General features: G+C 43.6%; 2 protein-coding genes across 4 annotated transcripts; both read left to right on the top strand.

Annotated features, from left to right (window-relative positions):
* The first annotated feature begins 16,705 nt into the window (after positions 1-16,705).
* LSM6 (LSM6 homolog, U6 small nuclear RNA and mRNA degradation associated) lies at positions 16,706-31,084 on the top strand. Of its 2 annotated transcripts, XM_035022957.1 has the most exons (5): positions 16,739-16,821; positions 18,223-18,326; positions 25,250-25,365; positions 28,633-28,746; positions 30,675-31,084. In XM_035022957.1, exons 3-5 carry the CDS (start codon positions 25,272-25,274, stop codon positions 30,707-30,709), a joined length of 243 nt encoding a protein of 80 aa, XP_034878848.1. In that variant the 5' UTR covers positions 16,739-16,821; positions 18,223-18,326; positions 25,250-25,271; the 3' UTR covers positions 30,710-31,084. The 2 variants fall into 2 exon arrangements, with proteins under 2 accessions (XP_034878849.1, XP_034878848.1); XM_035022958.1 differs by lacking the exon at positions 18,223-18,326 and having other exon boundaries at positions 16,706-16,821.
* A 17-nt stretch (positions 31,085-31,101) lies between these two features.
* REELD1 (reeler domain containing 1) lies at positions 31,102-61,477 on the top strand. 2 transcript variants are annotated; one of them, XM_035022955.1, is made up of 8 exons: positions 31,102-31,186; positions 48,924-49,372; positions 50,935-51,173; positions 54,134-54,356; positions 55,405-55,559; positions 58,569-58,881; positions 59,619-59,682; positions 60,494-61,477. In XM_035022955.1, exons 3-8 carry the CDS (start codon positions 50,966-50,968, stop codon positions 61,094-61,096), a joined length of 1,566 nt encoding a protein of 521 aa, XP_034878846.1. In that variant the 5' UTR covers positions 31,102-31,186; positions 48,924-49,372; positions 50,935-50,965; the 3' UTR covers positions 61,097-61,477. The 2 variants fall into 2 exon arrangements, with proteins under 2 accessions (XP_034878846.1, XP_034878847.1); XM_035022956.1 differs by lacking the exon at positions 31,102-31,186 and adding an exon at positions 34,751-37,860.
* The last annotated feature ends 9,536 nt before the right edge of the window (positions 61,478-71,013 follow it).

The raw sequence follows: 71,013 nt of genomic DNA, 5'->3' as shown, positions 1-71,013 counted from the left end.
AATGCTTCTCAGGTTTTTTTCCTCCCCCTTAGGTGAGATAGGAAGGCAAGAAAGGGCTGGAGCTGGGTATGTCTCTTCCCCCAATCAGGCTCTGGTAAATCCCATGTTGTTAGGTTCTTGTCAAATATTCTCCTTGAGGATACGCCTTATTGAGGAGAACAGAGAGCTCTGGACTGTTGCAAAATGGCTACATTTGCCATCCCCCTGTTTGAAGTACAAAGGGATTTTTCTCCAGTCTTCACCATAAGAATCTGGTAGATCTCCTTGGAGGTAAAACTCACAAAAGTGTGGAGGCCTCCTAAGACAGCTCTCTACCCCGGCATTTGTAACTCTCAAGCTTGTCCACACGGAGCCTCCAGCAATTAATTAATTATAGTTTAGGCTTTCTGACCCCAGCACTTGTTCCCACAGAGTTTTCTGCTCTGGTAAGCTGTGATTCTCTGTATCCACCTGTATGTCTCTCCAACTTTGGAGACAGAGGTATCCCCCGTGACCTCAATTCTCTGATGGATCTGAGAACGGTTGTTGATTGATCTTTAGCTCATTCAGCTTTTCTCTTGTTTTGTGGATAGGTGCGATGACTTCAAAGCTCCTTACACGCTAGATCAGAAACCAGAGGTCAAGACTTTCTTTTGCTTGTCATTTATGGACAAAATTAGTACTGTAATATTACTTAATAAAAGTTTTTACTCAATATTTTACTAATAAGGCTGCCTACCATGCCTTGTAATATTGCAACATTCTTGCTGCATGTGTATAACCATACGCAGAAAAAAAAAAAAAACAAACAGAAAATGGAGCTAATAAGGCATGAAAGGTAAGGGCTGGTGTGGTATGTGGGCCATGGGGTCTTGTGCTCTGCTGGGGTTAGTCATGGTCAAGCTGAAGAGCTCCTGCAGTGTGCTATGACCCTGCTGCCTATGTTCCAAGGCTATTGTTTGGTTCCCACATCTCCACTGAATCTGAAATCTCGCCCACCTATTGTCACACTTAGAACCTAAGAGACAACAACAAAAGATGCTCCAGCCATATGCACAGTCTTAAATATTGTGCCAAGATTCCGACCATATCTTTATTTCCTCTCCTACTCCAATAAAATATCAAGAAACGCTTCACCTCTTTCTCTGAGAACAGAGGAAAGAGATGCCTTAAGAACTCTGCCTTGTCTGCTTTGTCTTAGCTTTCACCTGGCCCACTCCCCTCTCTTAGATCTAAAGGTAACCCCTGAACAAGAGGCAATCCAAGTCTTACCAAAAAAGAGCAGGGAATATGCATATTCTTCCAAAGGCCCATCCTCTAATCCTTGACAAACGGGAAGTAGGGCGTCATTCTCCAGTGGGCTATCAGGGTCTCTATGTACTACCTGCATCAGAATCAGCGGGCTACCCATTAAAATCACACATGCCTGGGCTCCTGGCCAAATTTACCAACCCCAAAGTTTTTCATTAATAATCCACTCCCCTGATTTTCTTGTGCACATCACAATTTGAGAACCACTGAGTTAGGACAGCATGGGTGTGGGAGGGCAAGAATGAGGGGTAGTAGTGACCATTCAAATTTGAATACAGCTTTATGCCTATTTTTATGTCAAATTCATTAGGCAAGGATGACTGGCCCATGGTCCTATGGTCACATGTCATCTTTTAGAGCTTAGAGTATGATACTTTCAGCAACCATGAAGAAAAGAGATTTCCATCACAAATTGTATACATAAGGTAATTTTATATATTCTGAAGTATTACGAATGAGATTTTTAATACAAGACACATGGCTAATATGGATTTTTATCTGTTTTTTTTTTTTTTTTAGATTTTATTTATTTATTTGACAGAGAGAGACGCAGCGTGAGAGGGAACACAAGCAGGGGGAGTGGGAGAGGGAGAAGGAGGCTTCCCGCTGAGCAGGGAGCCCGATGCGGGACTTGATATCAGGACCCGGGGATCATGACCTGAGCTGAAGGCAGATACTTAATGACTGAGCCACCCAGGTGCCCCGTGTTTTTAATAATAATAATAATAGTGATAGGAGCTAACATTTATTGAGTGCTTAACCAAGCTTTTGACATGGTGGTAAGTGGTTTTCACTGATTAGCTCAATTAATTTTTACAGAAATCATGTGAGGTAAGTAAAATGATTATTCCCGTTTCACATATGGTGAGACTGAGGACTGAAGAAAGCAGGAAACTTTTCCAAATCCTGTAACTTGTAAATGGCAGAGATAGAACACGGTCCAGGGCTGTCGGCTCAAGCTCCCAACCACTGTTTCACTGCAGTAAAATTAATTAGATGATAACATATTTTTAAAAATTACAGCCCTTTGTGATATTGGTCAGTTCTGACCCTTGCCTTTGCTGTTTGGCTCCTTTACACCATAAATCTTTGATACTTAATTTTGAGTGTGTAGATGGCTGAATGTGCCTACATTTAATTAAAGAGAAGTACATTTAATTGCGCTGGCAAATTTTAAATGCTTGGCTATCCTCTGAGCTGGCAAAATCTTCTAAGTTCTTAAGTTAACCCTCACACTTCCAGAAATTTTGCTTAACGATTCCAAGTTTGTTTGAACAGTGAGAGCCCACCCAGCTTTTGAGTATTTAGGGTTTTCGTGGAGAAGAGCGCACCAGGCTCATACTCTGATGCAGGGGACGATGCTTTTGGACTTCCGTGGGCAAGTCAGGAGGCCTTTTCCCACCTTTCCCCGGTCCACGGGATGTAGCAATGCAGCAGTTCTTCGGTTATTTGATAAAAACCCTCTGCGTTCAGTTGGGGAGTGGGTGGCGGTTCTAATTAGGGGGCTTAGGCCAAGGACATTTGAATGTCAGCCTCTGAGAATTTAAAGCTCCTCTCAAAACCAGAACCAGCATTTTCTACACCAAATGCTAAACCTTTAATACAAGAGCACACGTTTCTAGCATCTGCTTCCTGCCATTTGTCCAGGCACAGTAATCGTGCACTCTGCAAATGACAATGTGGCTGTCACTACCACTTTCAAGTTCCAAGACCCATTCAGGGCGGGAGAAAGAAGAGAAAGAAGATGGTCAACAGGCGATCCTGCTTTCATTTTAACACTCCCGGAGGATTTTCATTACCCTTTCAGGAACCTTCCTTACCTTTTCCCTTCTCCAGGTCAGCCCTGCCTAGATGGTGCATGGCTTCAACTTGCTGGGGCTAATGCACACCCTCAATAGGCTCGGGACCACCACCTCGCACTGAGCCCTCCCACCAGAGTCGGGAGCGCCCCTTCTTTTCTGTCTCGTTTGTGACCTTTCTCTAGGTTAGAGGGTCTTTTCTGCAGCAGCCTGGTCAGCCTCATTCTGGTGACTGCACTGCAGAAAGCTGCTTCTCCCTTGTTAGAAGTGACATCACTGTACATTAAAGACATCATATCTCCTTTCATATTAAAATGCCTGTCAGCTCTCCTGCTCCAAGGTTGTAAATCTGCCAGAGTAGCCTGAGCTTGGGGAGTTTTCATTATGAAAATATGAAGATAAGCACTCTGTTTTACTGTCAAAGGGAAAGAAGTAGGCTCCTGGTAATGACATTACTTTAAAAAATAAAAAACATTTTATTAACCGAGCATTATATAAGCACATTTTGAAAAGATAGCTCTTTCTAAAAAAAAAAAAAAGAAAGAAAGTTTTTAAAACACAGGTTTCAAAAGCAGGCTGGCATAGCTCAGATAGGAAATACAGCTGGAGTTAAGATTTATTAATGCATGCATTTCACACTTGCTCTTATAGTAAATCATTAGACATTTTCAATGATTTTAGCACTTCATTTTTACTTGTCCAATCTAAGAAGTGGCAAAAGAATACTTAACCCCCAATTCACCTTTAATTCACAAGTGAAGTAGCCTTTGTGTCAGATTTAAACTTTTTCTTAACATTTTTGAAGACCATCACCAAATCATCACTTGCTGGTAGAAACTGTCCGGCCGCCTGTCTCGTACACGTGTGTAAGTAAGGTCAGTTTAAGGTTTCTTATTCATGTAAGTTAGGGGTTCATTTCTACCTACACACACAAAAATAGAGAGATAGTATTGAGGGGTCTATAACTCTCCCCATAACCAAATCCCTCTGTGAGTCTTCAGGCTTCCAAATGAACCCTTTCCAGGCACAGAAACATTTAGATTTTCTGGAATGCCCTACGATCCAAGACTGAATTAAATAACCTCAAACATCACTGGATCCAGGAGGCCTGAGTGATCAGCTGTGCGTGAAGCAGACTAGTGATTCTCCGCTTCGTTTTAAGGTTCATCTCAGAAGTTTATTCTTACTTGGTGGTTTAGATACTATTCTCTCTTCCTGCAGAAGTGACCACCAAGACCAATATGGGCTTATTCAGGGTATCCCATTACGTGAAAAAAAGTATCGCAGCTGTGGCAGTCACCTTATCCCGTGGATTCACAAAGACCCTGAGAACTCAGCTTCTCACGCTGACAAATTAAGAACTTTTTATAGGACGGAATTAACTCCTTTGTCATTCATAAAAGGCTAACCTATAAAATCTCTATATCCATCCCACTGACAAAGGAATAGGAATGACCCAGTGCTTCCTCTCTTGCTTTTGACACCATGCTGTCGACTGGCTGTGCATTCTAACTCTCCAAGGTAAGCGGTGAGATCATGTTATGATTTTTATGGATGGTGTTTACCTGTAATTCAGTATGTCGAGGCCATATGACTTGTGGGTTGCTGTGGATTAATTCCAATGAGAATAGCCACACTCCACAAGCCCCCCCTCCCCCATAGGCTTGGCGATGGGACCAACTATCCAGTTACCAGGGACCAAAAAGACACACCTCCAGGGAGAAGGCTGGGGCCCAGACACCGGCTGTGCCTCTGCATTATGTGCTGGTGCGACAAGTCACAACTCTGGCCTTGCTCGCCGGGGCCTGCTCGGGGGGGGGGGGGTGGCTGTTTCAGGGGAGGAGGAAGTCTAGGGGAGATTAAGTCAACACTGGTGGCAAATACCAAGAGATGAAACGAAGCCAGGGAACAGGCTCTGTAGGTCCTTGTGGTACAGAATCCCTCCTGGCAATGTTGTCAGACAAGGAATTTGGGGCACTCAGCTATCTAGTGAGGGGATGCGCTGGTTTGAGTTATGGACAGACAATTCTCAAGGGGAAAGCAGACCCTTTTTCCTCTGCCATAGCACATTTAGACCATGTCCCAAAAGTTAACAACTTAAAGCTAATGGCAGTGTGTGGAAGCTGAGGGTGGGTGCCCCGAGAACAAAATGTCCCTTCAGACTCCACCCCCTGCCCCTGAAAATTACCCAAGGGGAGTCTGGGCCAGGAGAACTGCAACTCAAAACACAACCAAATCTTCATTCTAAGCATCAAATCCAATGAGCGTGTAAGGGAATCCCTGACTTAACGATCCTTCTGGATTTCACAGTTCAGCTTGGAGCTAAAATGCTTTTCTCTCTAGCTGTGCTGTGGGCACTCTGCACTGACTGGGGGAGACATCTGTTGCCAGTTCCCTTCGAAGTCATGATCGCACTCACATAAAATGGCCCAGTGCCTGAGCCACTCTGCACTGCTAAACCCAGTAGGTCGGGCACTGGAGCGGTTTCAGACTCCTTCAGGTCCCATGGGACTATTTAGCATAGAGAAGCAGGGGTGACTTATCAATCAAAGTCACTAAACTATCCAGAAATGCAGTGTCCTTGGACTCCACTAGTTTAAAATCAATGACAAGCTTGATAAAACAAACAAGCAGTAAGAAACCATACATCCCCAAGGCCACGGAGGAGTGACTTAATCACTCCAAACTGGTTTCCTTTCTGGGGACCTTTATTTCTTTTACCTATAGCCAAGAAGTAAATAGGATTGAAACCTCCACTAGTCATTACTTGGCCCTCCAAACATCTTCCTAAATGGGCCTGCGTACTAAATGAAATTGCAGCTGAAAGGGGACAGGCCACTGCATTGGCGAGGGCATCACTGCTTGGGGAGGAGGTCAGGTGGCCTTTGCCCTTAAGCTCCCTGCCCTTTATTGCTGGCCTGCTGCCAGAGGCAAAAACTTGACTGGATATCTGTGACCCCATACAGAAACCACAGCACTGGTAACAGTCAGCAACATTGCATCTAATTCATGTATGTAATAAAAAGCAGTTTTGCAAGAAGGCTAATTTTTTTAGAAACAGAAAAAGGGTATCTTCCAATTTAGTTGAAATTCTACAGATAGCTTTAAAATCCTGGACATTAAAAAACATAAATGGAATAAAATAAAATCCTGGACATTGAAGCCAGGATCCCAGGCTCGATGTATACAAAGGTCGGTCAGTTCATGATGTCCCGGATCCGTAGACTGTACCTCCATCCAGTATCCCTTCTAATGTACCATTTTATAAGTATGTTTGATCAGTCAGAATGGTGGGTTGCTGGCAAACAAGAATGAGTCAGCACACACATTAGCAGCTATAGATGAAGCATGAGTGTCAAAGCATGGTTCACAGGATGAAGAAAATTTTAGGAATGTGGCAGATTGTATTTTTCAAAAAGGGCAGCAACAAGATCTCCCATCCCACATGTTCTTACAATGCGATTTACACCCCTCCCCTTGAGAAGCGGGGCTGATGGCTCCCTTAAAAGTACAAGTGCTTTGTGAATGTTCTGACCAATGGAATATAGCAGAAGTGGTCCTTCGTCACTGCTGAGGCTGGGTCATAGTCTTCCACCTGGTTTGCTGGAACACTCACTCAAAATATCTTTAATCACCCTGTAAATTGTCCGGTTCCTGAGGTTGCCATGCTGTGAGGAGGCACAACTAGCCCATGCAGAGGGACCATGGGGAGTGGCCCAGTGAGCACAGATAGAGAGAGAGAGAGAGATGCTGAGCTAACCTCCAGCGGCATTACCCCACTGTAGTTGTAGCTCTAGCCACTGTTTGACTGCAACCTTGGGAGAGACCTGGAGCCAGAAACTCCCAGGTCCATCCCAAACTCTCATCCACAGACACCGTAAGAGAGAGCAGAATGATCTTTATTTAAGGAGCTAATTTTGGGGGTGATGGCTATGAAACAATAGACAACTGGAAAGAAGTTAGCTATTTGGCCCATGACTACTGCAACACACGGATTGGTAATCTGTACAATTTAAAAGAAATGGGAGTTGTGAAAAGAGCATGGACTGTGGAGGTCAGCTGCCTTGGTTCACATTCCAGACCCACAACCATGTGACCTTGGGCAAATTACTTTTCTGAGCCTTGGTCAACTCATTTACAGCTCGGGGATACCAATTACAGTAACTTCCTAGGATTGTCTGAGGATTAAATGAAATCGTATTCGTAAAATGCATAGTACAGTATCTGGCCAAATAGGAAGTGTTAGCAGGAGAATTCCAGGTTATGTAGGGCCTGAAGCATATCCAATTTGGTGCCTCTTAAACACAAATATATAAAATTACAAATACTAGGAATACTCAGGGTTAAGCATGTGCTAGGTACTAGGGACGTAATAGGAACTAGGCATTCTCCCTGTCTCCCAGGAGCTTATGTTCCATAAATAAAGGCAGAAAAATAAACAGACATTTACAAACTAGTTAGATTATTTTTGAAAACACTTGTCTTTTGGCTCTCATTTATTGTGAAAGGAGTATAAATTGGTGTTCCTGGAGAGAAATATGGCAATACTCATAGCAAAATACCCTTTAAAATGTGCAAATCATTGGAAATTGTGACTCTTTGTAGGGGGACTTATCTAAGGAAATACTCAGATAAGCATTCCAAAAAAATGCATACACACATATTTAAATCTATGTTCTTATTGTGGCAAACAGTTAAAATACATAGTTGTTTAATAATGAGGAGATTAAATTGTGGCTGAGTATTATACTGCTATTAAAATGATTTTTTATTCATTGACATGTAAAGATCTTCACTAGGTATAAATTAAATGAGAAGAAAAGACTACATAGCAATGAGTATCATACTGAGCAAGAGAGAGCGAGAGACAGAGCTCGGAGTCCTGGGAAGCTCTGTATTCACGTGCTATTTTGCTTTGAGCTGTGAAATAACAGGCAAATTTTGAGGTGTATTTTTTTTTTAACCTGTAGTCAATCTGCACAAAACATGTCGTATTTGTGTGATAAAAATAAATACTTTTTTTTTTTTTTAAAGAATGACATCTCACTCAGGGCTCCCCTTTTTCCTTAAGAGTAATAAACCTGTCTCATTAAATGTTCATATTTGCCCTCACTTCTTGGTCCATCTTCAATACAAACACATATTTAATAAACTATCAGTTTTTCCAGACTTGGAAAAACCTTCTGGCTCAGACTTAGATGTGCTGGATTGGTAGGTGAACTGAAAGTTAGTTAGCCAGGACAGGACATGAGCTCCGAAGACACACGCCCTTTCGGGAAGACCTTCTGCCCTTCCACACCCAAGTCCACGGAGGGAGCATAACTACATTCTGAAGTGTGATCTAAAATGCTAACAGTATTGGTAGAAAATAATACTTCATCCCTGTGGTTTAATTGGATCGATTTTTCTGGAAATAATCGGGCATGTTCGTCTGGAATGTCTTTGATGCCCTCACCTTCATGACAGCTGGCACTGTTCGGATTGTTTGGGAGGATAGAGGACTTGCATTCTGGGGGGATGGCAGTAGGAAGCCTCAATCTTTTGGCTTTTAAATATTAGATCATTCAAGTTAAATAAAATATATCCCACACCATCCTCATGTCCTTCTCCCTCCCCCTCCCCCTGCCTTTTCTGGCAAACAGTTGCTGTTTTATTCCTTGACTTCAGTGAGATGGACAGAGTCTAATGTAGTTCACTCTTACCCCATCCAACAGCAAGGCTGGTCATAGTCTGCTCGGCACCCGTGGGCAAGTGGGCCTGTCTCTGGCTTGGCAGGGGAAGGCCGTCACACCTCTAAATACCTGCACTACCTCCCCACACCTGGCGCTGATGCTCTCACTTCCTAGTAAGAGATTTATTACTTTAGGCTATTGAGGAATCTCTCTTATTAAAATGCACGGGGGCAAAATCGCCTATTGGATCTGCTATTATCAACTTATCAGAAATAAGTTTATGAGGTCTTTGCCATGATGACATTGGACTGAAAACCTGGGGAAGAGATCAAGAGCACGTGAATTATCTTGGGGAACGTGTAGAGGACAGAAGTGCAGAGCCCAGAGCCAGTTCGATGGGGACCCTTGAGAGGAACGCCCTAGTGAGAATTCAGTGATGTCAGGGGATGGCTTGGGACCTCAGGGAAGGAGATACGCCATGGCAAGGAATCTTTGGTAAGGCATTGAAGACAATGGCTTTCTTCAGATGGCTCCCCTCTATTGGCCAGCACTCTCTAACCCCACGGGAGGCTGAAGCCGCTGTCCTAGAGCCTACTTTCCCCTAACAGGAGGCAAGGCTTACTCCCTCCTTATCCCCTTTCTCCACAACAACTTTGCTTCTAGTGTGTCTTCCAGTGGCCGTTCTTATTCTGTGTTGCTGTCCGTTGCCACGTCCTTCTCAGACTGAGGGCTGAGTGAGCTCTGGTGGCCTACTTAAGGATTGCCGGCCTTACCGATCCTTGCAAATCCCTGTTGGATGCATACATTCAGCTTTAGTACTGGCATTGGTCCTACAAATGGTCTGAGGAGGAAAATCATCCCTGCCCCAGTTTTGTTCAGCAGCTGCTCTCAGGCGAAAAGTTTCACTCTTTCTAATATAGCACTTTGTGCAGGTTTGTGGGAAATTCATGGCCTCACGCTTTGTCAAATAATACCTCCAAGTTAGGTGAGTGCTCTTGGGCCAACAGAAAGTTGCCTGTGGTTTAGGAATGAAGGAACTTCAAAGATGGAAAGAAGCCATGCACAGAGCTTAGCCAAGGCTTCCTCTGCTCCAGCTAGTGGTGACTAACAAAATATTATTCTTTAAAACACATACACACACCCCAAGAATACAAAAGTCGTCTTCGTTTATGTTTTGAAAGAGCAATCAATTTCCTCTAGAATAGAATTCCTCCAGAATCTCTTTTTCTCTTGGTTTTTGAATTTTCATGAATGTACTACTGAATTTTACTCACAATAAATTATACTAGAAAACCTTCTTTAAGTTATTTGGGGGTGGAGGAGCCAGGATTTAGAAGACTCTAGTTTGCCTTAATGTGTAATTAGGGAGTAATTTATATGATGAAGGTAGAACTAGTGTGTTCTTTGTCTAGTTAGGAAAGGTAAAAGCAAGTTTCAGTGAAGGTTCTGAGATCTCTGCTGCCTCTGAATAGGAATGGATGCAAAAAATCAGACCTGGACAGCAATCACCAGTTTCCAGCACTTAATCATTGATGAAGAAATGTTGATTAATTAATTGTGTGGTTGAGGGTGGGGGAACAAGGCTCAAGAAGTGCTGAGATTCTGATTCCTGCAGAGTCCAAACCAGGGAACTTCATCTTCTTTCGTGTTTTATTTAATATGTATTCAAGTAATGGTATGCAGAGGGTCTTCTCCTGGGACCAACTGAGGATTCACCAATTTAGGCATTTATTCATCCATTTATGGTTAGGAACATCTTTTCTTTGCCAGGTGCTGAACAAAATGCACAAAACTTAAAAAAGGAACAAGTTGTCATTTGGACATGGCATTAGGATGGATCCTAATCTAGCAAATGCCTACTTATTCAGGACCTCACCCACCCAGTGTGATCAGAGTCAATCAGACAGAAATTGTAACATCTGTCCTGCTTTTGACTACCTTGGAAGCTGTGTCTGTGTTTTATGTCCTCTGCAACCTGCGTGTCACAGTTCTTCAGCTTCAATCAAAAGACCTTGCTTATTCTTCTAATAAAAGCAGTCTGGATTCTTCTCAACTGAGTTTGTAGCGAAGATCCTCAAGGTAAGAGGATATATATTTTTTTTCTAGTTACAATTCATGAAGATGACTGTCAATTCCCTCAGTTCTTTTTGGGATTCATGTGAAAAGAGGAGAATGTTGTATTTTTGAGACAGTTGAGCACCCTCTATGTGTGGTGACCTTCTAGAAATGCATCCAGGCATTGGTGCACCTTTTGTCAAGAGAAACAGCTACAGCCTTTGCTCTCGAGAGTTTTAGGTAACAACAGATGTGTCTCTTATGGCGGCGACTTCAGTGACTGCAGAGGCATCCATCTCTTCTGATGTTAGAGAGAGCGAGAAAGCCAACTACTTAAGAAAAACAAAATTGAGGTGAAGGAACTTAGGCTAGCGCATTGGTCATTTTCAGATACCTTATGTTTACTAATCCAGAATTTTGGGGGAAAGCATCCATCTTTTAGTGCTAAAAGTTACAGGGAAGTAGCATTTGGCCTTAAATTTTTGCATTCTCCCTGGATGAAGGCCCGAGATTCCGGAGTTGTTCTTGAACTTGACCCTACTAGTTTATAATATGCTGCATTTTAACTATACCACAGTGCTGGTGAAAGAAGCTGTCACACCGAAAAAGCATATGGATTTGATAACCCACCCTGGAAAATCAAGGACATCTGGATTTTTTTGCTGTAAACATTTTTTTGAAAGTCTAAACATAAAGCACTGGTCCAATTCATTAACATTTTGGAATGAATTTAGTTATGATATGTCATAGTAGAAATGGATTGCGGGTTTTTTGTAGTTGAAAAAAATCAAAATTTTCACATTACCAGTGAAAACCACATTAGAAAGGAACATTTTGAAAATTGAATTTATTTTAAATAAGCTTGGTAGCAGGTATTCTAGAAAAGAAAATGCCTCAAAGATGTCAAAATGCATTTTTAAGAGTTAAAAGAACCACATGCCTTGGAAGTTGTTTGCTGATATCTAAAATATTCCTAAATTTTTATATACTGTACTTTATTTATTTGAGCTGGCCATACAGTTTTAATTAGTTTCACTGGGGTCGAATTAGCTTCATTAAAGTAGATGCACTCTGTGGCAAGATGAATAGCAGCCTTATGTACCACAGATTTCCAACATAAACTATAATTCATAAAGGCCAACACAACTCTTTTCTTTGTAGCTGGGTAACCATTTATGTTTGAGGTGAAGATGTTAATATGGAAATTTTGTGAGCTAGAAAAGAGGACGAATGCTATCATTCTAATTTATGACCTTTCATATAAGGCCAAATGTAAAGGCAACTTCAATTGTTTTATATCTCAGGGCCAGCACATAGCAGATGTATGAAATTTGGAGTGTTAGACATAAACTTTTATTACCAAATTATAAATAATTTCTCCCACTTATAATGTTCACCTTTCAAGTTCATCTTGATTAAAATACAAGGGCAGCGTCACACCGATTTCACTGAATTTTACAGCTGAGAGAGGTTTTCTAGAGTTCACAGTGGAGCATAAAGCATCAGGACATTTGGAAGACTCCCCTCGCAGGAATTCAGACTGTACGCCCATCTCTTATGAAATTCAAAATGATGGTCAATGAAGTCTGAACATGTATTTAAACATCTCAAACATTACGTCTGAAACCAAGTGCCAATGATGTAGAATATATCTTATCTTTTGAAACAAGTAAGAGGCACATGGCCTTTCCTGAGAAATCTGTCCATCAGTCAATTCCTTCTAAGAAGATGTAACAGTATAGTGCTGAATAATAGAGACATTGGCCCCACCCTCATAGAACAGACAGTTTAGTGAGGTAGGAAACAAACAAACATACACACACGGAGACACACAAAGTTATTTAATTACAGCATTTACAAGTGGTACAAAGAAGAAGTATAGTGTACTATGATCATGAGCAAGAGGAGGAACCCAATCTAGTCTGAGGGATTATCAAAGGCTTTCTTTAAGGAATTGACACATGAGCTAAGACCTAAGCAAACCTAGGAGTTGGCCTGGTGAAGAAAATGGGACTGGGCTCCAACTGATGAGGCCAGGTTTAGGGCTGTCCCCAAACCCAGAAGATGATAAAGTTTGAATTGTTTTAGAAGCAAGAATGGAAGTGAGCGACAGTTTTTATGCCCATGAGCACAAGAGGCAAGGCATTGGCTCCAGTTGAGGTAGAGAATTGGAATTGAGACCCTGCATAAAAGTGGCACGTTTGAAAGGCTACATTGTAAAAAAGAAGAAGGAGGAGGAGGAGAGGGAGGAGGAGGAGGGGGAAGAAGGAGGGGGGGAGAAGAAATTCAACAACTATAGAATGTCTTTCTTCTCATCTTCTTTAACAAATAATTTTCACATCCCATGATAAAAGGTAGATAATAGTGGTCCAAATACCCCAAACTAGGATGTGATAGGTTAGGTGTTTTTATTGTCCAGTCCGAATGTCCAGGATAGGTCCAAGGGCATGCCAGCACCTCATACCAGGTAATGCATTGCTGGAACAAGACCAGCCAGTATTCTTAGAAGCATAACACTGATTAGGTACTCAAATCTGCTTTGGAACTGCTGGCCAATCCAATTCCATATTTATATCTATCATATCAGCATCAACATAATACAATTGCCCACATACTCACAGTGCTGTTGGGTGTTTTATAAAATAAGCTAGACATGATACCTTCTCTTATGAACATGAAACACTGAAGAACATAGTTTTATAAAGGCATAGGACTATAGACATTTGGAACAAAGAGTGAAATGGCAAGGTTCACCTTAGTGTTTTATACCAACATTTGCCTATTTTGAGACTAATAGCCTCAAGAGAATGAGACAGGCCACAGACTGGGAGAAAATATTTGCAAAAGAACATATCTGTTCTTTGTATTTGCAAAACATACAAAGAACTCTTTAAACTCAACAATAAAAAAGAACCATCTGATTTAAAAATGGGCAAAAGATCAGAAAAGACACCTCACCAAAGAAGATATACAGATGGCAAATAAGCATATGAAAAGATGCCTCACGTCATATGTCAATAAAGAATTGCAAATTAAAACCCCAATGAACTTCCACTAGATACCTCCAAGAATGGCCAAAATCCAAAACCCTGGCAACACCAAATGCTGGTGTAGATGTGGAACACAGGGACACGCAGACATTGCTGGTAGGAATGCAAAATGGTACAGTCACTTTGGAAGACAGTGTGACAGTTTCTTACAAAACTAAACATATTCTCATCAGACGATTCAGCAAATGTGCTTCTTGGTATTTATCCAAGTGAGCTAAAAACTTAGGTCCACACAAAAACCTGCACACAGATGTTTATAGCAGCTTTATTCACAATTGCCAAAACTTGCAAGCAACCTAGATGTCCATCAGTAAGAGAATGAACTGTGGTACATCTAGAAAATGGAATATTCTCCAACACTAAAAAAATGAGTTATCAAACCATAAAAAGACATGAAGAAAACTTAAATGCACATTTCTTCTTTTTTTTTAAGATTTTATTTATTCATTTGAGACACAGAGATACAGAGAGAGAGCACACGTAGGGGGAGAGGCAGAGGGAGAGGTAGAAACAGGCTTCCGGCAGAGCAGGGAGCCCGATGTGGGGCTCGATCCCAGGACCCTGGGATCATGACCTGAGCTGAAGGCAGACGCTTAAGGACTGAGCCACCCAGGCACCCCTTAAATGCACAATCCTAAGTGAAAGAAGCCAATCTGAAAAGCCAATCTATGTACTATATGATTCCAACTTTTTGGTACTCTGGAAAAGGGGAAACCATAGAGACATTAAAAAGACCAGTGATTGCCAGGGGTTAGTGGAGAGAGACGGATGAATAGGCGTCTTTTACAGCAGTGAAAATACTTCGCATGATACGATGATGGCAGATACACGTCATCATAAGTTTCTCAAAACCCATAGAATGTGCAACACCAAGAGAGAACCCTAATATAAACTATGGACAGGTAGTTAGGTGATAATGATGTGTCAGTATAGGTTTATCAACTGTCACATTTCAGCTAAATTAAACTGTGTAAGCTAAACTAAATCTTGTCAAATTGTATTTATGACTTTAGGGCTCCTTCATAAATTAATGTTTGTGTTCAGGGTTTTGAAGAACTTGAAGTTAGTGTTGGTGGACTAACATTCAGAAAAAGTCTTGCACATGTTTCCTTTGTATAATAAAAAATGCTGAAGGAAAACTTGTGAAACATGGAAAATTGCCTTGTGAATCAGTAAAAGCCAATTATAAGCTGCTGAGGGGATTCGGGGCACAACTACATTTTGATAAACTTGTTGGCTCATGAAGTAATTCATGGTGCCCACCCCATTTGTCTAGTTGGGCCCTTACAGATCCATGCCCCTTGAAAAAGGCTGCAACTACCCCTGCAGATGAACTGTGCCCTTAAAACGCCTCATTGCCCCCTGCCTACCACGCCAGTCTAAATTACTCCATCAGGGGGGTGCCTGGGTGGCTCAGTTGTTTAAGCGACTGCCTTCGGCTCAGGTCATGATCCTGGAGTCCCGGGATCGAGTCCCGCATCGGGCTCCCTGCTCGGCGGGGAGTCTGCCTCTCCCTCTGACTCTCCCCCTCTCATGCTCTCTCTCTATCACTATCTCTCTCAATAAATAAATAAAAATCTTTAATAAAAAAAAATAAATTACTCCATCAGGGTTCTGTGGCAATGGGAAAAGGGCTATGAATTAAAAAATTCTTGTTTTTTTTTTTTTAAATAATTGAAACAACCAGTGAGGAATGCGGTACAATTTAAGGTTTTTTGTGAAGAAGGCTTTTAGGGACAGGGCTTTCTTTACGTCCTATTATGTTTGTTCTTGGCAGCTAATTATTTTATTTAAATGATACTTAATTGTTTTACATTATATTTTATACTGCAAGAACTTCAAATACAGCCTTTTCAATAAATCTGTAATGCTCGGCTTTTACCCAAAGTAAGCTTTTATGGAAGGATATAAAGAAATCTCTTTTTTCCACCAAATCACACCAGTTGCTCTCTGTCGCCATATCAATCAAGGGTTCATTTCTTCAGCTAAGAGAGGTTTCCAAGCAGGGAAACTCATCTTTATCTTAGGAAAAAATTCTGCATCTTAGATCCATAACACTTAATGGGGTTAAGAATCTGTTTAAAGACATTATTTCTTTGTTTATAGCGTTACAAATCACAAATAGAATTAAAGTATAAGTTTTAAGTTGAGGGTATGTGTGTGAAGAAAAAAATGGAATCAAGTGTTGGTATGTCAGTTTTCTTCTTTTTCTTTGCCCTTTCCATTAATAGCAAGAATATCGAGAATTCATGCAAAATTCCAAACCAAGTTCCCATAGCAGCACTTAAATAATGTCTGCACACCATTTCCAATTAGAATTAAAGATTGTAATGTAACGCAATTGATGCCATTATAATACGGAGTTACTTTAGTGATTTTAATTCTTTTTGTGGCAATTAACGTTGCCATGGAAACAGCCTCTTGCTAATAATGACTTCATCTTCACACACTTAAATCAAAATCCCAAGGTGGATTTGAAGATTTGAGGCTGCCTGTTTTGTTTATTTACTTGCATTAACTTATTCAAGGATCTCTCTGAGTATAGTCGTTACATTAGCAGTAAATTCCAGTGTAGTATGACTTCAAGCTCTTTCTTGCATTTCTGCCTCAAGGAAATCCCTGCTAAAAGATCACTTCCAGTTTGGTTTTTTTGTTTGGTTTTTTTATTTTAGGGGTGTTTGTTTCCTGTAAAAGAGGAAGCACCAGCGGCTTCTCCTTTGCCCTCCAAAGCACCAACTCTGCCTTTAGGCAAAACGAGATTCTAGGCTGCGCGCGCGCCACCGAAGTCCGGCCTTTTCGGTCCCCGCAGGCTGCCGTAGTCGGGAAAGGCAAGCCTCGGTTGCGGCAGGAAAGTGCCGCCTGCCTCGGCAGTTTCACTTTCGCTTTCCTCCGGATCTTCGGCGGAGGCCGGCCTTGTGGGCCACTTGGAGAGGGGGTTTGGGTCCCGGCCACCAGGTGAGCCAGGCAACCGCGCGGGCGGGTGGAGGCCCCATGTTGGCTCGCTCGGGGCGGGCTTGGGGAGCAGCAGCGGGGATCTGGGCCAGGCAGCCCCGGAAGGGCGCCGGGGGCGGGGAACGCGGACCCCGGGCGCCGGCAGAATGCGCTCACGCTCTCCTCGGCTCCGGAAAGGCCAGGAGATCTGTGGTCCCTGGCTCTGAGAAGCCCTCGGGAGGGGCGTCGAGACCGCGCGGGGACGAACGGCAGCGACCTGGCCCCACCGAGATGCCTTCCGCGACCGCCCCTGATTGTCCAAGTCGCGCAGGAACCCAGACCCGAGCCTGCGGGCCGGGCGGGCGGGAAAGCGGGCCCCGACTGCGCGGGCCGGCCTCGCTTCCTCGGGCTCCGGGGCTGCGCCGATTACGTCGGGGTGGTTCCCCGGAGCCCCAGGAATTAAGAGCTCGGACTAGCCCACCTTACCGAGTTCTCGGGTTGCGGACGCCCACAGTTGCGTGGCGTTAGGTCCTGTCACCAGGGCATTGGTTGCGTAGGTGTGCGCGCGCTTGCTCCTTGGGGGTGTTTCTGCTTAGGGTGGTTAGCATTAGGATGATGGCAGGTAGGGTTGGTGGTGGGTTAGCGTGCCGCCTTAGTGACAGAGGACTGTTGAAAAATTGAAAACACGGTTCAGTGAAGAAAGCAATACTCACCGAAACCCATCCGTAATTTCTGTATTTTGCTCTCGTATGTGCTACTTTCTGTCTGAGCTAAGACTACCTGTTCTATCAGTTAACAGTATGAATAGTTGTCCACTTTCATTTAAAAATCCTTCCTAAATATCATTTCTAACTTTGCATCTTCTGATTGGCTACCTATTCCGTCATTGTGTAGGCCCCATAAATTATTCAACCATTTCCCAGCTGTGAGGCATTTAGGGTGTTTGTGCATTTTTCTTTCATTTTAGCATCCCAGGTAATACTTTGATTAACTTTATTTTAAAAACTGTATTACAGATGACTTACTTGGACTAGATTCTGGGCAAGGAAGTTATTACAATAGATGCTGTGTTCTAGTATGGTCTTTTTAGATCTTCATACCCATTGCCCAGTTATTTTCCAGAAAAGTTTTGGCAGTTTACATCATTCATGTAAGGTTGTGCCTCTTCTCACCAAATGCACGATAGCTCATAATATATGTCTAATACATCAGCCTCTCTTTGGTTTTTTTTTTTTTTTTTTTTTTTATGGTAGTGTTTCACAATTCCAGTTGCTTGAATTTTGTGCAGGAGTCTAGAGGATTATCTTGGGTGTGTGTGTGTGTGTGTGTGTGTGTAAATGCATTACTGGAGTTACTGGATAGGCTGACTGTTAGAGCAGGATGATCTCTTAAGTGATCATCTAGCATAACTCCCTTATTTTGCAGATGAGGAACCTGGGCCTTGAGAGGTGAAATGATGAGTTCTCCAAGGCACACAGCTAAATTAAGTAGCAGAGCTGGGATTAGAATTCAGGTTTTCCGTCTCCCAAGTGAGTACTCCTTATGCTGCATTGGGTGGTCTCTCAACTAAACTGTGGCATACTTGTATGAGAATTTAAAAAAAATGTTGCCATCACTTGGATTATTCTGTCCTGTTAGAATTGTACCAGATAACAGAGATTTTAGTCATTTGAGGGAAGTGTCACACTGAAAAATGGGAAAATTGACCATTTGCATGACCGGGACTAGAAATCCATTACTTAGAACGGCAACCCCTTCAAGACTTTTTGACAGTTGTTTACAGATTCCCTTTCTATCAGAATAAAACATCTACTAAGTTATAATTTGTACTCTATCATCTAATTAGAATTGAGCTGTTCCCATTCTCATTTGTTGTACCTTGAAGGTTTTTAAAGATGCCTTGTCACTTTAAGACCAGAGAACAATGGTTTTTTGATTTAGGGTTTGTAACAGTTTTTCAACCTCAGTTGACATTTTGGGCTGGATAATCCTTTGTCGTGGAGGGCTGTCCTATCTATGCTTTGTAGAATGTTAAGCAACACCCCTAGCCTCTCCGTACTATCACCACCCTCCTCATTCAAGACAATCCAGAATGTCTCCGGACATTTCTCAATGTCCGCACTTGCTCACAGGAATCATTTGGGAAACTTTATAAAATGTAAGTTATAGTGCCCCTTGCCTGGGGGGTCTGATGGGGAGTAGACTTCAGGAATCTGCATTTTAACAAGCATCTCCATTGACTCGGATGCAGCTGGTTCTTGTACAACACAGAAACATGTCTGTTTTCTTCATCTTTCTTTTATTTGCTGGTCAGTAACAGAGATATTACTATGCTGTAGCCATTTAAGTGCACAGATGATACCGTGGTAGTCACTCTACCCATAGTTCGTGGGTGGGGGAGGAAGGGACAGGGATTTTCCTTGGCACTGACCTTAGATGCCTCCCACAGGGTTGGCCAGCGAGCTTAGGTACCAGGGATACCATTTTCCCTGTCTCTGAGAAGCTTAGAACCTACCACGGGAGACTGGTCAGCAGGAGAACTATGCAACAGCCTGATAAGTGAAAGGGGTGCTGTGAGTGCTGCATTCGGGGCTGGAGTGAGGGAGGGGAGGAAGGTAGCCCCCTACCGTGTGGGGAGGAGGGATTGGTATGAAGCCTTCAGAAGGACTAGGTACCCCAACTGTCTGAGAAGGGAGATATTTAGAGAGCCGGTCTCAGTGTCTGATGCCCTCTCAGACACAGAGGTATTAGTCTCGAGCTGCATTTACGTGGGTTGTAATATTATGCTTCATTGTAATTATTTACTTTTCACATTTTTTTTCACCCTAAACTGTAAATATTCTACAAGGAGGTGAAAGTTTACAGGTAACCATTGCCAAGAAGCAAGGATTTGCGTGTCTTCTGCTCAGTGACATATCTCAAAATCACGTTAGATAGATTTCTTAAGCTTTGACCATTGTATTTCTTCGCAGGCTAATTGACAGCACTTTGTCCCTTTAGGCATTTTTCCGCTCCCGCTCTCCAGCTGGATCTCCCCTACATCTCCATAGATGTCTGTGGCCGTTGCCCACCTGTCACGGGAGGATCTAGACATATTCCAAAGGGCAGCTTTGAAAGGGCTTAGGCTTTGGGACCCCACCTTAGTTGTGCTTGCCACCTTGCAGGGTTACTGTGTGAATTGCTCGTGAATCTAACGCAGCCTGACACATCGTTGGATGAATAAAATTTGGTTCTTTTTCCCCCATTCTTTTACTAAAAAAAAATCTCTGCAGGGCAGTTTGCTGATGTTCTTCTACTAGACCTCTCAGTAGCTTCTGGCAGAAAATATACTGCCTTTGACTTAATAGCCATTTCTGAAAATAGGTCATTTAAAACAAGCCTGAGTAGGAGTCAGGGGAGGGAGAGAGGCAGAGAGGGGATTATGGCTTTAATTTTGAAGGGAGAAGTTTTATCAAGGTGACCCTGCAGAAAGGAGGCCTTTTTCCTCTTCTGTGTTTATGGTTCAGGAGGCTTTTCTCTCGCTTCAGAAATGGTCAGAACTGTGCCTTCTGCCTTAACCAATTTAAAAGATGAACACTTGAAATTACGTGAGCCAAGTGATGGGAAAAATTGTGATGTTGAGACCAGTTTACTCATAGAAAATGGATTTATGGGCAAGTTATTAAGTAACGGAGAGTACCAAGGAAGCATAATGAAGATGAATGTAGAAGATGTGGTCTCCTAGAGTGATGGATAAAATGTGTTTGAGGCAACCACCCCCTTTTCAAATAACTTCTGAAATTTTTTTTTCCCAAGAGATTTAGCAGAATGCAGATGCTCTGGAGAAAAAATGAAAAGCTTGGTAGTAGTCTCGCCTTTCACATGGCTTCCCATCTTTTGAGGGCGAAAAACTAGTACAAAAAAAGTAGAGAATGTCAAAGAGAGTAGTGACAGATTGTAGCCAGGACAACCTTTGGGGAATGCCGCCATGTCAGAACTAGGTGAGGTGGCCCACCTATGCTCCGCCGTGGGGAGCCGAGCTCAGGCAGGTCTCTGCTCATGACCCTGTCGTGTTTCCTGTCGCTGACATGGTGTTCCCCAGGCTTGCCAGGTCAGAGAAATCTGCCGGGTGTGTGCGAACCAGTTCCCGGGTTCTGCCCCAGAACTACTGAATCAGAATCTCCAAGTGAGCCAGTTGCTTTCGTGTTTGGGAAACTGAGCTGGCAGCTCAAGTCCAAGGTCTCTTAGCCTGACTTGCTCTGCTTGCCAGGAATGTGGCCCTGCTCCCCACTGCGCCTACATTTTGTCCTCTTGGCCTGTGTAGCATTTTCTCCTCGAACGCAAATGCACCGTCCAGTGTCTTTGCTAAGATTTCTCTCCTTTTGGCTGGTGGGCTCCTTTTCCTTCCCACTCAGCAGGGGTGTCACCTCCAGAAATCCTCTGCTCTGCCAGGTCTGTGCCAAGTGAGCTGCTTTCTCTGTGTGCTGTTCTCCACATAATTCTATCCACATACATACAACTTCTAAAAAGTTCTCCAGTGACATGTTTTTTGGGCCAGCTTTGGAGTGTAAACTCTGAGGGCCCGAGGCTACCTGTATCTTATTAGTGTTACCCGCCGGCCCCCCCAAGCCTGTGCATCCGACACTCAGGCGCTGCACAGAAGTTTGAAGTGTTGAACACCTTCGGGAAGAGATTGATGCTAATTGGAGTAAAGATGTGGCTTTAATGGCAGAGGTGTGATCTTTGATGAGCTTAGAAGAGTATTATCTGTGCTTTTTAAAAAGGTGAAGAAAGAAGACGAATAACATTTTAAAAAATAGCCAATACCAGCAGTTTGTCTAGGCTTGGGGTCTTTTTGCTGTCATTAACTTTTATTTTTTTAAAGATTTTATTTAATTTTTTTGACACAGAGAGAGAAACAGCGAGAGAGGGAGCACAAGGAAGGGGGAGTGGGAGAGGGAGAAGCAGGCTTCCCACTGAGCAGGGAGCCCGACGCAGGGCTCGATCCCAGGACCCTGAGATCATGACCTGAGCTGAAGGCAGACGCTTAACGACTGAGCCACCCAGGCGCCCCTGTCATTAACTTTTAACTTTGGATGAGGTAGTTAGTAATATTCCTGTCAACTAGATTTTCACATGACCATGCATCTTAGTGGGTTTTGTTTTGTTTTGTTTTAACACGAAGGAAACGGCTAGTTTTGTCTCGGTCTTGTAGAAAGCACCATCATGGGATTCCACATCTGATAAGAAATGCACCTGACTCATGAGCTGAGTCTCCATCAGGCCTTCAGAGTTAATAGTCTCTAGACCCATTCAGTGACAAAACAGCACGTGTTCAGGACATAAATAAGGCAGTTTGTAGACAAATGGGAAGATTTGTTTGTTTTTACTAAACTCATCAAGAGTACTGAATCTGTTACAGGATTTACTTTGTAATATTTTTTTCTTGTGCTCAAAACAGCATAAATGAAATTGTGTGGTCTGATTCTCAAATGAATAGTGGTCGCCCTGAATAGTAGTTGTAATTCCAGTTACCTACTGAGACTGTAGCTAAAAAAATAAACTGGCAATCCAGTGGGAAAGTTAAATTAAAATTTGCTGAGTAAAATCACTAGCTGATCGCATTTTAAACATCTTCCAAGCCTCAGGAGGATGGAGTGGGGAATGGTCCAAAGAACAGCTCCAAGTTCAGGCGTACTTTGTGAAATTTGCATTTTCTTTTATTTAACTGAGGATGTTGATTTTTTGGGGTTAAAGAAAATTATTTTCCTTAAATTATAATCACTTTTGTTTACTCACACTCTTGGAGCAAGAGTTTAAATTCTTCTGGATTCTAAGTTCTTTAAGGTCAGAACCTGTGTGAATGCCGTGTTTTTGGAGTTCCCTAAAATATGTGCGGACATATGCGTATTTGTTCAAGAAACGAAAAGCCAGTAACCAAGCATTCTAGCTTAACCAAACTGCTTGAGCTGGCCGATTCACTGTGAGAAAATCTCTAAACGATGTTCCTGAACCCATATTCAGATCATGGAGTGGATAGACTTGAAGTAAGCAGTGATGTTTATGGGAGAAAGTGTTATAAAAATTTGGATTGAAAACAATTTGAGTTCTTGAGGAGAGTCCTTAAAATACTGTATCCATACTGATTTTTTTTTTTTTTAAGACTTTATTTATTTGACAGAGAGAGATAGCGAGAGCAGGAACACAAGCAGGGGGAGTGGGAGAAGGAGAAGCAGGCTTCCCGCCGAGCAGGGAGCCCGATGCGGAACTCGATCCCGGGACCCCGGGATCATGACCTGAGCCACCCAAGCGCCCTCCATACTGATTTTTAAGTGTCAGTACCATATGGCTACAAAATAACAGTGAGCTGAATTTGACTGAAACAGAAATAGTAATTTCCAAAGTCCTTTTGCTGTTAGTTTTTGCTTAAGTAACTACAGTTTTGTTACTTTTGTATATCAAAATACTTTGACCCAGATAACTATTACATAACAAGATGAATTTTGAAAGGAGTGATTGGCAACTGTGTATGTTTGATTTGGGTATATAATGCTCTGTCTGTATTTCAGACTCCTGTTCTTGAATTTTAAGACTTTTTCGTACTAAAAGGCAATCTCTGGAATGGGAGAAAACACTTGCAAATGACATATCTGGTAAAGGGTTAGTATCCAAAGTATATAAAGAACTTATAAAACTCAACACCCAAAAGCCAAATAATGCAATTAGAAAATGGGCAGAAAACATGAACAGACATTTCTCCAAAGAAGACCTACAGATGGCCAACAGACAAAGATGCTCACCATCACTAATCATCGGGGAGATGCAAATCAGAACTACAGTGAGATACCTCCTCACACCTGTCAGAATGGCTAAAAATCAACAACACAAGAAACAACAGGTGTTGGGGGGGAGGATGTGGAGGAAGAGGAACCCTTGTACACTGTTGGTGAGAATGCAAACTGGTGCAGCCACTGTGGAAAACAGTATGGAGGCTCCTCAAAAGTTAAAAATAGAAGTACCCCTATGATCCAGCAATTGTACTACTAGGTGTTTCCCCAAAGAATACAAAAATACTAATTCAAAGGGATACATGCACCCTGATGTTTATAGAGCATTATCTATAACAGCCAAATTATGGAAGCGGCCCAAGGGTCCATCAGCTGATGAATGGATAAAGAAGAGGTTGTATATATATATATATATATATATGTATGTGTGTGTGTGTGTGTGCGCATGCACGTGTGTGAGAGAGAACTGGAATATTACTCAGCCATAAAAAAGAATGAAATCTTGCCGTTTGCAGTGGCATGGGTGGAGCTAGAGAATAATATGCTAAGTGAAATAAGCCAGTCAGAGAAAGACAAATACCATATGGTTTTACTCATATGTAGAATTTAAGAAATAGAGCAAACAAGCAAAGGGAAAAGAAGAGAGAGGCAAACCAAGAAACAGACTCTTAACTATGGAGAACACACTGATGGTCACCAGAGGGGAGGTGGGAGGGGGGATGGGTGAAATGGGTGATGGGGATGAAGGCAAGCACTTGTTGTGATGAGCACCGGGTGATTAAGATAAAAACTTAAAAAAGAAAAGACTTTCTCTTAATTATATAGAGTGTATATCTGCTCGAATAGAGTAAATAAAAGGCTCTGGCTGCATTAGTAACTTTCAAGAGGCTGTATAAGGTTGTGATTCAGAGCGCGAGCTGGTCATCCACTTACTAGCTGTGACCAGAGCAGGACCTCTGTGACTCTTTCTTCATCTGTAAAATGAAGATTAAAAACAGTACCTACCCCATCACGTCGTAGGTTTAAATGGATTACTATATGAGAAGTGCTTAGGTGAGTGCTGGCATACACTAAGATATTAGCTCTCAGTTACGGTGATAATTATTTTTAGAAACAGTATCTTGGCATCAGTTTGTAAATATGTCTGCATTATATAACACAGACTTTAAAATATGACTGTGTTGAGCTTGAATGTTGGTTCCATCACATTTAGGGGCACATTATTTCAGCTTTTTATGCTTTTATTTTCATTAGCAAGATGGGGATATTATGACTTTCTTCTCAGGGTTCCTATGAAGATTAAATGGGACCGTGTTTATAAGGATCTCAGCATAGAATGAGCATGCGGTAAATGCTGGAGGTGGCAGTGGTTGTAATGGGCATACTGCCCGTGTGTGAGACAGTAGTGACCAGTGATTAAGAACAGGGGCTCTGTTAACACAGGGAGCCATGATGAAGCCGTGTCATGGGGTTGCTGTGGGATGGCTGAATGAGGTCATGCATTAGCTTAGCATCTGGCTGATAGTAAGTACTGGAAACATGCTAGCTGTCATGTTGTAATAGGAGTGAATAAAGTGAATATTGTTGAGTCTTCATCTGTGGTCCTTTGGTACGTGATTTCCTATAAATACGCTTTTTTGGGTGAATAATTAACTTTTGTCTTTACTTTTATTGCTCCTTTTCAGATTTTTGATCAGGATTGTTAAAATGAGTCTACGGAAGCAAACCCCCAGTGACTTCTTAAAGCAAATCATCGGACGACCAGTTGTGGTAAAATTGAATTCTGGAGTGGATTATCGAGGTAATATTTTCATGCTTTCTCCTCACTGGTGCAACTAAATGAGTAAATATGACCTAACTGGTTTTTATTAAGCTCTTAAACATACCCAATAGAAAAAAAGGCATTGGTTACCAGTAGTTTTTATGCCCATTTCTTTTTCTACCTCTGAGATGGTTCCCTTTGGAGACAAGGTGCATGCAGATGGTGTGCTTCTGACTTGCGGTGTGACTTATGTGACTGTTGTCTCCTTGTCTCTGCTCTGCGACTGGATGTGTACGTCCTGGTAATAGCCAGGATTCTCAGTCACCTAAGGCAAGAATAACTGGAAACCGAAGAACACTTAGCACAACAGCATTTGGTTTTGCCGAAGTATTCAAGGTTGGCAAGCAGCTGTTTAGACGGTATCGTTTTACAACATGAACTTCCCACTCTTACAGTGCACGTGCTATCCAGATACACCTTTCCATTCTTTTCGAGAATGCTCTTTTTAAAAGAGGCTGTGACACTCCTGAAATTAATTTTGTGGGAGGAATGGTGTCAAATCCCATTTTTTAGTTACTAAAATCTTAATCTTCCAAAATTCAAATACGTTAATGACCTGGAATATTTCACGGGTGCAGCTTACTAATTCATTAGCAGAGTAAAGCCTTTTCTTGGTCTCTTTTCTGAATGAGGATGGTAGTCTTGAGCTTTTTCCTCTTTCCACACATGCAAACTTAATTTTCCTGAGAACTTACTATGTGTCCAGTGTGTGCTAATCATTTCAATTTCCAATTTATCTTCACATAAATCCTTTGGGGTATGTGTTTCTCCCCACCTAGTAAAGGAGGAGCTAGGACTCCCAACTCAAGCTTGACTAAAAGCCTGGTTAAGAAATCACCCTGCTGTTTATGTACTGCTTTAGTTTCTTGATATCAATAACCTATCTCCAGTTTAATTTTTATAGTGGAACTAATAGATTTATTCTGAATACTGAGATATAAAGTCTCTACATACCACTTCACACCCATGAGCTTTTGATGAGCCCAAAGGAGATAACAGACTTCTAGAGATTTGAGCATATTCAGCAGTCGGTTAGGGTGGAAACATTGTGTTCAGTGTCTTCTCAGAACCCGCTTCATTGAGGAGATCAACCAGCCTAGCCTGACTTTTTTTCTCTACACTTGTTAGGGAAAATTTTTTTTATCTCTAAAGGTAGCATACATGTTTTTCTTTTTCTTTCTTTCTTTCTTTTTCTTTTTCTTTTTTTAAGAATTTCAAAGCAAATAATGAAGAAAAGTATACAGAAGAAAGCAGAGTCTCTGCAAATTCTTCCATCCAGAGATAATCAGGCCTACCAGTCTGGACCTGTGTCCATATAAGCATAATTTTATATAAATGGGATCAGCTATACATACACCCTGATTTTCTTCTTCTTTTTACGTGAAAGAATGCATTCAGTTCTCTGACAATACAGAGTGTTTCATGCTGCATAGGAGTACCTTGTGTAGATGTGCCACAGTTTTTGTTTTTGTTTTTAACCAGTTTTCCTATTAATGGGCTTGCAGGTGTTTACCAATTTTTTGCTATTTTAAGTAAACAGCTCTGCTCCTTTGACATGTATCTTGAGCACTTGTCCAAGTATTTCTTTAGAATAGATTCCCTGGCCTAGGATTTCTGTGTTAATGAGCATGCCCAATGGCCCTCCCCTCCGGGCAGATGGGCTTATTCTTCTCTGTGTTCTCAACAACCCTTGTATTAGCCTTGTTTTCAGCGTTCCCATTCTAATTGGCAACAAGTAATAGTTTCATTTTATTTCTCTTTCTTTGTTTACTAGTGAGGTTGAACAGCCTTTCACATGGCTAGTAGCCATCATGATTAAATTAAAAAACCCCAGCTTTCTGTAGCAATTTCTCTTAAGTTTGAAGAAAACTGTTTTTTTCTGTTATTCATAGTAGTTTATCCCTTAGAGATGGGAGGGGGTTACCATTACAACCTCTTGGAATCTTTTTCTTAAAACAACCTTTGCTAGGAGAATAGATATTTTTCTGTTAGTGAATATTTCATTTTGAAATGCTTTGGCTTAACTTTCAAACAGATTTGCGTGTCATGTTTTGGAAGTTTCTTGCTCACTTAGGATTGTGGTTTAGATGTAAAATAATACAGCAGGAAATAAACTGGAAAGTTATAGCTTAAGCTTTCTTTTGACGGGAAATAATTGTTAGTTATTGTTCATAATCTCTTCTGATTCTTTGAAAGTGTACAGCTTCTAGGAGTATTCTGTTAGATTACTGTCGTGTGTTCTCATTACACACACAGTTTGGAAAAGAAACGTTTTTGTTTAGAGGAAAACGGGGGCAGAGGCAGGGAGTGAGGAGCATATTAACGAAGTGGAGACTAAAAGAAGCTATCGACTTGGCTAATTGAATCAAACTTGTAGTATTTGTTTTTACTCGATTCTTTTTTTTCTAGAAAATACCATGTGAAGTTAGAGACTCAGAGGCTTATATGTATTCATCTTTTGAGAAAAGTTATCAGGGCAAGTTTTGCACAATTTATACTATCAACACAGTTAAAAAGATTCACTCAGTTTCCTTAAAAGCTCCTTAGAATGTTCTTGGCCATTTTTCTATATTAGTCTGGATTTGAAACTCTTCGAAGTCTTAACAAAACAGAAAGGGATGTGTTAAAATGCAATATGGTGCCTTGTCTTCTCAAGCTGCTCTTCACGAGTCACAGCTTTCGGATGTTCCTTCAGGAGCAACTGCTGTCTCCTCTCCTATTATTTTAGCAGATTGTGGAGACTTCCTCTGAACCCTGGAGTACGTTCATCTGCTGCAGTAGATGTTGTGAAGGAATGCAGTAAATCTGCCAGACCCATATTTCACTGAGTGGCTAAAGTGAGGAGCGCCATTTGCAGCGAGGAGCCTTGGCCAGTGGTCATTTGTCCCTGCACAATTGCCCACTCCCGATTTTAGCTTTCAGAGAACCCTATTTTATTTGGAATATGCGCGTTATGTGATTTTTGTGAAGGCTTTAGGACTTGCTGTTGTTAACCACACGGCCCAGGAAGCACGTGATAGCACGCCTGTTGGCGGTGGGTCCACGACTGGGTTCGCCCTGTATGCTTCTTCGCTGTCACTCACATCGGCGTAGAAAGAAACGATGGTGTTTCACTTACAGTGTGAATTTTTATATTAAGCATGTAAGAGCTAACAAATCACGCAATTGTCAGCTCTAAGGTATACCCTGTAATTTTCAACTCTTATTTGCCCTGTATATCTTCTCTTTGACGAAATCTGCCTCCAGGGGTCCTGGCTTGCCTGGACGGCTACATGAATATAGCCCTGGAGCAGACGGAAGAATATGTAAATGGACAGCTGAAGAATAAGTATGGTGATGCATTTATCCGTGGAAACAATGGTAATATTCTCTCGCCGTACGGTTGTGCAACATCCAAGAAAAGTTTGTTTGTTTTTTTTTTTTCGTTTATAATCAGGATCCCCAGCAGATTTTCTACCTAATTCAAGAGTTTAGTTTTAGTTTTGCGTTGTTTATTTTTAACTTCTTCAATCTCAGATCTTCATTGTGACCGGTTTCTTTTTTTTAAGATGCTTTGTAGAATTTTGGGCTAGACATTCTCACCTTCCCTCTCTTTACTAATGAGGACCTGAGGGGCATTAGGACACTGACCCAGAGCCCCGAATACAGTTTATTAAATTCCCCCGACGCTGCCTCTCACACTGGAAGTTGGAGCTGTAAGAGTGGCCACTACTTCCCCTGTATCTTTGGTTTGCAGTATCTGGCAGGTAGCTTGTCCTGATTGTCCTTTCTCTCTTAAACGTTCAAATGCTTTTTGTGGAGGTTTGTATCCTTTAGTTTGGCAAAAATGACAAAGTAGGAAACATGATTCTAAAGTCACTCCCCTTTTTAACAGCTAGTAGGTTGCTATGATTATTATGGTTACTCTTAAGTACCTCGTCTTAAAAAAAAACTATCAAAGAAGTCGTATTTGAATTTCTCAGGGGGAAGGGAAAAACATCAAAACTGAGGGAATTATCCCTTGACCCATCCCCCATCCCCCCCTTTTGGTCCCATCCCCCCAAATGGAGCTCGGGGGCTCTTGAGTTTGGATTTTTTATTGATGTGAATTCTTTAGTTCTGGGTAATTTCTTCATCCCCCTTAACAGTTGGATCTCGGCTCTGAACTAAATATCCTGACTTGTGTTGTAGGTATTCTGTATCCTGTTCTTACAGTACCATATTTCTTCACCTCCTGTCTTTGTATACATATTTTGCTGGCTTTTTATTCCTTCCAACATGTAGGGTTTCCTCGATTTTTTTCTATTAGTCTTATTTTACTCCCCCCATTTATTAGAAATGTTCTGATCGTTCCCCATCTCCAGACAGCTGAGAGAGGTAGTCACCTGTGAGTGGTGACAGGCTGGATCCTGTCCCGTGCTCACTGCTTCTTGGGCTGGTCCAGTTCTACCGTCATTCTGCTGCTTCCCTTCATGAAAACTTTTTCCATGATGTAATCAGTGGTAGTTACCCTTAGACTCCCAAATTCACATCTTTGTCTCTTAAAAAGGATCCTGTTTAATTTGTACTATGTTCTTTGATCAAGATACCTCTTCATGTTCACTTTGAACAGACGGGTCAGAGTCTGAGGGGTCTGGGGGTGGGAGGGGAGGAACACCTCTGTGAAAGCCTGACCAGAGTCACCTAGCTACTAAGTTTTGTCTTATTCTGATGTCCTAAAGAGTTCAGTTTGGGTGGTCGCAAGAGGATAGCTGAGCAAAACTTTGGATAACACCAAAGGTTGATACTTTAAAAGGGAACGCAGAATAAAGATTTTAGTATTTAAAAACAACCCAAAAAATCCCCCAAAACTCCTCAGCTCTTGTTTATCCTGTTGTAGTTAAAATAGTAAACAGCAAGTTTAGAGTTTATGTTGGAGCGATGGATGAAAATATGTTTTTTATTGTTAATCTGAGGGTTAGCCTGGTAAATTTACTGATTTACTTTACTACAAGCAGAATTATTATAATTATAAAACATTCTTATATTCCAGGGGTTTTCACAGCCATTTTTTTTTATCCTCCCAGTCACAGTTTACAGTCAAATACATAGTGAACACTAGAACACAGTCCCGTAAGACGTCAAACCCAGGTCTAGATTCATCAAATCTAGTTTTTCAGTAGTCCTAGAATTTGTTGTGTGGTATGAAAATTCCTTTTCAGTTTGCAGAGCTGTTAGGCTAAAATCTATTTGCTTTTGAAACTTGCTATTATGATTTTTTAAGCACAGGTGTTTTTTTTTTTCAGTGTGTTTATTTTTTTTCTTTCCAGTGTTGTATATAAGTACACAGAAGAGAAGGATGTGAAGACGTCAAGAGGACAATACTTTTCATACTTGGATATATTTTTTATGAGATTTTTTTTTGGTTCTTTTGTGACGTGACTTGTCCTATTTCATAATAGTTGGTGATTTTTCACTGACATGCGAGTGAGAGAAGTGCACAAAATCGTGGATGTAGTTGTAAAGAGCTTCCTCCATATTTAAGTTTTAGGCATTTTCTTTTCCTGCTGTGTCAGTGTGCAGAACGCAAAAGAATAAAGAAAAAAAGAAAGAAAAAACCATTTTTCTCTACATGATTTTTAATTCAGGTCTCAAACCGTGTCATTTGATTGGATTTGCTTTACTCACTTGTCTGAAGAAAGCATGCGTATGATGATCATTAAACCATTTTAGAGATGTCCTTCTTTGGCCCATCTTCTTCGGCTTGCCACATGAAATGCTCGAGAGAAGATGTTCTACAGAAGCATCCGGTTTCAGTCCGACGCCACAAAGGATTTGCGAGGTCAGAAGTTCAGCCTCTGATCCTGTCACCTGGATAGAAAATAGAGCTGGGGATCTAAAGGGGGCATGTCCACAGAGGGAGCGGGAATGTGCATGGAGTTGAGGGAACTCTGAAGGTTGGCCATATTCCGGTTAGCTAAGAGCGACGTCAGTCTGCAGTCACCTTGCACCTCGTCCTGCGCAGGTAGACTTGCCCGATTTTCTTGCCCTCTCTCGGGAGCCTTGGCATCAGTGTTCTCTAATGTTTATGAAGCACAGGAGGGGAGGAACTAGTCCTGTACTTACCTCTGTCTGGCAGTCGTTTAGATTAAAGCAAAGCCTGGACTTTGTAAACTTATTCAGGTTCCAGTCGCCTAACTGTGATTGGAGGAGAATTTCTCCTTCCCCCCTCCCCCACCCACTCAGGGGCCGCCCTTCTCGAATCTGAGCCGTGCTGGAGTGAGATGTTGTCCAGGAGCAGAGCACTGAGCTTTCCTGTTGCCTGGCTCAAGGCGGCCCCTCTGCATTCTGTGACTCCTGCTGAGAGGGTTTTCACAGTTTATTAATGAGATTTCCACAACCCTGCTTTCTTCTCTGAGCAGTTTATGCAGTCTCTAGGAACAACAACTATATCTGGGCACAAAGGTTGAATGAACACCAGACAATTGTGTGAACTTCGTGCCGGCCTCCCTCCTCCTCCCTCCCCAAGCGCAGCTTACTCCTGTTCCGGGAGCCGGTGGTGTGGTTGAGGGATGTGGGGGCAGGACGGGGAAGGAGGGAGGAGAGGCGTGGTGCTGGTTCTGGAGAAGGAGCTGTGGCATTTTGTCTTGTTTTATTTTAAAGACCAGAGTGATTGGAAACCATTATTTTTTCATGACCCAGGAAAGGTGGCCAGAAACATTTCACAGGGTTTTACTATGGGCACAGCAAAAAGAAAACACTTTATGCTACACTTCAATAATTTATCACTTCTTGACAGGGGCTTGAAAAGGGTTCAGTCAGCAAGTACAAATCACCAGGACAACTTTTTTTCCCAAGCGGTGTATCAATCATAAACAATCCCCAGATCTCAGAGGTTTGAAACAACAAATGACTCTCACCCATGCTCTGCATCTGCAGGGGCTGGTAGGTGGGATCCTGCTCCTTGTGGTCACCCCCAGGCTCTGGCTGGGGGAGCCAGTACCTTGTGTCTCGGCCATCTCTCTGTGACTCAAGGCTTGGTGCTGCAGGCGAGGAGCGGAAACGGTCCTGCCCAGGCTCTTAGATGCTTTTGCTCGGGGGAGACACCAGTCACTTGCCCTCCATTTTATTAGCCAAAGCAAGTGAATGGCCATGGTTTCACGTTTCCAGGATCCAGAAGGAGAGAAAACCAGAAATATTGGTGAACAGTGGCAATATTTACCACAGTATGTGTATTAGGGTTCTCCAGAGAAACAGAACTAATAGGACGTGTATGCGTAGAGAGAGAGATTTATTTAGAGAATTGGCTCACATGGTTGTGGGGGCTGGCAAGCCCCACATTTTCAGGGTCGGCTCGTAGGCCGGAGACTCGGGGAAGAGTTGCAGTTCAAGTCCAGAGGCAGAGTCTGCTGGCAGAATTTCCCCTTCCAGGAGGGTTGCTCTTCTTCTACTAAGGTCTTTAACTGTTCGGATGAGGCCCACGCCCATAATGGAAGGTAATCTGCTTTACTCAAAGTCTCTGCTGACTTAAATGTTAATCTCATCTAAAAAATACCTTCACAGAAACATCTAGAATGTTTGACCAGATATCGGGGGGCCATGGCCTAGCCAATTTGACACATAACATTAACCATCACAGTATGGTTAATCACAGAAACTAAGAGGTATACCCAAACCCAAAACTGCAAAGTCTCAGATTTTATTCCTCATGAACAAAGAATCCTTTATCGGCTAAGAGTGGGGTTGAGGAACCTCGTGCTCCTCGTGCTTTAATGACCTCTTCATTAGATTCCAAAGAAAAATAGCGATTGGTTCTTTCCCTGGTTTCAGAAGCTGGGTCTGAAAAGATTGCTTTGGTTTGGTTTTGTTGCAGGATAACTTAGAAATTCCCAGTTAATACATTCCTAAATTAAAAAAAAAATACCACCTTTCCATAGAGCAGGTAAGCGTGACCTCAGGCCACAGACTGGAGAGATGGTCATGGAATCTTCAGTATGCAGCTGGACCATGTTCTGTAAACTTTCCAAAGCACAAGGGTACATAGTACATCTAACGCTGAACTTCATCGCTTCTCAGGCGTGAGGTTTGTATGGCGCTCACTTTTCAGCATACTTGGAACCCTTTACAAGTATGTATCTTTCTCCTGACAGCGCGAATGTGCCGCCCATCTTGGTCAAAGATGACCTGTCGATAGGACCTGGTCCTCCAGCACGGTAGAGTTGGCTCACCCTCTGTCGAGGTCCTCTGCCGGGAGCATAGGCCCAGATCTCTGAGATGCTGAGAGGGCAGCTGGTGACCCACAGGGGAGCCCAGCTCCACCTTGATGTCATCAGCCACCTGAGCTCATCCTCACACTCTCCCTTGACCATCAGGGAACAAGGCCATCCCCTTTTCCAGGTGCGGGAACCTGAAGCAAAGAAGTCAAGTGACTTGCCCCGGGTCACTCGGGGAGTCGCTACGACTAGGGGAGCAGTTCCCAAGGCTGTTTGATCAGGCTCTTAAGTGCCAAACTCCTGCCCGCTGGTTCTGTCTGGTGTGCATGCAGTCAATAAATCAATCTTCTCTTGTGTGTGGCCTCCCAGGCATCTAAATAAGGTCCCAAGGTGTGCACAGGGACTGCCGTCCTCTACATTCAGAGATGGGGTTGCCGACGGTGATTTGTTGTCGCTCTGCTCAGGTCCGACAGGGACGATCAATCGGCAGCCAGTGGCCCTTTACACCCGGGCCCATGTAAAACCTGCCCCTCAGCTGGGGTCTGCAGGTGCTGTTTGCAGAGTCTTGCTTTTCTTGAGAGGACTGTCTCTTAGAATTTCTTTTTCCCTCTGGAATGTGCCCATTCCTAACGACTCCACGACAGTCTGTTTGCCAGCAGCCTTTTGCCGTGTCTTCCCGTTAGAAGCTGCATCATCAGATGCTGTCCATACACAGGAGAGAAACGGAGACAGGATCAATGTGAATCTCAGCTGCCTTTAGCTCCCCGGCCCAGCTCTGACAGGATCCACGGTCCTCTGTCCCAGGCTCATTTGCTCAGATGTCTAATAAAGGCAAATAACTAGGAGCCGTGCCTAGAGTGAGGCTTGCTAGGTCACTCGACCACCCTCCCCTGAACCCCCTTGCGCTCCCTAAGTGTGCTTAGCACACACATACCATCCCCGCTCCTGGAAGCATGACCTACACCCTAACCCCGGGCACATGTGATGCTTACTTAGCATCCAACTAGGCCATGTTGTGTTTCATGTTAAACTTTTTTAAAAATTTTATTTATTTGAGAGAGAGAGCATGCATAAGCCGGAGGGGGTGGCAAGCAGAGGGTGAAGCAGACTCCCCACTGAGCAGGGAGCCCGATGTGGAACTTGATTCCAGCACCCTGGGATCATGACCTGAGCCAAAGGCAGATGCTTAACCACTTGAGCCACCCAGGCGTCCCCATGTTTCATGTTAAATACATTTTGTTTGATGTTTACTTATGACTTCACTTTTGCTGTTTTTATCATTTTTCAGTTTATTATAGAAACTTTTTAAAAATAATTTTTTTATTGAAACTGATCACTTTGAGAACTGTGAGGACCAAGTCCAGGATGGCAAGAGATATGGTAGGCTTTGATCAAAATGTCATATTGTGTTTACATTTCAGAAGAAAAGAGAAATATCTATTTTAAGAAATATTAAAATAGAGATTGAAAGAGAATAGCCACTTTCCCCCCGGTTAGAACTGCATTCCCAGATGAATCTGTTTCTCCTGTTCAGGGAAATGAAAGTATTCTTTTAACTAAGAGGAAAACCAGGTTAAATAAGCTACCAGACAGACAATTTAAAGACCATTCTTTTTATTAAAAACCATTGCAGACTTTTAATATGCTTACTTTTATCATTGTCATTCATTTTCCTTTAATGAATGAAACTTACCAAAAACCAACACATTCTCTTCTTCCTCCATCTTTCCTCTTTTTTTTTTAAAGATTTTATTTATTTGACAGGGAGAGACACAGCAAGAGAGGGAACACAAGCAGGGGGAATGGGGGAGGGAGAAGCAGGCTTTCTGTGGAGCAGGGAGCCCGACGCAGGGCTCAATCCCAGGACCCTGGGATCATGACCTGAGCCGAAGGCAGCCGCTTAACTGACTGAGCCACCCAGGCGCCCCCATCTTTCCTCTTCTGTTGTATGGGAAAGACTAGCTTTTAGACTCCACAGTTCCAGTTCCCGACACCACCCCTCCCAAATTATACGGGCATTATTTCTCTCAAAGTTGCCCTTATTCTGGGTTCATGTCAATTTCTTTATTATTCTAACAAGCTGACCCTTCCTCAAACCTGTGTGGAGATGAAGGAAGCAGGAAGACAGTGACTCCTTGGAGGGCTGGTGGATGAACATCCCTGACCCAGGTGATTTGGGAATTTAGCAGAACATCAAGAAAGAAGTTCCCATCTGTCTTGTGTAATGAGAGACACAGTACTCCAGTTTAAATTGGAAACAGGAACCCAGGTTGATTGGAGAGCCATTGTGAACTGGAAGCTCCCTGAGGGTAGGGCTGTGTTTTGGCTTTTTATCTCCAACCCTGAAGATGTCTGGCACATTGGTGTTCTGTCTTGCTGCTGACAACTCCATAGAAACACAATCCTGATGCCCTTAAATAATTTACCTCTGCTTTGGCAAGCGTTTTTGCTTCCAGATGGAAATACTCTCATCCTCAGCGTCAGCCCCATTATTATTACTTGAAAGTTTGAAAACACTGGCAAGGAGGCAAGTTACGGGGCAACAGGGACCTTAATTTTCTAACATCTGCTGGAAGTTCATCCTGCTACAGGAGACCATCTGACACATTTTTGGCTTGCCTGGCTGATGGTTTCATTGCTTAGAAATCAGGAGAAATACCAAGGAGGGCTGATACTGGACTCATAAGGAGGAAATGCTTACCAACAGGGCAGTGATGAGAAACTGGGGCAGCAGTGACTTTGTCACCTTGGTATGTGTACGAGGCAATAAAATAAACATTGAATGTAGTCAGACATATGTCCTGGTCTTTATGAAAGCAGATGCCAAGAAGTTCAGAGAAGGGGCGCTGGGTGGCTCAGTCAGTTGAGCGTTTGCCTTCAGCTCAGGTCATGATCTCGGGGTCCTGGGATCGAGCCCCGCATCAGGCTCCCTGCTCAGCGGGAAGTCTGCTTCTCCCTCTCCCTCTCCCTCTGTCCCTTCCCCCTGCTCATATTAGCACTCTCTCTCAAATAAATTAAAAAAAAAAAGTTCAGAGAAAACATCACCTGTGGGAAGAGACTCTGGAAGTTTAGGAACCTTTTTAAAGCTGCTTCCTGTATACAGACTCCAAAGAGAAGAAATTGGGTTGACCTTCAGAGAGTTCTGTATAAAGATATGGAATAGCTAACAGGTATTCAAGGTTTGCTTTGTGCTGGCCACTGTCCTAAGTTCTTTACAACTCATTTAATTTTCACAACCACCTCATGAGGAAGACCTCATTCCTTCTACAAATGAGGAAATCGAAGCACAGAAAGGAACTTGCTCAATACCACCCAGCTAGGAAGTGACAGGGGTGGGACTTAGGCCCATTAACCGGCTCAGGAGACCGTAAGCCACCACCTGAATATTTCAAGAAGCCCGAACCCCCAAATGAACGGGGGCTTTTCAGAATAAAGCAAACAACAAAGGCACGGTCCACTTGCTGATGAGGACACCGAGGCGTTAACAGGTGGCTAGGAGACCAGGCTGCTCCTGTCTTATTTCGTTTCTCTATTCTTGAAAAGGAGTGATCTCCAAACTGAAAACATTTCTGTGAGAGAAACAGAATCCACACAAACACCGAAGACCGTAGCTCCTCTTAAGTCAACTCAAGTCTCCAGTGGCAACAAACACACGCCACTAAAACAGCCTGCAGCTGACACAGCGGAAATGCCAGTGGGAGCCTATAGATTCAAGAATATGAGAGATGAGCAAGAGCTCTGGTTTCATAAACAGAAAAAAAAAAAGGCTAGGGAAACAATAGACACTCGAAGATGTTAAAACCTTGAAAAACTCAAAAAAATTTAAAAAGGCTTAGAAAAAAAGATGATTTTTTAGAAGGCAGGATGGGTTCACTTGCGCAAGGCATGTCAAGACCACATAATATTTAATCGGCAGAGTTTCTAAACTACTCAACTACAGGAATGTAATTGTGACATCATTATGGTCACCAGCAATGTCAGCTGGGCTCACGACTACTGAGCAGTTTCCACGTGCCAGGTGTGGTCGAAAGCACTCAGCATGTATCATCTCACTGATGCTCAGAACCCACCAAGCCATGGCCTAGTAGTGGCCTCTCTTAATCTTAACACATGGAACAAAACTTCTCAGCCTTGTGGACAAAAATAAAATAGTTGTTCGTCTGATCAGAGGATGTGTAACTGCTTCCTCGAAATGAAAAGGATTTAAATGTACATAAAACAGACGTGTGGAACAACTATATTTAAAATATAATACAGTCTGTGCTTGCTTCTATACGGCTTAACATTTTCACCAGTTACTCAGGTAAAGGAATAAAAGATTTTTCAGGTGATGTAGTATAGTTAGGGGTGGATAATACTAGAAATAGAAGCAAGAGTGAGAAAGCCCAAGAGGCTGGAATAAGAGTAAAAGCAATAAACTGGAAACAAAAAGCACTTCAATTTAGGGTTTTGGATTTTGTTTTTGAATTTGGGGAGATCCAGAATTATTGAATCTCGTCGTTGGAAGGAATTCTTGGTTTTCTGGCTCACCTAAGAAGTCCCACTAAATCTCTAGTTCCCTGTTTCTTGTTCCACATGATATGGTATGGGAGATGAAATCAATTTAGCGGATAAAGGTCAGCATTTTAAAAAAGTAAAATAGAAAAAAATCAAAGTGCACCACTTACAGTAATTATTAGCATTACTGTGCTGGCTTTTGTTTCCATTTTATTCTTGGTTGTGTGTGCCCTTGGTGGTGATATAAAATTTATTTCCTGTTAGAGAGTGTGGTCAAAAATTTGAAAGCCACTGCTATGGCCAATTCTTAAATACCTTTCTCTCATTACCTCATTAATATACACTATCTATGGGGAAATATGGAGATTTATATTTTGTACAGAAATTACTCATAGGAAGATTTTTCCCCTTGGAATACTGAATTTAAGCGTGTCCCACTGTGGCTTGAACACCTTGGCTGTATCTCAGCCCTGCCACATACTGTCCACATGCTCTTGCTCAAATCATTTGACATTTTTAATCTAAAATAGCCTAATCTATAAAAATGCAAATATTACTAATGCCAAAGCAATAATACTTTTCAAACCCAATATGATGGTAAAAAAAATTTTTTTTTAAGAGAAGGCCCTTTAAATTCTTAATCGCAGGAAACAAGCTGAGGGTTGCTGGAGTGGGGGGTGGGGTGGGAGGGATGGGGTGACTGGGTGATAGACACTGGGGAGGCTATGTGCTATGGTGAGCGCTGTGAATTGTGCAAGACTGTTGAATCTCAGATCTGTACCTCTGAAACAAATAATGCAATATATGTTAAGAAAAAAAAAAGAAGAAGAAGAAGGTAGAGGGAGGGGAAGAATGAAGCGGGGGAAATCGGAGGGGTAGACGAACCATGAGAGACGATGGACTCTGAAAAACAAACAGGGTTCTAGAGGGGAGGGGGGTGGGAGGATGGGTTAGCCTGGTGGCGGGTATTGAGGAGGGCACATTCTGCATGGAGCACTGGGTGTTGTGCACAAACAATGAATCATGGAACACTTCATCTAAAACTAATGTTGTAATGTATGGGGATTAACATAATAAAAAAAAAAGAAAAAAAAAGAGAAGGCCCTTTAAAAACTCTGAAGATTTTACAAATGCTATTCTTCCTTGTAGCCCTTAAATTCACCTTGGACAAGCCTACTCTCTTCTTGTAACCTTTCAGCTATCTGAAGACAGTTATCAGGAACCTCTCCCCTAGAGGTGAAGCTCCCTGTCTGCGGAGCCACTCTTTGCAAACGCACGGTCCAGAGTCTACAAATCACTCTGGTCACTCACTTCCAAATGCACTCCAGTTTGTGTATGTTTATTCTGTTTTATTTCATTTTCTCCTGTATACTCATTTTATTTATTTATTTATTTATTATATTTTTTAAGATTTTATTTATTTATTTGACACTGAGAGAGAGATAGCGAGAGCAGGAACACAAGCAGGGGCAGTGGGAGAGGGAGAAGCAGGCTTCCCGCGGAGCAGGGAGCCCGATGCGGGGCTCGATCCCAGGACCCTGGGACCATGACCTGAGCCGAAGGCAGACGCTTAACGACTGAGCCACCCAGGCGCCTCTCCTGTATACTCATTTTAAAGTGAGCATGCAACATGAAAAATGACATGCAAGTAATGAAAATAGCTGTGTTTGGTGCAGGAGCTTCTTGATGACTACTTCGCTGTTTCAAAACTTATTTTTAATGCTGGGATATACTCATCTTCCATAAAAGTAAAACAAGGTGCCCAGAATCTAATTCCAAATGTAGAATAAAATCTCGGAATATAATGGAACGATTATGTCTCTTGTTCAGGAGACAAAATGGCACTAAAATTATTGTCGTGGTTTTGTTTTTTAGTGAATGTTTTCAGCTTAAAGCTCTAAAATGTGTTTTGTTTGTTCATTTGTTTTTGTTTGTTTTGTTTTTTAATGCCTACTGGTGAGCCATATCTCCTCCATCTTGAGTTTATGCCGTTGTTTTTTTTCTGACCTAAGAAGAGCCCTTAACATTTGTCCTTGTTTAATTTCATCTTGTTAGAGGCAGCTCATTGCCCTAGCCTGTCAAGATCGTTTTTCATCATTATTTTGTCATGCGGTCATCTGCATGCTCCTCCCAGGGGCTGGTCACCCACAGGCCACAGTCGCATACTTGCTACACCTTCCTCCCATGGCCCCGGAAAAAAGGAGCCACAGGAAACCCCCGTTCAGGGGACATGATGGAGGGGACAATGAGTGTCCTTTAGGGGAAGTCATTCAGCCAGTTTACAATTCTTCTTCTTGTTCTGGTATTATTTTAGCCCATTTTTTTCTCCCTATGGTCTATAAAGTAAAGAAGAAACAGGCAACTGATTATATTTACCTTTTTTACTTAGTTGCTAGGAAGCTCAGAGTCTGAGCCAATCATGCATTTTGAGTGGGTCCAAAACAGTCAAAAATCCATAGAAGTAAAATAGTAATTGTGGTAAAAGCTTTTTTAAAATGACGTGTTTACATTATATGGTATATGTAATTTTAAAGAATTGGGCTACATAGAATAAATCCTACACAGGACTGTTCTGTATCTTGTGTATATCAAATTGTGTTATTTCTATACACATGACATAGAAAAGCAAAACATATTAAGGGACTGCCATATTTGAATTTTGTTTAACTTTAAACTGTGTTCAAATAATTAATATTTTCTAATTAACTATAGGTCCCTCAGTAATACATGTGTGAATCTGGCTTTGGGAGGGAAATACAGAAGCTTTTGTGGCAGGAATGACAGTGATGCTAACAGAAATACCGCTATTCCTCCAAATCATGAGGTAGGCAAATACAACGGCCTGAAGTTGAGTGACACAGTGGAGTTAAAGTGGTGGCTTGGCCTACAGTAGACCTTTCCTTAAATTTTTTTTTATTAAAATTTTTTTTTCAGAGATAGAGCACAAGTGGTGGGGGAGGAGAGGCAGAGGGAGAGGGAGAAAGAGACTCTTAAGCAGGTTCCACACCCAGCTCGGAGCCCAATGATGGGCTCAATCTCACAACCTGGAGATCACAACCCAAGCTGAAATCAAGAGTCAGATGCTTAACCCACTGGGCCACCCAGGCACACCTCCTTAAACTTTTAAGGGTGCTGTTGTTGCCATGTGGGTTTTGCTCACTTCACCACAGCATTTTTATGTGAAGGAAGAATGAAGCACTGGTCTAGGAATTGGGAAGTCTGCTATTCCTCTGTCCTGCTTTTCCTACACCGCCCTATGGTTGGAGGCAAGAGTACCTGTCTCTGAGATGCCTCAAACTCATGAAGATGGGGGCCACCCTCACATGTTAGAAGCATGTGCAGAGGACCTCAATAGCTCGGTAATGACGTGGGGCAAATTGCTCTCACAAGTGCCGGCTCAGATCCCAGGTCGTAAGTTGGGGTGTGGTATTGAGCGGCTGAGAAGCTGACTTCTGTGGCTGCTTACCAGGAAGCCAGTGAACGAGGCCTGTCAGTTTTAGGCATCTGTTTAGGAGAACAAAGAGCTGTGGTAACAGAATGTGACGAACTACAGGTGGTGTCAGGGGGACGCAGAGCCAGCTCTGGACGTGAGGGTCATAAAGCAAAACAGGAATTTGTCCTGCAGACCTGGTCTATAAAAGTGAGCCGGAGAATCATTTTTGGAGTTTGGTCTTTGTAGCTGCCTTGAAAAATATCTAAAAAGTTGGAAAAAAATAAAAATTTTGATGAAGGCTTTCACATTCGAAGATTTTGGTATCTCCATCGACAAGAGGGGGTGTAGTTGGGGCTAACCAAATGATTCGGGGGTTTTTTTGGTGCAGAAATGATAGGAGGTTTGGGTGGCTTCTATAAAGCAGAATAAGCTCTGTTCGTTGTGACTACTTCCATGATGGGACATGAAAGGGCATTGTGGGGAGTGACAAAATGGAAGACAGTGTTTAGGTACTGAGACAGAATGCTATGCTCTTGATTTTATTTTATTTTTTTAATGTTATTTATTTTAAAAAGAGAGAGGGAAAGGGGAAAAATATATCCTTAAAATTTTTTTAAAGATTTTATTTATTTATTTTAGAGTGAGCAAGAGAGAGAGAGAGAGAAGACACACACACACATACATACCCATGAGTGAGGGAGGGGGGAGGGAGAGAGAGGAGAGAGAGAGCTCCCCTCGCTGAGCAGGGGGCGCCATGCTGGGCTCCGTCCCAGGACCCTGAGATTCCAACCTGAGGCAATACAAAGAGCTGGACACTTAACTGACTGAGGCACCCCAGTGCCCCTATCCTTAGAATTTCTAAACATTCCTTAATTGGAGAAAATCTGCTCTAGTTGGAAGGAGGGCAAAACACCTGGCAGAGTTCAATATGGTGGACCCATGAAGTCCAGATCCACTGCAGTGGCTTTTTCTTGCATGCCTTGAAGATGGTTTGCCTCCTATGGTTGCAGGGTTAAAATGCGAGGTCTTCAGGGAGGAGCTCTAACTAGGTTTCTTACTTACCCAGAGTGGCCTTCCAAACCCTGGTGCCAGAAGTAGGAAACTGAAGTCTTGCCCCCATCCTTCATTTGCTCTCCAGAACCAGCACAAGCCACTCTCTCCATATGCTTCGGGTTTTCTTGAACATCTGACGGCAGGTGGATAGCACAGGGATTAGGAGAACAGGCTTCAGACCCCCCTCAGTGGTATATAACTCAGCTCCTCCACTTACTAGCAGTGTCACTTCAAGCAGGTTATTTAAGTCTTTCTATGCCTCAGTTTCCTCATCTGTAAAGTGGGGAGGTTATTAGCACATATCTTATAAGGTCCTTGTGAGGATTAGAGGAGTTTGTACAAGTGTTAGATGTGTCCCTGACACACATTAAGAGCTCAGCAAATGGGAGCTGCTATTCCTACTTCCCTGGAAAAATTGGAAGAAGGATGATTAAAATAAAGGATATGCTAAATTATTTACCAGATGACTTATGGTGAGCATGGTATTGTGCTATGCATGGGAGCTAAGCAATTTTACAATGATTCCAACCCTCCAGGGATTTAGAGCTAGGCTGATGTGGAAGAGAACACCACAAGGTCCAAGTGCCCCTGAGGATAAAGAGTGCACATGGTGTAGGATCCTAAAAAGATGCTACAAGACCATTATAGATGTAGAAAATCCCTGGAATTATTTCGGCACCGAGTTTTGAGACTAATTTTTGGCATCCAATTGCAAGATGTGAATGTTTGGGTGTTTTGAAAGGGGGAAGGAAATTCGAAACCCCCGATACTCATTTTCTATACTGCCGTAATAATATGTGTAATCCTCTCTCCCCTAATCACTTATCCCATTGTTTTGTGATTATCTGCTGATGCATTCGTCTCCATTGTCAACCCTGGAGAGATGACACTCTGTGTTACTCATCTTCATATCCCCAGGCCTGAACACATGGCCTGCACTTGGCAGGCATTTACTTAGAGGCTGGCTGAAGGAATAAATGAGTGCTGAGGGCATTGTCGGCATATCTAAAATTGAACGCCACCAACTTCCCTCTTTTGGATGTAGATTATATTATTCATTCAGGCTTTCTAAATACCGATCCTTTTTTTTTTTTTTTTTAACTCTCTTTGGCCACCTTACAATTTCCAAATCCTACTGAGTCTTCCTTTTACTTCCATTTACTCCCATCAACAGCCCTGTCACCATCACCCTTATGTCAGGTGCGCCTTATTTTATTTCTGAATAATCACCCCAAACACCCTCTGCCCCTTCCACTTTCATGGCTTTCTTCAAGCTCTGCTTGACACTTTGAATCTTCTATTACCCCCTGCCCCTCTCCAAACCCCACCTCACCCCTAAGATCAACCATCTTTTCTTGCTTGTAGTTGAAATACCCCTCTCTGCTCTAAATCCTGGTAGCCTGGCTTTATCTCCTTTCTGATGATAGCTTGCATTTATTGCCGTGCATCCCTAAACTAGCACATCTAGTCTTGACAGCATTCTTGCGAAGAATCTAATAAATAGCCTCCCCATTTTTCAGATGGGAAAAATGAAGCTCACCAACATTAATTAATTTATCTAAGGTCACAGGACTAATTTGCTGTCTAACTAACTAACTGTCTAACTAACTAATTTGCTGTCTAACTTCAGATCTCTTTCTTCTACATCTTACTACCTCACTGCAAGTAAAACATCAGCTTCTGGAGAGGAGAAATCCTGCTGATACTTTGTTGCATCATCAGACTCTCTTAGGTATATTACTTTGCAAATAATAAGCATTCAAATAGTGATTAGTTTTAACATCCTCTTTGTACTGTTCTTTAACAGGGAGAATGGAGGAGAGGATAATTGGGTAGAAAAAGAGCACTAAATCATCCTTTTTTTAAATGGGAGAATTGCCCTGTATCCTGGAGAATGAAGCAAAAGTCTCCAAGCTTGCAAAGTGTACAGAAATGCCCATCAATTTCCCATTTTTAAGTAAATTAAAGTTGAGTTTGAAGACAACTGAGAATTTTTCTCTTTTCTTACACACATTGTCTCAGCACTCCAGAAATCTATAGGCTTTAAAAAAATTACCTAGGTAAATATTAAAATGCTCACTACAATAAAGATACTGGAATAGCCAATGTCTATGCAACAACACTAGTCAATTTCAACGGACATTCATGACCAAGGCGTGAAAAAGGAAAAAGTTGTCAGTGAGTCACCAAAGGCACATGTGCCATTTTTAGAGACTGAACAGGAAGAAAATGTCCACGTGTCTGTGAGCGTTGAGGTCCCAGAGGCGGGACTGGCATGGTGAGCTCCTTCCTTTCGGAGGACTCAGTGGGCATTTGCAAAAACTTTTTTGCCAGCTGGTTCCGAAGCCAGTAGTGATTCAGGATGGTGTCAGTGCTCACAATATTTATATGCCAGTCCGTAATTATGTGCCATATCCACGTCATCTCTAGATGTTTTCAGAGTAGCTCGTCCTTCTACCTTTATGACTAAAATAAAACTTTAAAAATATGTATAACTCTCAAGCTGGAAGAAATCTAAGGGATTATTTAATTCAAACCTTTAATGTTATACCTTAGGCGACCCAGGGAAGTTAAGTGATTTCCGGAAGGACACAAAGCTTCTGATTTACAACCATAAAGCCCACCACCAGACTTGTCCTGTGTTTCCTAATGTAACTATTCTAGTCAGGGCCATGGGATGTTAATGTAACGATTTAGTCATGTTAATATCTCAAGTCCAGCTAAATTGCGAGTGTGAAATGACTCGAGTAGATTCAAGCAAAAACACAGTGTTTTCTCACTTTCTGGGGACACACAGCTTGGTCTTCTTGGAACGGGATTGGATGCCAGAGGGGCCTGGAATGTTCTTTCTCTTGCTCCTACTTTTTTTTTTTTTTAATTAAGATTTTATTTATTCATTTGTCAGAGAGACACACAGAGGCAGGCAGAGGGAGAAGCAGGCTCCCTGCCAGGCAAGGAGCCCAATGCGGGACTCAATCCCAGGATCCTGGGATCGTGACCTGAGCTGAAGGCAGACACTTAACCGACTGAGCCACCCAGGTGTCCCTCCTGCTTTGGTTCTTGCTTCCCCTCCTGTTCCCTCATGGTCACACTCTTAACACCTGTCAGGGGCACGTGGCACAGAGGCCTCTCCTCTCTGCTCAGCCTCTATTATCTCTACGGCTCAGCCAAGCTTTCTCTGACCCCAAACGAACTGTGTTTTGGGCCCTTCCCATGCTAAGGGCTAACCGCTTATTATTTATGACCTCAATGAAACTTGAGAAGAATTTTGGGATACAGGTACAAGAATTAGAGTTATCTGTGGTTTGTAGATGAGGTTAGAGAGGTAGCAGGTGGCAAAGCCGTGGTGAGGAACCCTATCTGTCACAGCCTGAAAGTTGTGTGATCTTTGGCAAGTTATGTAAATGCCGTGACTCAGTTTCCTCATCTCTAAAATGGGATGATAGTAAGAGGGACCTCATGAAGTGTTGTTGTGAGTATTAAGGAGGTATCTAACCTACCGGTTTCCAAGACCGATGCCTGTACTGCACAATGACCATCTAGATGTGTTATTGTTTGTATCTGCTATCTTATCCCCTCAGCCGCGCTGCCTCTTCTTATATATCTTGCACATGATACATCGTGGCCTGACCCCACATTTGTGACCTCTCTGATCAACTGCCTTCCTTGGTTTAAACCGGTACTGCCCAGTATGGTAGCAGCTCAGCACCTTGAGCACTTGCAATGCGGCTGGTCTGGACTGAGGTGCGCCGGAAGTGTAACATACATGCTGGGCATCGAAGACTTCCTGCGCAAAAAGAATGCAAAATACCTTGATAACACTTTTTTGTGTGATTGCCTGTGAAATGGTAGTATTTGCGATATATTGAGTTAGATCAATGTGTTATCAGAATAAGTTGCCCTTGTTTCTTTACTTTTTAAAAATCTGCCAACGAGAAGAATTTAAACCCCCTACGTGGCTTGCATTATATTCCTATTGGCCAGTGCTGGTGTAGAGACACCGTCTATGTTCTGTGTCCCAGGAGAGGCTGTGGTTCAGCCCTGCCTGCGGAGAGGCTCGCTCGAGATCAGGGGCCTGCTCTGGGACAGTCAGCTCTGTGGAGGGACTGACTGGTGCAGGGCCTGCTGCTGGCTCAGTGGAGGCTGGGGAGGGGGTGTGGTGGGTAATGGGGGCCATGGCTAGGATAAGCCATCCTCCTGGTATCCAAGGAGAAGTATTACATGGGTGAGTGGCAGGATTATTATGGAGCCATTTATGTTTGCTCTACCCTCTACCCTCTCTAACCTGCTGGTTGGCTTTTCAGAACCCCCAGATCAGGGGAGTTCGGGCTGCAGAGCCAAAGCAAAAGTGTTGGTACATTACCCCCCCACCTGTGGTGGGTAGATTATGCCAGGTGACCAGGGAGGGGGAGGGAGAGCAAGGAGACTTTGGCCCTGAGACTAGGTGGGGAGTGGAGAAAGGTTAACCATGCTCCCCATAGCGACAGGAATCTGTGCCCCACTTGTGGCCACACCCAGGGGAGGGGGTGACAGAACCTCAGAGAGGAGAGGCCACACAGTGGCTGAAGACTTGAACCCTTCTTTGCTTGGAAACGTCTGAACAAACAGCTTTCAAGTGACCACATCAGGTTAGAAAATTAGGATAATAGCAATGGAAGGCCCTCACCCTCATTTCCTAGGCCTCCCAGATTCCCTTATTACTTAACAGAAGGTCGAGATTTCCTGTTCCTGGTAGGACTGAGGCTTAGAGGAGCCAGATTTAATCAGTTTGATTCCACTCTGCATGGAGGATCCTGGAGTCCTAGGCCAGGGAAGCTCAACCTCCTCCGGGGGTCGTAGGGTACCTTGCCTCCTGTAAACTTGCCATGATAGGCCAAGCAAATTGGCCCTAAAACAAACATTACAGCACTAAGACTGTAGTCTCTAAACGAGTGCTTTCCTTGTTAAGTCATCCACTTCATCAAGACTTCTGGGATGGAGACTAGACCTAACAGTCAGACCATTGCTCTCCCTAGAGCCGCCCACCCCCCCTCTGATTCACCCCACACTGTCCATGCTAGAATTCTCTCTTGGGTACCCTACATTCAGTGAGTCACCAAACCCTACTGAGGCTACCTCCGATGATCTCCTGAGTCCATCCCTCTGGTCCCCCCACCATCGCTGCTCACCCCCCCTTTCTTACTGGCCTGCAATGCAGCAGCCCCCTCCACAGCGCCTCGTCTCTGTCCCTGGCTGTCGGCTGTCTCCAGAACTGCCTTCACAGAATCCCAGCTGCGTGTCTTGCTGTTCCACTGCTTAAACAGCCCCGGGAGCCCCTTTCTTCCCCACGGGATATGCTTCGACCTCCTCACTCTGACATGCAAATCCCTTCAGAGTCTGGCTGCTTTCCTCCTCCTTTGAAGCCTTCTCTCCAGGCCCACCTCAAACACGTCAGGCCCTGTGCAGGACTCCACGGTCAAGTTTCACAGGTGGAAAACTGAAAACAAGCAAATCGCACAAAAAGCCCTTCCAACGAGTTCTAAGAAAGGGGAGGGCCACAGAGAACTCCGAGGGATCAAATTCAGTTTGGGTTTTTGCTCTGTCGCCTTATTCCAACCCTAGCTTTTCTGAACCCTTTGGCTCAAATGATCTGTGTTCCTTGAAAAGTCCAGATTCTCAAGGAAGCGGATTGGTTGCTGCCCAGTCAATGGATCGCCTCATCTAGGGTAAAGTGGCCATCACTGACTAATTCGTCAGGTGAGATGGGAGGTTGTCATATGGCGTGTAGGGGCTCTTCCAAGGGCTGAGATCTGGGTAGATTCTCCAGAGCAGTACTTCCAAGAAGCAGAAATGAACTCCATGGATCTCCAGGGGTGGGGGTGGGGGGGCGGGCGGGGCTGAGAGTCTACACTGACTTCTAACAAGCTCCTGGGTGATGTTGATGCTGCTGGTCCATGGACCACACTTTGAACAGGGAGACTCTACTGGGACAGTAGTCAGGACACGGAGTAAAAAGTATTCAATACCTTCCTCTTGTTCTAGAATGTTCTCCAGTCTTTATTGCCATAAAAATTCTGCTCACTGTTTCAGGTACAGTTCAGATGTCACTTCTATGAAGGTTTTTGGGCTCTCCTGGAGTTCATCTCCTTTATGATATCCCACTGATCACTTGCCTGATAGCTGTCACCTCCAGTTTTGTTTATTCTACCTACTTACTTACATACAGTTTTCATTTATGTATGGTTTCGATGTGCAGTCTGAGTCTTAACAAGAATGTACAGATCCAGAAGCGTCGCATCACCCCCAAATTCCCTCGTGCTGCCCTTTGAAGTCCCTCCTTCCCACAACCCCAGCCTCTGGCAACCACTGACCTGTTTCTATTCATATACTTTTGTCTTTTTCAGAATGTTATATTAATAGAATCATACACCATGTAGCCAGGGATGACTTCTTCAGGTCCCACTGACTCAAGAAGCAGAGAACACTGAGATTTGTTTGATTCAGTCATTCTCCCCTTGGGAGGGAAACCAAGATGAAGGCATCTGGCTCTTGTGAAGGATTCCAAAGCCAGTCATGGGCAAAACCAGTTCCAGTTCTCTCTAGTTCTTCACACAGGCTTAAACAGCGTTGGTGTGGAAACCATGTGCAAGTATGAGCATGCGGTCCTAGAGAAAGCCAATGCGATTAAGGCTGGATCTGGACTTTGAGGTACGGCTCCTGTGGGTGCTGAGGATTAGCAGTAACAGCTGCTATCCTGCCCATTAGAAGAGAAACAGAAGAGACAACAAAAGACTTGTTTAAAGGATGTGTCTCTGCAACTCTGAGGGGGGAAGCCAGTCCATCAAGCCTGAAGGTAAGTGGATGTTTTCCTGGTTCTGGTAGACTAGGGCTGGTGGGAAAGCAGAAACCTCAAGATTTAAGGAGGGGAGGGTGGGATTTGTGGGGTGTGGCTCTTACCCCTCCCCCCTGTATGTGTCTGTGTTTGATCTGATTTGAGGAGAGGAGACCAACTTCTGCCATCAACAAAGCCTCCAAGGACATTTCCTTGTGGTCCTTCTGGGAGAAAATGGAAAAGCCCTGGGTCCCCTCAACTTAGAATGTGTTTTTACAGTTCATTGTTCATTACCTCTGAATGTCCCTGGGAAACTGTAGGAATGGTCCCTTGTGGGGAGAGGTTTTTTACTTTTTTTTTTTTGCCTCATGGAAAGCAAACCAGCAGAGAGTTATTGTCTGAAGGACTCTTAGGTCCAAAAGATTGGAGTTATAAGTCACCGTCCTGTCTCCTTGTATCTGGTCAGTGTAAGAGGCGGGGTGGTGATGGGTGAAGACAGGATGGGGGTAGATGACATTGGATTATTTGGTTGTATGGATTATCTCCTTAGCCACTGCTTTTATAGCTGTTTTCACTACATTCAAAGTATTTTATTTTTACATTTTAAAACTAGCTTATTAGAGAGGAGGGTTGTTGTTGCCTTGCATTGCTCCTTAGATCAACATATTAGATGAACTTTTGAAAATTCCACGTATGTAAAAATATGAAAAGGAACAACTCCTTTTTAAAAATGCCTAACAGTCCTAAATGTTTATTCAGAGGGCTTTCACCTGTCATATTTGCTGTCTCTCACATTATTCTCCTCTGAGAACTTCTTTTACACAGTCAACTTCTCATTCTTTCTGTCCGTGACATTAAAGCTAGCAAACAAAAGTGAAACTTAGTCTCTAAATGTTATTTTATCCAATCATTTTATTCTATCCCTGAGCCCCCCCCCCCCCCCCCCCCCCCCCCCCCCCCCCTAACCAGCTGCACAGTGGATGGGCTTGGGTGTAACTTTCTCTGCTCATCTTCTCTGTGAAAAAGTAGTGAAGTAACTAAACAAGTCAGTAAGAGGAAGGACAAGAAAATACCAAAGTGTTGCAAATTTAACAATTGCCTCTAAGTCATTAATTCATAGTTGGCAGAAATTTTGTATCATTCAACTCTCTACTTTGCAATTGTAGCAATAAAACATTAAGCCAAGCCACCATATGCCTTGCTGCCTGCCCATACTGGAATACTGGGTGTCTCACTTCACCAATAATGTATTATCGCTCACACAGCCCTTGGATATCAGACAGCTTGTAAAGAGTCACATCAGGATACAAATATTTTCTGGTCTTATTTCTTTGACTTAATTAAATCCTCTCTAAAAAGAAGCAGTCTGGTCTTAATGAGAGAATTATAAGATGAGAGGTTTTTTGTTTTGTTTTTAAAGTGTTTAGAAATTGAAATACTTCCTACAGTGTGGAGCATCTTTTTGATCTTGACCTTGAGCCCTTGCAATCTGGGGAGGCAGCATAGCAGTATCTCAGGTTTAAAGGCATTGTATATTCAGATCAGTCACGTTCAAAAGGACGTCATATCGTTTTCTTAAACAGCATCTGGATTGAAGCTGTTGAAAAGGGCAGGATGTGGGTCTCGGCCGCCCTCGGAGGCTGGTCTTGTGTGGCCCTCTGCCTGGCTTCCTGCTCAGCTGCCTTTTCCCATGGTGCTGGCTCAGGGGCCTGTGAGGATATGCAGCCCAAGCACATTCAAGCCCAGCCTCAGGACCCACAGACCGACCACATCACCATTCACACCGGCAGGTCTTCCTACTCACCGGGTGACACAGTTCCAGGTATGTATGGGAGAGGCTTTGAAAGACCCCCCTGGGCCCTCCTGACAAATTCCAAGCTGTGTTTGTCCCAAGCAGGAGTTTTCTCCATTAAAGTTCGACTTAATCCTAAGAAGCAGTTATTTAGCCCAAGATAAGCATGAAATATTTGTATCACGAGAACCACATAACTAATCTGTATATTGCTATTCATTTTTACAAGAAGGCACAAATAGCATTATTATAAAAAATGATCTGTCCTTCTTATAAGATATAAATATAATTATCCTGAACAAACTTCATGTATTGTGTGTGTGTGTGTGTGTGTGTGTGTGTATGAACTAGGCTTTTGTTTCTCATTATTTAAAACTGAAGTTATTTGCAGAGTGAAGAGTATTTCCTGCTATTTTAGTTTGGGTGCCTGGAAGAGCAGAGAGAGAACTTGAGGGCAGGTAGTTTATTTGGGAGATGATTCCAGGAAGTACAGACGAAGAAAGGGAGACAGGGAAGAGAGAGACACCAATAAGAAGGGTGAGATTGGGCAGGTCACTGCTGTGGGCAACTGGGGCTCAATTCCAGTGGGGATCCTCTGAGAAACCATGTGAAACATGCCTCTGAATCATCTCTCAGGAGGATGGAGGGGCTGGGGCATTTAGGGGTGGAGGGGAGCATCCCCACCACACACACACACACACACACACACACACACACACACATTTTAGAGTCCTGCCTGCTTACCTTACCTTGGACCAAGCTCCCAGCAGAAAAAGCGAGAAGAAATCTCCAGGTACCGAGGGTGGTAGCTGAGCACAGACCGAAAAGCGTCTGTGCAGCCATGCATGAACTCAACCACATCAACGGTATTGGCTCGACCCCCTTTGGACTTTGCTAAATTCTTTTGATGGCAGTTAGAGGTGATAAGTTCAAATAAAATTTACTCTGTAAGTATCGCTTTCCCCAATCATTTTGTTCTGTTGTTAAGTGTGGGGAAAAGCTATGTGGGTATGTATTGGCCCCCACAGCAATATACTCCCCAAACTGAAGTTCAGGCTATTCCAACAGAGCTTCCCAAATTTTGTCACATCACGATACAGCGAGGAAATGATAATATGTGTAGAGCATGCTGGGGCAGATGCAAGGAGCTCCCCAAAGCTGGAGGCAACTTCTCTGGGGGCTCCAACCGCCACAGTAGGCACCCAGGCACGACAGGATCAATATGTCAGCACCCCCGTGTTCTGTGGCTAAGGGAATGAAAATGGTGAGAATCAAAGCACTGTATTTGGGAGAAAAAGCTGTAAAAATGACCCAAAATATTGTGACACCCGAATTCTAATAAAAAACCTGAAGGAAGCATAATTGGATTGTGACTGGAACTAAGACAACATACATAATAAAGAGCTGGAGGGAGCCCTTCCTGGATTCAGTGAGGGTCAGTTACTACTTTATTGTGCTGGGATTACACAGTTTTCTTTTCTTTTCTGGGATATCACTAATTTGTGAGCTCCTTGAAGGTAAGGACCATGTTATCCTGTTCATGGATGTATGCTCAATGCCTAGCACAATGCCCAGTTTGAAATAATAACTAAATACTTGTACAAATGTTTATTAATGAAAGTTCAAATGCATGGAAAATAAAATGATCACAGACACTAAGCTGCATTTAGCAAGCCTATAAAGTTATGACCCTGGTTTTAGCTACTCATTTAATTACAAATGAGTTTGCCACATTATTTATGTCTGTAAGAAAAATTCCTGCAAGTGAAATTGCTAGATCAAAGGGAAACTGCATTTCTGGGCTTTTTTGGTGTGTATTAAAAAAAAAAAAAGATATATATATATATATATATATATATATATATATATATATATATATATATAACATAAAATTTGCCATTCTAATTGACAATTCAGTGACATTAAGTTCATTCACAATGTTGTACCCCATCACCATTATCCATTTCCAGAACTTTTTCTTTATCTCAAGCAGAAGCTCTGTACCCATTAAATAATAATCTCCATCCCTCTCTCCTCCCAGACCCTGGTAATCTCTATAATCTTTCTGTCTTTATGATAACTTACCTGCTCTAAGTATCTCATGTAAGTGGAATTGTGCAATATGTCATTTTATATTCAGCTAATTTCACTTACTGTAATGTTTTCTAGGTCCTTCCATGTTGTAGCATGTATTAGAAGTAACTGCATTTTAAATATGGAAAATATTATTAGGTTACCCCCTCAAAGAGTTGCATGGCTTATAGTTCTAGCACTAGTGAATGAGTGTCCTAGTTTTTCCACAGGGCTATCAATACTGGTTATAATTTCACATTTTAAAATTTGTTAATGTGATAGGTATACTGTCTCATACTTGTTTTTTAAATCATGATTTTTTTATTTCAAGTTTTTATTTAAACTCTAGTTAGTTAACATATGGTTAAATCGGTTTCAGGTGTAGAATTTAGCGATTCATCACTTACATATAGCACTCAGTGCTAATCACAAGTGCCTTCCTTAATAAATCATGATTGACCTTATTTTATTTTCTGTTTGTGTCCTTTGATAATTTGGGGTTGGTCACTTTTTTATTGATTCACCATTACTCTTTGTGTATTTGTCTGTTTTGTATCTTTACAAATATTTTTCTCGGTTTATAATTTGTCTTTGGATTTCTTCTATATTCACAATATTTTTAAATCATCCTTTCCTTTAGGCAATTGGGTTTTTCTTAGAAAGGCATTCTGAACTACCATATTTTTTAAAAACCATGTTTTTCCTAGTGTTTTTTTTGTATTTCATTTTGACATGACTTTGATCTAAATGGAATTTACTTTGGGTGTGAAATAGCACTTCAACTATTTTTTTCCCCTAATTAATTTTTTACTTTCTGGGTGCTTGTCTAGGCTTTTAGTTTTGAAAATACCCATATAAAATCACCAAATGGAACCACATCAAAAGGGCTCACCTCGAATGGATGTTTTCTGTTGCAGTGACCATGAGGAGCATTCGATATTTCATGAGATTTCTACTTCAGGCTCGAAGAGTGTCTGATCATCAAATAGCTGGCACTTTTGTTTTCATTCCTCCTCATTCCAAAGCAATGGCTTGTTTTCAAGAGGCTGACACAGTCACGCACTCTGACAAGTCCCGGAAGAGAAACCTGTCCTTTGAGTGGAAGGCCCCTGCTCAACCTGGGGGGAACATCACATTCCTGTAAGAGCCAGGGCAGTGCTGCTTCCTGGTAATGGAGCCTTACACTCTGAAGAGAAGGAGCTTCTCCACCCCCTTCCTGCATGCTTCAGCCCCTACCTCCAGCCACCTCATGACAAAGACAGAGTCACAAGGACTGCCCCAACTAGACAGTCTATAAAGAGGGTAACCAAAAAAGAAGTTGCCCCCAGTCCCCTCTTTGTCATTATCCACATTTCAGGGGTACATGATTTCCCCTCCTCTCTGGGCACAGATGCATCTTGACCAACCTCTCCAGGAAATTCTGACCAGAGGAAAAAGAAGGCCCATGGGGGAGTAGGGAAAACTGAGAAAGACAGAGGCTGAGGCAGACAGAAAAGTAGACACTTTCTTGGGCCCAGTGAAAGCCCCTGAGGTCTCTTTGCCTTGGCTTGTGGTCTATCAGAGGGCCGATGACTTAACCAACTGAGCCACCCAGGAACCCCTAAATTAATCACATTTTTATAACTGCCTTCTGAATATTTAAACTAGGAAAAATGATTCTAGCTGATAATCCCTACCTCAGTGAAATTGGGGGAGGATAAATGAGATAATGTTTGTGAAAGGGATTTTTACTAAAGAAAGCCATTAAGTACTCAAAATACTAGTTAGAGTACCAACAATTTATCTCTAATTTTCAATGGAATCTACAATTACAACAGAGCTGTACAATTGTACAACAGAATTATGAAATTTTCAATTAACAGAGTAATTCAATTAACAATATACCAGCAATGGCTAATAATAAAGTTGAAGACGGAACCTTTTGAGAATGAAGAGTTCAAGAAGATACCTTTTAATCAAAATGAGGTTTTCTAATGACTGTATTTTATTTAGGAGGGGAATTTAGACATATCCTTCCCTGTTTTAATTATTTGCCACAGTTGAGTTTTGGTTTCTAAGGAGAGTGGAGTCACCCCAAGGGCAATATGATCATCTCTTCAGCTTTCTGTTCATGTAGACTTTTGTTTTTCTTCAGGTGTTATTTAAGGGAAACCAAACCCTCGCATCATTTTGCTTTCTTTTTCCACAGTTTGTCAGTTGTCCAGTCATATTTCATTTACTGGGAGAGGATCGAATCATCTGTTGTGTCTCAACAGACACACCGCGGAGCCCATGTTGATGGCGGCGAGCAGCCCGGCTCACCGATGCCAACCTCTGGCTGGAGGCAGGAGGGAACCACCCCAGGTACAGCTTGCTGTGGGACTCAAGAGCCTGGTTGGCATTATTATGGGAGGGAGAGGGAGAAGCAGGCTTCCCGCGGAGCAGGGAGCCCCATGCAGGACTCGATACCAGGACCCCAGGATCATGACCTGAGCCGAAGGCGGGCGCCTAGCCAACTGAGCCACCCAGGAGCCCCTAAATTAATCACATTTTTATAACTGCCTTCTGAATACTTACACTGGGAAAAATGTTATTTTCCCTTAGAAGTTCCCTTAGAAGCCAGTTCTAGTTCCTGCAACACAAGCACTAAACACCTACTTTGGCCAGCTGCAGCAGCTCACGGCCAAGGGCAGGAGGGGATGCTTGCCATTGCTGTTTGTCTGCTTCAACCTCACAAATTATGGGGGGGGCCCTGTGGTGGAGAGTTGGATTCTGTCACAAATCCAAACAAAAGCAACCCCCTCCCCACACACACTTACCAATCATCACAACGCCTCAGCAGGGTTCTTCAGACCCCTGGAGCTCCACACGGAGCACAAGAAAGAGATGATCTTTTCTTCTTTGTATATAAAAACTCGTCCAGCTTTCATTGTTACTTTCCATGGTAGGTAGATGGCTCTTTGCAGCCTGGGTTGGAGAAAGAAATCAGGAATGAGAGGCGGTTTTGATGGCAATGGAGCTTTTCCTGGTTCACTACATAACCTGAGACTCCTTTGGTCCGTGAACTTCTGCAACAAAACATAAGAGAACACAGTGAGAATACAGCTACAGAATACAGTGGTCACCTGAAAATTCCTGGGGATATGGAACTCATTTCCATTATTGATCTCTAGTTAAGTGCTCTGAACAAATGCACTCATAGAGGCCACCTGCACAGAAGCTCCCATCTTTAATCCTTTCAATTCCACTTTCCTTGACTCTGTGCTTTGCTCTTGGCCAATGTGCTAATGCCCGACTTGGCTCAGTCTAGCAGACCCAGGCACAGAGCTTACCCTGGGCCACTCTCCCTACTCTGCCCATGCCCTGAGCTGTCTTCTGCCCACTGCCCAGCACCACTCCCCCAACCTTCCCACCAAGATACTCCTAAAAGCAGAGTCAAGACCTCAGGGTCTGACAGTGTGGCCTGGAGAAGACCCTGCAAACCCATGGTGTTTCAAGTCTCATGTTTTATTTTCTTAATCATGCAAATGCTGCATTTTAATCCCAAGCATGTTTGTTTTAATATGAATATGACTAAAAGTGGGGTGTCAGGAAGTGACATCATGTTGTCCCTGCAGTCTATCTTGGGACCCTGCTGGGAACCTTGTCCCCCACGGGGTGACAGACTCTCGTCTGGGCAGCTCCTGGGTAAACTCCTCATGACGCTGCTGTACACATTCCTGCCCTCCTGGCCCAGCCTGTTTTCCTGCCCATTCCTCTGCACAAACCCCAGGGTTTCTCAAACAAAAAGGGAGTGTGTGTGTACATATGCAGTGTGATGGGGGGGTGGGGGAGGGAGGGGAGGACAGGATGTCATCTAGCAAAGTGAAATAGATTTCTTAAGCGTAAGAAGACTGCAGTGGGCAAATTATGAATTATGAATTTTCACATTAGGCAGATAGTATATTGTACTTCTCAAACTTATTTCCCAATAGACACGTTGGGGTCTATGCAACCCCATTAGGCATGATCTCCATGTTTTGCCTTCTGACACTTCCTCAAAGTGGGCTGTTCCTCCTGATGATCTATTTATCTTTCAAGGGGAGGTTCCAATATCTCCTTTGTGAGACTTACCCCCATGCTTCTTGGGAGGCAAATGTAATTGCCTTCTCAGTTCTGGATTTAAAGCTCTCATCACACTGTCATCTGTAAGGTTGGGCATCTAAGAGTCTCTCCTTCTATATTTTGAGTTCAGGAACAACAAACGGCCACTACGCAGCCCTTCTGCATCCCCAGCATTCACAGAAATGCCCATCATACAACGAACCTGTGGGGAATGTCTGAATGCATTTTGAGTTCGGGCGGGAGTTTAAGACCGTCAAGCTTTTGCCACATTCTGTGTGTACGTTAGGCTTCTTTGTTTTTCACTTCAATCTCAATGTTTCTGAGTGACAAAGGCTTTGGAGAAGAGTGGCACTAAAAGAAAAAGAAATGCATTCCAACTCAGTTAGAGCCCTGGTCAGAGAAACCTCCACTAATGTGTTTCTCTGCAAACACCATCATTGTCATCCTAAAGTTATCATGGTAAACCCTCATTGCATGTTCACCTGTGCCAGCCACTGTGCTCTGTGCTTCTACATCAGTGATTTTATTTCACCCTTCAGCAGCTCTAGGCTGTAGGAACCATTATTGGTCCCATTTTGGAAAAGAAGAAACTGATGCTCTGGGAGGACTGGAGAGTTAGCGGAATGGAGAGTTGAACCCAAACAGTCATCTGACTCCAAAACTGGTGCTTGCTTATTTGCTGCACTGTTTCTAATTTCTATTTCTAAAGTTCTGGGCTGTCATGTTGGCCAGTCACGGATGGAAAATGAGATGGTGGAGGGCAGTGGAGGGCAGTGATCTTGACTCTGCCCATGGCAGAGGCTCAAGTCATTATCATCACCAGGGAGACTTTTACTGTTAATAATATGGCAGGAAAGATCTAGGACTTTCAAAAATCTTTGATTTGTGGGATTCTGATTTCATTTTGTTTTGTTTTGTTTTTCTAGCTAGAAGCAGTTTTTGGCAGAAGTAAGAAAAAAAACATAGTGGTCACAGGGATTTCTAAACTCCCCTGAGTGGTGACTGTTAAGAATGCACAAGTCCAGAGGGTCAGAGACTTACTATTTACAAAGGTGTTAGAAATCGAGTCCTTTGCCACTTGGTCAGGGGCTTATCTTACTGGGCAGATCATCTTTTTGTTGATACTTTTGAGTAACCCAAACTTAATGGTTTGTCCTAAAGGCACGTTAAAGTCTCTAATATTTACCCCATTACCATAGTTGTTTGTGCTAATCAATACAAGGAAAATGCTCTCACTCTCTTTTGTGGTGTCTTTGGATCTCCGTTTAGCTCCCAGTCCCCCCAGCGCTCTTCCCCAGCAGCGTGCGAACATCTTTGCTGTTGCCCCAACTGGAGCTGCAGAGGAGAACAGCTTAGATCCTTTTCCTGCAAGTTTTTGGGTGACAGAGTTTTCTGCGGAAGCAGAGACTCTGTTCCAATCATCTTCACACATGGCTACTGCGGTCAGCAATGGCCAGCAACTCAGAGGGGACAGCAACCCAATCCTAGAACCATCCCTGGATATCCGTGGGCTGGAGAGATTCATGGCTCTCAGGAGATTCTTCCCAGAGGGCATTGCTTCCAGCCCTAGAACCCACCTCAGGTAATGGGTCAGGGGTAGACCATTCAGTATGGTGGTGGGATAAGCCAAACCCTGGGGTGCTGAGGGAATCTAAACTTCTTGGCATCTAACAGCAAATGATCTCACCATATTTATTCTTAAGTGCACAAGAAACCCTGATTGTAGAAGGGCTACTGGCCAAAAGGGCTGGGTATGAAAATCACCTGGGGAAACTGTACTTTCTTGGATAGGGTGAGATCTCTGATATGCTGATATAAATAAAATCAGATATAAATATATGTTTTATAGAGGGGCGCCTGGGTGGCTCAGTCATTAAGCATCTGCCTTCGGCTTACGTCGCGATCTCAGGGTCCTGAGATCAAGCCCCGCATCGGGCTCTCTGCTCAGCGGAGAGCCTGCTTCTCCCTCTCTTACTCCCCCTGCTTGTGTTCCCTCTCTCGCTGTGTCTCTCTGTCAAATAAATAAAAATCTTAAAAAAAAAAATGTTTTATAGAAGAGATGTGTAAGTTTATAATATATAAATACATATTTTATATAAAATAAATAAAAGCATTCAGTGAGGCTTTGTTGCTATCCTCACTTGCCTCTTCCCCACCCTCTCTCCCTTTTCCCTTCAGCTCCTAACTCCAAACCCCAAACTCCTTTCCAAGGAAATCTGCTTTTGTCAGTATACACAGCAATGGTAGGAAATGTTGCTTTTTGATCTGTAATATATCTGTATATTAGTCTTCTCTTCACCCTTCTATCCTTCTCTTTAGGACTCAGGATGATCCAAACTTTGATTCATTGGAAACTTGCCTATCCTCAGATAGGCATGAACAGGTAAGAACCCTGGTTGTACGTGGGTGATGGGGTTGGTATTTTGATCCCAATGTGGGAAGTTCCAGGCTGGGGAAGCGGAGCTATTAGACTAGTAACCAAAATTTGAGAGCAGGAGGCAAGGGTATAATATACACACAGCATCTTTTTAGCAATCAATACCAGCCTTTCTGTTATACACAGTGTCTCTGAAGTTATTGACAATTGTAGAAATTGATAGTTTTAGTGATTTGTTTTCCCACTTAGCCTCAGTCAATAATTCCTGTCTCCTCACCTCTCTACCCCTCTTTATAACATTGGCCTCAAAACACCATGTATGGTTCCAGAGCTTAGATCAATGGGCAATATAAAATATACATGCCCACTGATTTACAATTCCTTTGAAGTCTTAATAGGAACACAAAGTAAAACATGGTATAATATTCTTACTCAAATTTATTGGAACCTACAGTGAGATTAAATGCCCTCTTGCATGGGCCCTAGCATAAAAAGACACCCAAAGCTTTCTGCCCTTGGAGATGATAATCATGAATCTTGGTCTGGAAGCCTCTTAAAGGACCTTAGGTTTATTCTTGTAACTGGCCTCCATGCTCTCTTTGTGGGGTTTCCATTAGCCACCTCATCCCCATCAATCACAAGGGCATATCTATCTACTTGGGCATTTTACTCTGAGCAGGAGCAGGAGCAGGCACAAGGCCGGGTTTTCAGCTGCTGCCTGGGATTCTTTAAGAAACACAGGTTAAGTGTAAAGTTCAGTGGTAGCTTGGAAGAAGACCAGGTCCTTTGACTTTTTTTTCCCCCTTTGCTTTTCTAGGACAAAATGGAGTCCTCTAATAGGACCATGATGAGGCCTCCTCTGTCCACTGCCTATCTTACCTATCCTCGGCACCTCTGGTCGTCTGAAGCACTCACTGGGAATGGGGCTGGGGCAGCCACCCCAACCCCTGTCTTCCACACCTCTGCCACTTCCAGGTCACCTGCTGCTGGCGGGCAGTCAGAAGCATCGAGGCCTTCTGCCAGCTTCTCACCTCAGTCAAAGCGCAAGGAGGCCAGAGAGGAACATGGAGGGGGCGGAGTGGGATACCCCAGGAAGACCAACCCAAGGCCTGAGGTTGGGCAACAGGGAGCCAGTGCCCCTTCAGGGATCCAGCTCAGGGCTCCCCAGCTGGGAATCCTGCTTTGTCTTTCCGCCACCTTGGGCATGGCCCTGGCTGCCTGCCTCCACTGTCTACACACCCAGTATTGCCACAAGCGGACAGAAGTGTCCTTCAGTGAGCCTGCTGGGGATGCTGTTGCCAGGAGCGATGGTGGTGAGACAGTCCGTGTCAGGAAGATTGGGGAGAACAGTTTTGTTTTGGTTGAAGCAGAATACAACTGGACCCCTTCCTCTGTGGGTAACGAGAAAACAGTCCTCTGAGCAGACCGTCGTCCTAGGCCTCCGAGTAGCCCTCCGCAGACCCTGCAGTTTCTCAGCCAGAACAGAGCTAATGAGAATAGCTGATGAGGACAGGGACTCGCGGTGGCCCCGTCAGTGAGCAGTTAGTTGAGGCAGCTGCGAAAGGACAGTTTTATCAACAGAGGGAGTTCTTCCCAACCTTTGTTGTCTTAACATCTGTAATTTAGCTGCTTTTTTTTTCTATTCACAATTAGGCGTTCTGTTTGAAGAGTTAAACTCAACACAATGAATATTGTATAACCTGCTCATTAACTAGACTCCTGTGGCCACCGAGCTTCCTCTGTTGCCTTAAGGAACCTGCAGAAATAGAAATTCTGTCCCTCCTCAGTATGTCAGCCTTATCCTTTGAAAAAAAGTAACGTTGGGGCTGTGTCTCTTATAAGAAACAGAACTGCAGCCCTCACTTTACCTCTCCAAACCACCCCAGAAGAAGTTTCATTTTCAAAACTAGCCTTCCAAACTGGCTCTGCTTCAGTTGATTAGGTGAGTGCAAGGGTATTCAGTCTTCTTGGAAACTCAGAAGCCTGGCAAATCTGCCTCAGAAATTGATCTGAAGTGAGGAGAGTTTTAGAGAGCTTGATTGAACACATCTGTGGGGAACCGTGTGCGTGGCACATAAACACCAGAGTGGGGTAAGCAAGCCTCTTCATCAGGTGCAAATGGATCTGAGACCTCCCATCCATTTACACTTGATGGGAAGCTTATGTAACCTAACAGCCAGCAAACATATTGCCTTTTGCCAAAGGTCAGGCTGGAAAAAATGATGATACCACACAGTTTGAAGAAGAGCCTCTACTCATCTTTTTAGGGAGAAAAGGAAGACAGCATCATGGACAAAGACCATCTTTCTGCTCTTGTGATTTATGAAGATCACTTTGATTTAGCCAAGTGTCCCATAGACGTTATGTAGGGCCAAGGCAACAGGTTTGAATATAGCTTTTGAATATGCTGACCTAATATGACACATAGAAATTAGCTGCCTTTTCAGAGGTAAACCTGTTACAGAGTCACAAAACATTTTAATGTGGAAATGAAAAACCACTATAAATTTGGAAAGGGTGTTTATTTATCAAGCACCTAAATCATACAGGTACTGTGCTAAGAACTTTGCATACATTTTCACATTTAACTCTCACAATAACTTAATGAAGAATAAGTTCAGTAACTTGCCCAAGAGAGGGGGGCATTCATGACATCTCAATTCAACAACAAAAACATTTTTTAAAAAACTGGGCATATGGGAAAGAGATCCCGCTGTTTTTTCCAGCCTCTTTTAGCTCATAGGGCACTAATTCCAAGATTGTTTCCTCCTGGATTCTGGGCTAGGCAGATCTGTCCCCTGGCTTCAGTCAAGAGCCTCATTAGGAACACGGAGACCTAGCTAATTGTGTTCACACATGAAAGTGTTCTTGGAATACTGTGGAAATAAATGAATGTATTCTACTCCTCCGGTGGCCAGAGATATCCCTTCTACATATCCCCCCTGCCCCAAGGATATCCTCCCCGAGATGTAGATGAGGAACCCCGCCAGTGGAGAGCTCTCCTCTGGCCATCATCCTCTGGCCAGCAATAAGAAATTGTTTCACAATTGTCTGTGAAATAAACTATGCCCAGCTCAGTTTGTCATCTTTCACAGTTTGGGGCTGCCTGGGCTCAGCTGGGCAGTTCTTCTGCTCTATGTGCTGTCCAATGGGCTGGAACATCCAAGCTGACTTGCTCACGTGGCTGGCAGTTGGTGCTGGCTGCTGGCTGGGGCTCACCCAGGGCTGTCGATGAGTGTGGGCAGCAATTTGTTCCTTCTCTTCATGGCTTCTTATAGCACCATTCCCAGAGGGGTTTTCCAAGCAGACAAAACCAGAAGCTGGGGGTGCTCTTCAGGCCTAGCCTTGTAAGTAACATGGTTTCACTTCTGCCACTTTTCAGTGGTTACAGGAAGTCATGGGCCAGCCCTCTGTCTTCAAAGGGAAGGGCAATGAATTTTGCTTTTGGATGGGAGAAGTGGCAAAGGATTTGAAGCTATCTTTAATTCACCACCTCACCTCTCTGGTTAAACTGCCGGCCTACCGAGGGGCTTCTGTGAGCGTAGAAGGAGGGGGTGTTCATCTCCAGGAGGAGCCCTGAGTCACCTTCCCTACAAGGCATCAAAGGAGGTGAGGGAAATCTCAGGGTCAGGTGCTCCTCTTCTCCGGCTCCCCGGGCAAAATAGCGAAGTGTGGCAGAAGAGTCAGCCAGACCTCTGAGTCTCCGCTTCCTCATCAGAGAAAAACAGAATTCTTTACTTCTTTCGGTTGTCAGGCAGAGTAAATGCACGTTCAACCTTTAGCCAGCTATGACAAACTACTTAATGTCACTTTGCAGCTGCAACACTATCTTTAAATCTAGTCCATTTAGACTCTGTGACCACCGAAAACGTTATTTCCTTTTCAGGACACCTTCTCCCCCGTGGCCCCGCTTCCCCACCCAGCGAATGGAGGTGGTCCCGGCGCAAGTTGTCATCGTGGCCACTGGCTACAATTCCTGCTGGGGGTCAGACGTTTTGCTGAGACTTTCCAAGGAAACTCTTCTTTGGCAGGGGCAGTGGAGTCCATAGACCTGCAGTCATGAGACATAAAACCCCTCTGTTACTGTGAACTTGAAGGTCCTCTAAGCCTGGCTTCAGAGAAGCCCCAGAGGGGAGCCAGTATGAAGTGTTAACCTGAAGGCATTTACTAAAGCACAAAGCCATTACAAGTTAAAAAAAAAAAAAAAAAAAAAAAAGGCAAAGGACTCAAACGCAACATCTTAACATAGCTTTTTTGTTTTGTAGGAACAGCTATGGGTTTTTTGGCCAGCCACTTCTTTGAAAGGGGGTTTGGGCTAAATACACATTTAAGGGAAAAGAACAGAACAATTGCTGAGAAGTCTTTATATTTTCAAAACTCTTTATATTTCAAACAAATCAATTGTGTTAATAACCACAGATCGAGAGTAGGGATGAGCCTCAACCTTTATACATTGAGAGGCTCTTTCTGATTTTTCTACTTGATTTCTCCCCTTGGGTACAACACTTTTGCTAACTCACAACTTAATGCTCGACTATAGCCTGGCTGAGCTATCCCACTGTTGAGGCTGTCTGGTTTTAATTTGTTGTGACAATGTTTGTTTCCTTAAAAAAAAAAAAAACTCTAACAACAATGACAAAAAAAAATGGGTCAACAAACCAGTAAATATTTAAACAAGTGTCATGTTTTATTTGAAAAGTTGTCTGGAGATGGCTGGCAATTTATGAATAAATTACAGATATACCCTCTCCCATTCTTGGACTTCGGGCATTTATCAGTGATCCCAGCTCTTCTGGAAGACAGTCTCTGTGATTTGATTTCATTCCACCCCAACCTATCCCCTTCTTCTAAAAGTGGTGTGTGGCAAGGAACTTCTTTTACTCAAAATGAAATGAATTTGCATTCCTTGTTTTATCAAACTTGAGAGCATCTTCAGAAGAACTTTGCTCCATCTGCAGGTGGAGGGCCTTAGGGGGTTGCAAAACCAGGAACAGTCGCCTCTGGTTTAGAATATCAGGAGGGCCTTTATGATAAAAGGATGTCTGAAGTTTCGTTCCTGATTCTGTTCTTTACATGCAGAAAGGAAATGTGAACATTTTGAGACCCCGTTCCGTTGACAGTTGGGTTGGAGCTGCCAGGACCACTGAGGTCTGGAGTCGGATGTTTGCTTTGTGCCTTTTTGCTTTGAAAACATAAATCCGTTTAGGCCGCAGGGTCTCTTGAGTTGTCGAGTGGCTTTCCATCGCTCTCAGAGTGAAGTGTGAACATCTGATTGACTGACAGGGAGACCCGCCCCCGCCCCGCCCCCGCCCCGCCCCCGCCCCGCCCATCTTCTGCCTGGCTCCCCGCCTCCGCGGCGCCGTCCTGCGCGCTCCCTGAACGCGGTACCGCTAGGTTCCCAGCTCCCTTGCTCTGGCTGTTCTTGTTGTGGAACCCCGTCCCCCCAGACATCCACAAGCCTTCGGAGCTTTGTTCCAGTGTTGCCTTATCAGAGAGGCTCTCCCGGCCATTGCAATCTCTTCTCACTCTCTATGCCCCTCCCGGCTTTAGAATATTTATGGTACTTATCACCTCCTGCGTCTTAGGTATTTATTTGTGTGTTTATTTTCTGCCTCCACCAGACTAGGATGTTTTATAAGGGCAGAGACTTTGTTTTTCTCATTGCTATTCCCCCGGCACCTGGAGTTGTTCTTCATACAAAGTAAGTAATCAATAAATGTTTGCTAAATGAGTGAATGAAAAGTTAAAGATTCGTGTTACTCTCCCCAGGCCTTGGTCTGGGCTGAAGTTGAATATGGAGCACCTTGGGCAGGCCTAGGGCGCATGGGCATCAGGAGATGCAGGTTGCTGTCTAGAGGTGAGTGAGAACTCTGTGGGCCACGGTCTCCAGGGCAGGGAATGTCCTGTGTCTCAGATCCAAGACTCAGGAAGTTCTTGGCAGGGAGAAGCTGAGAATGGACTTAACCCTCCCAATCTGAGCTGGGGCAGGAGGAAAGCTGAGTAGAGTCTTTCTTTTTCTTTTTCTTTTTTTTTTTTTTTAAGATTTTATTTATTTATTTGAGAGAGAGAGAGAGCATGAGGGGGGGAGGGTCAGAGGGAGAAGCAGGCTCCCCGCTGAGCAAGGAGCCCGATGCGGGACTCGATCCTGGGACTCCAGGATCATGACCTGAGCCGAAGGCAGTCGCTTAACCAACTGAGCCACCCAGGCGCCCCGAATAGAGTCTTTCTAAAAGGCTCACCTGTGGGCACACTTGGCTCAGTTTAGATAGTCTGGCACACGGATTCTCAGCCTCCACACGCTCCACATTTTGGGCTGGATAATCCTTTGTTGTGGGGGTTGCCGTGTGCTTTGTGGGATGGTTAGCAGCATCCTGGGCTTCTAGCCACTAGATGAGAGTAGCTCCCTCCTCCCCAGTTGTGGCAACCAGAAGTGTCCCCAGACATTGTCCAATGTCCCCTGGAGGCCCAAACCGCCTCCACTTGGGGACTGCTGGTGTAGTAACTAAGAGTTGCAATTGCAGGCCCAAGGATGAAGCAGCCTTTTCCTAAATCATTTCCACATTCAGCGATGGAGTGGGCAGTATCGAGATAGAGAAACATAGGGTTCAAAAATGAGGAATGGTTTTAAAGGTCATCTGACTTAGTGGTTTTGAACTTTTAACTTTGCTTAATTACATAGAACAATTAAAGCTGGATACTCTCGTTAATGTTGTATCTTCCCTTCTTCTTTTCCTCCCCCTTTCTCGCTTTCCCCTCACCTTGAGGCACTGCCCCAGAAATTTAACCAATAAGCATGGCTAAAACTCGTTAAAAACACCTCCTTTTTATAGGTGAGGAGAAGAACAAGGCCGCTGAGAGCTCACAGTGAAACAACAAATTAGTCTAGGGCCGTCCTCGGACTCCTTCCTTCCATCCTGACTTCTAACCCACTTTTCTCTCCAACACGCTTGGCAGATCATTTGTTTTCTTGGAGCGTGCTGGGTGCTGTAAATATTTCAATGGACCCAGAGAGAGCCTGGAATCAAGCAGAAAAATGCCTGGAATGATTAATCTGCATCTGCCATTAGAACCAGGAGGACGATGGGACGTGGGGACTGGTCACTTATGGTGGGTTGGGCCAAGGTCTGACCTGCTGGGCTGGGACAAGGCCCCAGCCCAGGCTAGGGGGAGAAGACAGACAAAGGGAAAAGGAACTCATGGGCCCACATGGTGAAGGTGCGGCTGTCATTGTCCCACTACCCAGTTACAGCTAAGAGCAACCACTAGAAGATGTTTCTCTGGTTTACAGCCACCATCTTGGACTTACTGCCCTCTTTCCTCTGGTCTCTGCTTTTCCTTCCTTCAAATGGCACGTGCGGAGGATCTTCATCCATCAGCTGATGATGGACGGCTTCTGCAAAGTGTTTTGTTACTTTATGGAGGAAAGAGGCTGCCTGGAGATACATTCCATTGGATATTAAAGAATGTATTTTCCTGATTTATAGTCAGGCTAGGCAAGGTTGTGTGAGAGGCAAGGAACCAATGGGAATATCCATTTTGACTAATGATTATTATATCTAAAGTGAAGTTTTCCTGTCAACTGATAGGCTGGAAAAATAGACTACAGCTTGCTAGGTTAGCACCACGGGTCACAGATGTTGCCTCTGCATTTTCAGATTATATTATCCATTACAGCCAGTACCTTCTCATTTAGAAACCTAATTTGTTGTTCTCTCAGACAAAAAAAAAAAAAGAAAGAAAAAAGAAAAGAAAAGAAAGAAAAGAAAAGAAAAAAAAGGCTGACATTTCACATGCAAGCCAAAGATTAGAATCACTGCACAGGACCGCGTATGGAAGTACATTAGGATGCGGTGTCCCTGAATCAAGGACACAAGGCAGCCCGGTGCTGAGAGAGATGTAGTAGGCAGTGACTTCTGATCTTTATTATGCAAATGTGCGGCCTCGAGAGCCAGGCTGTTTAACCTCATCAGGGGAAATGTCACTGATCATTTCAAGCTCCAAATGTAGCACAAGCATTAGTACTATTATGTTATTATTATTATTATTTGCAGGGCATTATGTAAGCCCGAGCCCTCTGATTAAGCTCAGCCCCTACTCGGCCAGACCCTCTGGGGTTGCAAATCAACTCCTCCGGGTATTAAAAAACAAACAGACAAGCAAACCTGTTTTCCTTTCTCTTTAATGTTTGTGGAGGAGGCACTTTCCAGACCTGGTGGCCACCCGGCATGGGTGGAGATGGAGGAGGATCACAAGGTCCAATTTCCAGCCCCACGTGCTTGATGACAGGCCGCCCCCTCTCTGCTGCAGGTCGCACGCTCCCGTGGCAGAGGTGTGGAGATGAAGCTTAAGCGGAGCATGGCACTGGGGCAGGAGAAGGGATCGCTCAGGGGGTGGGAATGGTGAGGAGGACTGGAGAGAGAGAGAGAGAGAGAGAGAGAGAGAGACGCTGCATGAGATTAGAGAGGGAGGGACTGAGGAGGAGAGGCTCTTATCTCCAGCTCAGGCATCACTGCTACCTTCCAGAACCATCAGGAACACTGAAGGCAACCGGATCTAAGAGGTGGACACAAAAAGAGCTTGGGACCAAGCAAAGAAACGGAAGTCCAGGAGAAGAGGAAAAACCAGGGGCAGTGATGAGTGGCCCAGGGTGACAGAAGGCAGAGGCAAGACACAGGTTGCCCATCTCCAACAGTCAGGTTTCAGGACCTGAGCTGGTAGTCTCGGCTTCCAGAAGAAAAGACACCTGATGCAGGAAGCTAAGAGACACAGGCCGTAGTGAAATTCTGGAGGAAACAAAAAGCAAGTTGTGCGTTTCCCCTTTTCCTCCCATAGCCTGATGCGAGGGGAAAGGTCCAACTTGAATAAGTAAATATTAATAAGTAACTTCAATAAGTAATAAGGAGGGAGATTGGCTCATTGCATAATTGGAAAGACTAGAAGCTTCTCCGTAGACCTTTAGAGTTCCTCTCATCTAGCCCCAAATCTTTTAGCTATGAATACTGACATCAGGATCCCAAGCCAATTAAATCTGACTTCTTGGGAGTGGGGCCGACGTCCATAGTTATTAAAGCTTTCCAGGTGATTTGAATATGCTGCCACTGCTGAGAACTGCTGTTTTAGGTTCTGAAGAATATAAACTCCATAAAGGCAGGGATTCTTGTGTATTTGTTTTCTGCTATATCCCCTAGCATCTAGCACAGTGCCTGGCACATAGCAGAACTTGAATATAGATTCAGTGCATGAACAGGTTATGGGTGAAACAAGGCATTTCTGCAAGAGAAACGAGTCTGTCTGTATGAGGCCATTCAAGGCATCTGTGGAGGGAGTTACCTCCCAGGCCTCCAAGAACCATGCTCCCAGGCTCATGTTTGTGCCTCATTGCTCCAGTGCGAGCAGACATGCAGCACGCTCCCAGTTCTTCCTGAGTGTAAAGCAGAAGTACCCATGGGACCAGCAATTATTTTTGTAGAATAGCCCCGGGGAGGCAGCATGGTCCATGTTGTGCTAGGTCCATGGGCCGTGTTTCCTGAAGGCTTCCCCTGGATCCTGGAGGAAAGCATTTTGTCGTATCTCCAGCCCTTTCTGGGAATGGTCGCCACTGACTCGGAAGATGAGAGGTTGAACATTAAGGAGTAAAAAGGGAGGGCGCCCAAGCTGGAGACTTAATTGAAGCCTGAATTAATTCAGATTAATTAATTCAGATCACTTAGGTAAACATTGATTGAACACCCGCCACGTGGCAGAATCTGTATTAAAGGTGCAGGATACCGAGGGAGGAAAGGCATGGTCCCTGCCTCTATGGAGTGGCCAATGGCAGGGTGGTGATATCGTCCAATTTCCAAGCTGGGCCCTAGACCCAACACCAAGATGAAGGTTATTACACCCAGCCCCTGATCCCAATCCACCTCTTTCCCTTTCTCCCAATCTTCAGAATTCCTTTTTCAAAAAGAATCTGCTCTTAATGGAAGCCCCATACATAGACGGATCCAAGCACAGGTACTTTGGGGTGAAAGACGTCCAGGTCAATCATCTCTCCTTTGCTTGTCCCTCTGTCCTTCCTCCTCAAAATACTTCCTGTAAGTCCTTGGGGCTGAGAACTCGGCTGAACAGAACTTCTCTAAGAAACCTATTTCTCTAGATGGAGGAAGAGTCCTTCAGCCAGGTGCTGGGAGACAAGGGCAAAGGGCAGTGTTCTCTTAACCCACGTGGGACGGAGCAGTGTGCCCCCATGAAACCTTTGGGCTGAGAGAGACGTTGGGATCTCACGGTTCATCCCCATTTCCACCAAGCAACATGCTGTACGAAAGAAAAAAAAAAAATATTTGGGAGGTAGGAAGGGCCTTAGCCCAAACTTGACAGTGTGACTGATGAGCTCCACTTTGGAAGGTCCTTCATATCCCATAGCTCAGTCTCCACATCTCTAAAATGGGGCATGAATTACTTGGCAGATTTATTGTGAGTGATAGACCTTAGGGCTATTTTGAAATCCTGTTGTTTTAATCCTAGGAGATAATTACTTCGCCACGGGGCTCTGAACTTTTTGAAGGTACGGGAAGCACTTTTCTTTATCTTTGTATCCTCGATCTCTGACTCGGTAAATAGCTGGCACACAATAGATGCTTAAATGTAAACTTCTCAGGGAGGCCTGCCCACACACTTCATCCGGGTGGGCATATGCCCTTATCTGTCCTTGCACTCGAACTATCAGCACACTGCCATCTGCGTGTAGCTGAGTGCGTTATTATCTTTCCCCGCCCACAGCCGAGGAACTGTCAGTGGTCACTTCTGGTGGCCTTTTCTTCCCTCCTGTTCCTGCCCGAGGTCTGGTCAGGGATGCGTTTCGCATCAGTGGAGGGCGATCTTTTCCCTGAGTCCGGAGACTTGTCCCTTGGGCTACGGGAGGAGAGGCACCGCAGGAAGGGAGGCTCAGGAGGAAGGTTGGGGTGTGGGCTGAGATCTGAGCTGGTTTGGTGGAGGAGCATCTCCCCGGCGTCTCTTCAGGACACAGGCCAGACTGTGCCACTGGAAAGAGCTAGCGAAGCAACACGTTCAGTCGGAGGTATAATCAGTGTGCCGTCTCCGTCCTTTGCTACTCACTCAATTAACTCTTGTTAGTTCCCTTCAGAGGCTCAACACGGTATCTTGTAGGTCATCCATCTCCACCCTGGACTGTAATTCCCACGAGATCAGAGCCTTGTCTGCCTTGGTGGCCAGAGTCTAGAACATGCTGAGACAGAGGAGGTGCTCAAAATACATTTGTTGAATGGAGCAATAAATGACCAGCAGCTCTTTCCTCACCACTGGTAGTGGCAGTGGTTACGAGATGAATCGGAATCC

The sequence above is a fragment of the Mirounga leonina genome, unplaced genomic scaffold (assembly GCF_011800145.1).
Source record: "Mirounga leonina isolate KUSES-001 unplaced genomic scaffold, KU_Mleo_1.0 Mir_176, whole genome shotgun sequence".
Lineage (NCBI taxonomy): Eukaryota > Metazoa > Chordata > Mammalia > Carnivora > Phocidae > Mirounga > Mirounga leonina.
The sequence above is the reverse complement of the archived record's forward strand: the minus strand, read 5'-3'. Positions and strand labels throughout refer to the sequence as shown.

Excerpts from the sequence above, each read along its gene's own strand:
- LSM6 (XM_035022958.1), top strand. The coding sequence starts at position 25,272 with ATGAGTCTACGGAAGCAAACCCCCAGTGACTTCTTAAAGCAAATCATC. Across the intron at positions 25,366-28,632 it reads TTCTGGAGTGGATTATCGAG|GGGTCCTGGCTTGCCTGGAC; the intron begins GTAATATTTTCA and ends ATCTGCCTCCAG. Across the intron at positions 28,747-30,674 it reads ATTTATCCGTGGAAACAATG|TGTTGTATATAAGTACACAG; the intron begins GTAATATTCTCT and ends TTTTCTTTCCAG.
- REELD1 (XM_035022955.1), top strand. The coding sequence starts at position 50,966 with ATGTGGGTCTCGGCCGCCCTCGGAGGCTGGTCTTGTGTGGCCCTCTGC. Across the intron at positions 51,174-54,133 it reads ACCGGGTGACACAGTTCCAG|TGACCATGAGGAGCATTCGA; the intron begins GTATGTATGGGA and ends TTTCTGTTGCAG. Across the intron at positions 55,560-58,568 it reads GCAGGAGGGAACCACCCCAG|CTCCCAGTCCCCCCAGCGCT; the intron begins GTACAGCTTGCT and ends ATCTCCGTTTAG.